Source organism: Oncorhynchus kisutch, linkage group LG8 (genome assembly GCF_002021735.2).
Source record: "Oncorhynchus kisutch isolate 150728-3 linkage group LG8, Okis_V2, whole genome shotgun sequence".
Classification (NCBI taxonomy): Eukaryota; Metazoa; Chordata; class Actinopteri; order Salmoniformes; family Salmonidae; genus Oncorhynchus; species Oncorhynchus kisutch.
Window position 1 is genome coordinate 2591768 of NC_034181.2, and position 72089 is coordinate 2663856.

The 72089-nt window shown below is 47.8% G+C and overlaps 3 protein-coding genes across 4 annotated transcripts in view; all 3 read right to left on the reverse strand.

Annotated features, from left to right (window-relative positions):
• Window positions 1-3870: 3870 nt before the first annotated feature.
• On the reverse strand, window positions 3871-29497 carry ppil2 (peptidylprolyl isomerase (cyclophilin)-like 2). The gene is made up of 20 exons (XM_031829545.1): window positions 29352-29497; window positions 26677-26726; window positions 26484-26529; window positions 26272-26334; window positions 25891-25942; window positions 24031-24082; window positions 22823-22914; window positions 21203-21292; window positions 20982-21057; window positions 20557-20717; window positions 19803-19878; window positions 17551-17657; window positions 15919-16008; window positions 15642-15675; window positions 11740-11857; window positions 10933-10989; window positions 7331-7403; window positions 6240-6302; window positions 5667-5818; window positions 3871-5464 (listed from the first exon to the last, which is right to left on the reverse strand). The coding sequence occupies exons 1-20, from the start codon at window positions 29381-29383 to the stop codon at window positions 5371-5373; spliced, it is 1578 nt and encodes a 525-aa protein (XP_031685405.1). The 5' UTR covers window positions 29384-29497; the 3' UTR covers window positions 3871-5370.
• A 4521-nt stretch (window positions 29498-34018) lies between these two features.
• psat1 (phosphoserine aminotransferase 1) lies at window positions 34019-56079 on the reverse strand. Of its 2 annotated transcripts, none has more exons than XM_031829547.1 (9): window positions 55782-56079; window positions 55094-55154; window positions 54681-54750; window positions 50415-50620; window positions 43571-43743; window positions 42925-43094; window positions 39098-39226; window positions 36109-36246; window positions 34019-35015 (listed from the first exon to the last, which is right to left on the reverse strand). In XM_031829547.1, exons 1-9 carry the CDS (start codon window positions 55836-55838, stop codon window positions 34913-34915), a joined length of 1107 nt encoding a protein of 368 aa, XP_031685407.1. In that variant the 5' UTR covers window positions 55839-56079; the 3' UTR covers window positions 34019-34912. The 2 variants fall into 2 exon arrangements, with proteins under 2 accessions (XP_031685407.1, XP_031685406.1); XM_031829546.1 differs by having other exon boundaries at window positions 50406-50620; window positions 55782-55974.
• An 8928-nt stretch (window positions 56080-65007) lies between these two features.
• The window catches only part of LOC109881995 (uncharacterized), a 15380-nt gene continuing 8298 nt past the window's right edge, over window positions 65008-72089 (reverse strand). Inside the window, exon 4 of the mRNA XM_020474095.2 lies at window positions 65008-65774. Within this exon, the coding sequence (XP_020329684.1) occupies window positions 65677-65774 (98 nt within the window). The 3' untranslated portion in view covers window positions 65008-65676. The remainder of the gene's footprint in view (window positions 65775-72089) is intronic.

The following is a 72089-nucleotide window of genomic DNA, read 5'->3' on the forward strand; positions in this document are numbered from 1 at the left end:
AAGCATTTAGTTAGATATTACTGCACTGTTGGAGCTAGAAACACAAGCATTTAGTTAGAAATTACTGTTGGAGCTAGAAACACAAGCATTTAGTTAGATATTACTGTTGGAGCTAGAAACACAAGCATTTAGTTAGAAATTACTGTTGGAGCTAGAAACACAAGCATTTAGTTAGATATTACTGTTGGAGCTAGAAACACAAGCATTTAGTTAGATATTACTGTTGGAGCTAGAAACACAAGCATTTAGTTAGATATTACTGTTGGAGCTAGAAACACAAGCATTTAGTTAGATATTACTGTTGGAGCTAGAAACACAAGCATTTAGTTAGATATTACTGTTGGAGCTAGGAACACAAGCATTTAGTTAGATACTACTGTACTGTTGGAGCTAGAAACACAAGCATTTAGCTAGACACTACTGCATCGTTGGAGCTAGAAACACAAGCATTTAGTTAGATATTACTGTTGGAGCTAGGAACACAAGCATTTAGTTAGATATTACTGTTGGAGCTAGGAACACAAGCATTTAGTTAGATATTACTGTTGGAGCTAGGAACACAAGCATTTAGCTAGACACTACTGCAATGTTGGAGCTAGAAACACAAGCATTTAGTTAGCTCCAACAGTGTCAGAGGTAACACCAAGTGACACAGAGCTCGTTACATAACACAGGACACTGACTCGCCATTCGTAAAACGACCACCAATACGTGATTCAGTTTTTTTATTCAACTGTTATTGAAACTTTATTGAACTAGGCAAGTCGGTTAAAAACAAATTCTTATTTACAATGACTGGTCTACCCCGGCCAAACCCTAACAACGCTGGGCCAATTGTGCGCCGCCCTATGGGACTCCCAATCACGGCCGGTTGTGATACAGCCTGGAATCAAACCAGGGTCTGTAGTGACACCTCTTGCACTGAGACCTGAGACCCGCTGCCACTCGGGAGCCCTGCCTGACTAAAGGCTGGCTGCCCTGTCTGTTTTTGGTTCTAATTATTAGGAAGATTACTCCTTAAGAGTCTATTGACACATCCGTAAATCAAATCTAAATAACATAATAGATCATACCGCTACCCCCTGTATATAGCCTCCACATTGACTCTGTACCGGTACCCCTGTATATAGCCTCCACATTGACTCTGTACCAGTACCCCTGTATATAGCCTCCACATTGACTCTGTACCGGTACCCCCCTGTATATAGCCTCCACATTGACTCTGTACCGGTACCCCCTGTATATAGCCTCCACATTGACTCTGTACCGGTACCCCCTGTATATAGCCTCCACATTGACTCTGTACCGGTACCCCCTGTATATAGCCTCCACATTGACTCTGTACCATAACACCCTGTATATAGCCTCCACATTGACTCTGTACCGGTACCCCCTGTATATAGCCTCCACATTGACTCTGTACCGGTACCCCCTGTATATAGCCTCCACATTGACTCTGTACCGGTACCCCCTGTATATAGCCTCCACATTGACTCTGTACCGGTACCCCCTGTATATAGCCTCCACATTGACTCTGTACTGGTACACCTCTGTATATAGCCTCCACATTGACTCTGTACCGGTACCCCCCTGTATATAGCCTCCACATTGACTCTGTACCGGTACCCCCTGTATATAGCCTCCACATTGACTCTGTACCGGTACCCCCTGTATATAGCCTCCACATTGACTCTGTACCGGTACCCCCTGTATATAGCCTCCACATTGACTCTGTACCGTAACACCCTGTATATAGCCTCCACATTGACTCTGTACCGGTACCCCCCTGTATATAGCCTCCACATTGACTCTGTACCGGTACCCCCTGTATATAGCCTCCACATTGACTCTGTACCGGTACCCCCTGTATATAGCCTCCACATTGACTCTGTACCGGTACCCCCTGTATATAGCCTCCACATTGACTCTGTACCGGTACCCCCTGTATATAGCCTCCACATTGACTCTGTACCGGTACCCCCTGTATATAGCCTCCACATTGACTCTGTACCGGTACCCCCTGTATATAGCCTCCACATTGACTCTGTACCGGTAACACCCTGTATATAGCCTCCACATTGACTCTGTACCGGTACCCCCTGTATATAGCCTCCACATTGACTCTGTACCGGTACCCCCCTGTATATAGCCTCCACATTGACTCTGTACCGGTACCCCCTGTATATAGCCTCCACATTGACTCTGTACCGGTACCCCCTGTATATAGCCTCCACATTGACTCTGTACCGGTACCCCTGTATATAGCCTCCACATTGACTCTGTACCGGTACCCCCTGTATATAGCCTCCACATTGACTCTGTACCAGTACCCCTGTATATAGCCTCCACATTGACTCTGTACCAGTACCCCCTGTATATAGCCTCCACATTGACTCTGTACCGGTACCCCCTGTATATAGCCTCCACATTGACTCTGTACCAGTACCCCCTGTATATAGCCTCCACATTGACTCTGTACCCCCTGTATATAGCCTCCACATTGACTCTGTACCCCCTGTATATAGCCTCCACATTGACTCTGTACCCCCCTGTATATAGCCTCCACATTGACTCTGTACCGGTACCCCCTGTATATAGCCTCCACATTGACTCTGTACCGGTACCCCCTGTATATAGCCTCCACATTGACTCTATACCGGTACCCCCTGTATATAGCCTCCACATTGACTCTGTACCGGTACCCCCTGTATATAGCCTCCACATTGACTCTGTACCAGTACCCCCTGTATATAGCCTCCACATTGACTCTGTACCGGTACCCCCTGTATATAGCCTCCACATTGACTCTGTACCGGTACCCCCTGTATATAGCCTCCACATTGACTCTGTACCAGTACCCCCTGTATATAGCCTCCACATTGACTCTGTACCGGTACCCCCTGTATATAGCCTCCACATTGACTCTATACCGGTACCCCCTGTATATAGCCTCCACATTGACTCTGTACCGGTACCCCCTGTATATAGCCTCCACATTGACTCTGTACCGGTACCCCCTGTATATAGCCTCCACATTGACTCTGTACCGGTACCCCCTGTATATAGCCTCCACATTGACTCTGTACCGGTACCCCCTGTATATAGCCTCCACATTGACTCTGTACCGGTACCCCCCCTGTATATAGCCTCCACATTGACTCTGTACCGGTACCCCCTGTATATAGCCTCCACATTGACTCTGTACCAGTACCCCCTGTATATATCCTCCACATTGACTCTGTACCGGTACCCCTGTATATAGCCTCCACATTGACTCTGTACCATAACACCCTGTATATAGCCTCCACATTGACTCTGTACCGGTACCCCCTGTATATAGCCTCCACATTGACTCTATACCGGTACCCCCTGTATATAGCCTCCACATTGACTCTGTACCGGTACCCCCTGTATATAGCCTCCACATTGACTCTGTACCGGTACCCCCTGTATATAGCCTCCACATTGACTCTGTACCGGTACCCCCTGTATATAGCCTCCACATTGACTCTGTACCGGTACCCCCTGTATATAGCCTCCACATTGACTCTGTACCGGTACCCCCCCTGTATATAGCCTCCACATTGACTCTGTACCGGTACCCCCTGTATATAGCCTCCACATTGACTCTGTACCAGTACCCCCTGTATATATCCTCCACATTGACTCTGTACCGGTACCCCTGTATATAGCCTCCACATTGACTCTGTACCGGTACCCCCTGTATATAACCTCCACATTGATCTTTTGCCCAGGGCCCATAGGGTAGTAGTGCACTATATAGGGGATAGGGTGCAATTGGAAAAACAGCAGGACTCGGCCTCACAAGAAACCGATGAATTTGTGCAAATTGTGAAGCATTAATAAAAATACTGGAAAAACTTGAATTTATTAAAACACAAATAAAAAATAAAAAAATGCATCATTAGAAAGCCAACATTATTTGATGATGTCATACTAAGTGAAAGACAACATTCTATATAATTCACATGACTCAGAAAATAAAAACAAAATGTCCATGAGATGCGAATGGCAGGGGGTGACTGGTAGTAGCAGGGGGGTAATAGGGTATCAGGGGTAATAGGGTATCAGGGTGACTGGTAGTAGCAGGGGGTAATAGGGTATCAGGGGGTGAGTGGTAGTAGCAGGGGGGTAATAGGGGGTGAGTGGTAGTAGCAGGGGGGTAATAGGGGGTGAGTGGTAGTAGCAGGGGGGTAATAGGGGGTGAGTGGTAGTAGCAGGGGGGTAATAGGGGGTGAGTGGTAGTAGCAGGGGGGTAATAGGGGGTGAGTGGTAGTAGCAGGGGGGTAATAGGGGGTGAGTGGTAGTAGCAGGGGGGTAATAGGGGGTAACTGGTAGTAGCAGGGGGGTAATAGGGGGTAACTGGTAGTAGCAGGGGGGTAATAGGGGGTAACTGGTAGTAGCAGGGGGGTAATAGGGGGTAACTGGTAGTAGCAGGGGGGTAATAAGGGGTAACTGGTAGTAGCAGGGGGGTAATAGGGGGTAACTGGTAGTAGCAGGGGGGTAATAGGGGGTAACTGGTAGTAGCAGGGGGGTAATAGGGGGTAACTGGTAGTAGCAGGGGGGGTAATAGGGGGTAACTGGTAGTAGCAGGGGGGTAATAGGGTATCATGGAGTGAGTGGTAGTAGCAGGGGGGTAATAGGGTATCAGGGGTAATAGGGTATCAGGGGGTAATAGGGTATCAGGGGGTAATAGGGTATCAGGGGGTGACTGGTAGTAGCAGGGGGTAACTGGTAGTAGCAGGGGGTAATAGGGTATCAGGGGGTGACTGGTAGTAGCAGGGGGTAACAGGGTATCAGGGGATGACTGGTAGTAGCAGGGGGGGGTAACAGGGTATCAGGGGGTACATCCAGAATGGAAGCCTATTCCCTACATAGACCACTACTTTTGACCAAAGCCTGGTTACTTCATTTCCTATATATTTGACCATAACTACATAGTGTCCTATGGACCCTAGTCAAAAGTAGTGCACTATTTCGGGAACAGGGTGCCATAGGCTCTGGTCTAAAGTAGTGCACTATATAGGGAACAGGGTGCCATAGGCTCTGGTCTAAAGTAGTGCACTATATAGGGAATAGGGCTCTGGTCTAAAGTAGTGGTGGGACACAGAAGGTGTCCACGGGGCTGTGTCTCCACGGGGCTGTGTCTCCACGGGGCTGTGTCTCCACGGGGCTGTGTCTCCACGGGGCTGTGTCTCCACGGGGCTGTGTCTCCACGGGGCTGTCTGTCCAAGGGGCTGTCTGTCCAAGGGGCTGTCTGTCCAAGGGGCTGTCTGTCCAAGGGGCTGTGTGTCCACGGGGCTGTGTGTCCACGGGGCTGTGTGTCCACGGGGCTGTGTGTCCATGGAGTTACCAGGAGCTGAAGTCTCCAAAGCCAGTCTTTCCTTTGGCCTTCTTGGCTCCGCTGGTGGACGGTCCGCTGTCCTCTACTGCTGGACGTTTCCTACACACACAGGATGGGGTTAATGGTGTGTGTGTATGTGGTGTTTGGTGTGTGCGCGTGCGTGCGGTGTGTGTGTACGGTGTGCGTGTGTGTGCGCGTGTGTGGTGTGTGCATGTGGGTGTGTGGTGTGCGGGTGTGTGGTGTGCGTGTGGTGTGTGTGTACGGTGTGCGTGTGTGGTGTGCGGTGTGCGTGTAGCCTCACGTGGTGGTAGCGGTCACAGGGTTGATATATTTCCCTATGCCAGCCTTGAAGGTCTTGGGAGCCTGATCTGCTTTAGTCTTCCTCTGAGACAAACTGGTCTGAGCTCGATCCTCCTCCTGCTTCTCAAACTCCTTCTGACGCTCCGCTGCAATCTACACACAAACACAAGACGGTAGTGTATTTTCCAATCTCAGTGCTCATCAGAAACTCAGGGTCTCCTGATTGTATGTTTTGTTGAAAGGCGTCGGGCGGCTAACCGACGCCAGTTGAAAGACGTCGGGCGGCTAACCGACGCCAGTTGAAAGACGTCGGGCGGCTAACCGACGCCAGTTGAAAGACGTCGGGCGGCTAACCGACGGCAGTTGAAAGGCGTCGAGCAGCTAACCGACGCCAGTTGAAAGGCGTCGAGCAGCTAACCGACGCCAGTTGAAAGGCGTCAGGGGCGTCAGGCAGCTAACCGACAACAGTTGAAAGGCGTCAGGGGCGTCAGGCAGCTAACCGACAACAGTTGAAACGCGTCGGCAGCTAACTGACAACATCTTACTGGATCATAGACCAAACACACAAACCAACCTGGGCATCTGCCTCTTCATACGGGTCCACGAACACAGTGGCACTCAGCAGCTTGATCTCAGACTGGAGATAGAGAAGAGAGAGTATAGTTTAAGCCCTCACTGCGTTAGTGGTCGCTGGTGTCTTCAGTCAGTTCTAGATAAGTTACAACTGAATTCTGGGAGTCTGTTTCTACTTAAGTGAGTCACAGGTAACAGGTGTGAACAGGGGATCACAACAGCAGACAGGAGGAAGGAGATAAAACGAGGGACATTTATTGTACTTCTCTGCTCCATACAGTTTGTGTGTGTGTGTGTGTCAGTTTCCGTTAGCCGGTAATAGCGGGCTTTTAGCCAAAGACGATAAATAAGATTGCCGCTGGCCCACTGTCCGAGAGAAGAAGAAAAATAATGCTTTTTAGCATATCCATTGATGGAAATACATTTGACTAATCATGCTTATCAGTCGGTGAATTTGCATAATTTAGTGGAATGCCTTAAACTTGCAGGTGTACAGTGTACATGCTGTTGACAGTGTTCTCCCGTTAATTACACTATGGATCTCACATTTACGCATCGCCTACCGCGCATTGCTGCGCTTACGTGAATACATTGTTGAGTAACATTTTAAGCTAAACGTTCTGATCTGTTTCATTAGACACTTAACTTTTTTTTTTTAATTTTTTTTAAATTAGCCTAAGGCCTGCTGGTTGTATGAATTAGGAATCTATCATCTCACAACTGTCCCATAGTCTGTTTTGGAATAGGCCATTTCTTTCTCAACAAGCTGACCAATAGAATAGGTTAACTTTTCTACTCTGGCAGATAGTAGATTGACATTGGCTAGTGATTTTTGCTGTTCGTTACTCGTCTCATCGGCTGATGAAAAGTGAACTTAACATCCTCAAAGTGGGTAAGAAGGGCCCCCCATATCACTGTTTCCTCGACTGTTAAGACTGCATGAATTACTGTATTCTCATGTTATTTCATATCCACCCAATGCATATGGGTCCTGTACATTTCTCAAAATGTCCAGTCAATTTAAAACGCTGCTGGTTAAATATACCACGCCACATTTTTCCTGACGGAAACCCTGGTGTCTGTGTGGTGTACCTTGGGTTTATCGGTTTTAGGATCAGCCTCTATGTTCTCCATGGCTGTCAGAGCCTCGAAGCCTCCCACCACCCTGGGAAGAAACAAGACAACATATCTTCAAAACTACACAAAGCTTCCTTTCTACGTGTCGGCCGGACAGAACCACAACGTCGGAGGAGCTTAAGGGGGGAGGGGTGTGTCTCTGTTAGCAGCAGCTGGTGTGTGATCTCTAATATTAAGGAAGTCTCGAGGTTCTTCTCTCCTCCGTTAGAATACCTCATGATCAGCTGTAGACCATACTATTTACCAAGAGAGTTCATCTATATTTTTCGTAGCCGTCTATATACCATCTGAGCTGTATAAAAGGCCATAAGCAAACAAGAAAACGCTCATTCAGAGTTGGCGCTCCTAGTGGCCGGGGACTTTAATGCAGGGAAACTTAAATCAGTTTCACCTAATTTCTACCAATATGGTCACGTGTGCAACCAGAAGGGGACAAACTCTAGATTACCTTCACTCTACACACAGTGACACATAAATTGTTATTTATTTGTCATGATGGAAGGTGAACCTTCACCCCAGTCTGAGGTCCTGAGCACTCTGAAGCAGGTTATCATCAAGGATCTCTGTACTTTGATCCATTCATATTTCCCTCAATCCTGACTAGTCTCCCCAGTCCCTGCCGCTGATAAACATCCCCACAGCATGATGCTGCCACCACCATGCTTCACCGTAGGGATGGTGCCAGATTTCCTCCAGACATGATGCTGCCACCACCATGCTTCACCGTAGGGATGGTGTCAGGATTCCTCCAGACGTGACACTTGGCATGTAGGCCAAAGAGTTTTCAATCTTGGTTTCATCGGACCAGAGAATCTCGTTTCTCATGGTCTGAGTCCTTCGGGTGTATTTTGGCTAATTCCATGCGGGCCCTTGTGCATTTTACTGAGGAGTGGCTTCCGTCTGGCCACTCTACCATAAAGGCCTGATTAGTGGAGTGCTGCAGAGATGGTTGTCCTTCTAGAAGGTTCTCCCACGAACCTTCTGGAAGGTTCTCCCAACCTGTTTTCACTTTGTCATTATGGGGTATTGTGTGTCGATTGATGAGTAAAAAAAATATTGAATCCATTTTAGAATAAGGCTGTAAACGTAACAAAATGTGGAAAAAGTCAAGGGGTCTGAATACTTTCTGAATACCCTGTACGTGGTAGTAGAGTAGTGGTCTGAGGGGGAACACTGTGTTGCCAAAAGCGTTTTGAAATGTCAGGTATACTGAACTAAAATATAAAAGCAACCATTTCAAACAGTTTACTGAGTTACAGTTCATAAGGAAATCACTTAAATTCAAATTCATATGGATGTGACATGACTGGGAATACAGATATGACTCTGTTGGTCACAGACACCTTAAATAAAAGTAGGGGCGTGGATCAGAAAACCAGTCAGTATCTGCTGTGATGACCATTTGCCTCATGCAGCGCGACACATCTCCTTCACATAGAGTTGATCAGGCTGTTGATTGTGGCCTGTGGAATGTTGTCCCACTCCTCTTCATTGGCGACAATCCAGTGCATCCCAAACATGCTCAATGGGTGACATGTCTGGTGAGTACGCAGGCCATGGAAGAACTGGGACATTTTCAGCTTCCAGTGATTGTGTACAGATCCTTGTGACACGGGCTGTGCTTTATCATGCTGAAACATGAGGTGATGATGGCAGGACAACGGGCCTCAGGATCTCGTCACGGCATCTCTGTTCATTCAAATTGCCATCGATAAAAAGCATGTGTGTTCGTTGTCCTGGAGCTTATGACTGCCCATAACATAGTGCCCCATGGTGGTGGGGTTCTGTTCACAACATTAACATCAGCAAACCGCTCACTCACATAACGCCATACACGTGGTCTGCGGTTGTGAGGCCGGTTGGACATACTGCAAAATTCTCTTTTCCGGCTTGTGAAATTAACATTAAATTCCGTAGCAACAGCTCTAGTGGACATTCCTGCAGTCAGCATGCCAATTGCACGCTGCCTAAAAACTTGAGACATCCGTGTTGTGTGACAAAAAATGCACATTTTAGAGAGTGGCCTTTTATTGTCCCCAGCACAAGGTGCACCTGTGTAATGATCATGCTGTTTAAGCAGCTTCTTGATATGCCACACCGGTTAGGTGGATGGATTATCTTGGCGAAGGAGAAACACTCACTAACAGGGATGTAAAACAAATTGTATATATATATTTGTTCAGTGTAATACTTGAATACTTGAACTATATATAAACGGTCTTAATGTTGCTGGACGCCAGGAAGAGTTGTTGCAGCCTTCAGGCATCTTTAATAAATACAAAAGGCTCTATCATGATCCAAACACACGAAGAGGGCACAGCAATGCCTCTTCCCCCGTATATTTGACATGGGTCCTCAGATATCCTCAACAAGTTAAACAGCTGCACAATTGAGAGCATCTTGGCTGGCTGCATCACCGCCTGGTATGGCAACTGTTTCCATGGATCGGGCCCCTTAGTTCCAGTGAAGGGAAATTTTAACACTACAGCATACAATGACATTCTAGATGATTCTGTGCTTCCAATTTTGTGGCAGCAGTTTGGGGAAGGCCCTTTCCTGTTTCAGCATGACAATGCCCCTGTGCACAAAGTGAGGTCCATACAGAAATGGTTTGTCGAGATCCGTGTGGAAGAACTTGACTGGCCTGCACGGAACCCTGACCTCAACCCCATCAAACACCTTTGGGATGAATTTTAACACTGACTGCGAGCCAGGCCTAATTGCATAACAGCAGTGCCCAACCTCACTCCGCTCTTGTTCCTACATCTAGTGGAAAGCCTTCCCAGCAGAGTGGAGGCTGTTGTAGCAGCAAAGGAGGGACCAACTCCATATTAATGCCCATTACAACCAAACAGGGCTCTCTGGTCCGGGGTTAGAAGCGGGCTCTCTGGTCCGGGGTTAGAAGCGGGCTCTCTGGACCGGGGTTAGAAGCGGGCTCTCTGGTCCGGGGTTAGAAGCGGGCTCTCTGGTCCGGGGTTAGAAGCGGGCTCTCTGGTCCGGGGTTAGAAGCGGGCTCTCTGGTCCGGGGTTAGAAGCGGGCTCTCTGGTCCGGGGTTAGAAGCGGGCTCTCTGGTCCGGGGTTAGAAGCGGGCTCTCTGGTCCGGGGTTAGAAGCGGGCTCTCTGGTCCGGGGTTAGAAGCGGGCTCTCTGGTCCGGGGTTAGAAGCGGGCTCTCTGGTCCGGGGTTAGAAGCGGGCTCTCTGGTCCGGGGTTAGAACCGGGCTCTCTGGTCCGGGGTTAGAACCGGGCTCTCTGGTCCGGGGTTAGAACCGGGCTCTCTGGTCCGGGGTTAGAACCGGGCTCTCTGGTCCGGGGTTAGAACCGGGCTCTCTGGTCCGGGGTTAGAACCGGGCTCTCTGGTCCGGGGTTAGAACCGGGCTCTCTGGTCCGGGGTTAGAACCGGGCTCTCTGGTCCGGGGTTAGAACCGGGCTCTCTGGTCCGGGGTTAGAACCGGGCTCTAGCCAGTCTGGTACCCAGAGCACAGACATGCCATCTCCATCACCTATTCAACCAATACAACAGAGATATTTTAAATGAAACGTCTGTATGTATCTTACCTTCCAAACACGGTATGTTTCCTGTCCAGGTAGGGACATGACCGGAAGGTGATGAAGCTGGGAAAGGAAACAACAACACATTCAAGTATGGTCAATGTCTCTGTCGTGACATCAGGTCAATGTCTCTGTCGTGACATCAGGTCAATGTCTCTGTCGTGACATCAGGTCAATGTCTCTGTCGTGACATCAGGTCAATGTCTCTGTCGTGACATCAGGTCAATGTCTCTGTCGTGACATCAGGTCAATGTCTCTGTCGTGACATCTCAGCAGCATGGCCTCTCTAATGTCATCAGGTCAATGTCTCTGTCATGACATCTCAGCAGCATGGCCTCTCTAATGTCATCAGGTCAATGTCTCTGTCGTGACATCTCAGCAGCATGGCCTCTCTAATGTCATCAGGTCAATGTCTCTGTCGTGACATCTCAGCAGCATGGACTCTCTAATGTCATCAGGTCAATGTCTCTGTCGTGACATCTCAGCAGCATGGCCACTCTAATGTCATCAGGTCAATGTCTCCTCGGCTCCACTGAGGAAATGGGGGGGGGGGGGACTAACGGGAGGAAATGGGGGGAGAGAGTAACGGGAGCAAAAGGAGGGAGCAAAAGACAGTATCACTTCATGCTGAAGTGTACACTCGTTCACTACTTCCCACAAATTTAAAAGCATTGGAGGCGGCTTGGGCTAGTGGAGGTTTCCACCACATTTCTGATACCAGCCATATCCTTTCAAATCAGTTAAGGGAAGTGAACAAGTGCACACTTTAGGAGGAAAGAGGGATAACTGGGACATAAGACAATGACAACTCACAACTGGGACTTGTTGGTGTTGGGTCCTGAGTTGGCCATGCTGAGAACCCCTCGTCCGGTGTGGGACAGGTTGGGACGAAACTCATCTTTGAAGGGCTTACCCCAGAATGACTCTCCTCCTGAAGAGGGGCAGAGAGCGAGGGGGGGGGGGGGGGGGTCAGACAGATAGAGAGAGAGCGAGCGGGGGGTCAGACAGAGAGAGCGAGCGAGGGGGGCAGACAGAGAGAGAGAGCGTGCGAGGGGGGGGGGCAGACAGAGAGAGAGAGAGCGTGCGAGGGGGGGGGGCAGACAGAGAGAGAGAGAGCGTGCGAGGGGGGGGCAGACAGAGAGAGAGAGAGAGAGCGAGGGGGGGGCAGACAGAGAGAGAGAGAGAGAGCGAGGGGGGGCAGACAGAGAGTGCGAGCGAGGGGGGGGCAGACAGAGAGAGAGCGAGCGAGGGGGGGGCAGACAGAGAGAGAGCGAGCGAGGGGGGCAGACAGAGAGAGAGAGCGTGCGAGGGGGGGGGGGCAGACAGAGAGAGAGAGAGCGTGCGAGGGGGGGGGGCAGACAGAGAGAGAGAGAGCGTGCGAGGGGGGGGCAGACAGAGAGAGAGAGAGAGAGCGAGGGGGGGGGCAGACAGAGAGAGAGAGAGAGAGCGAGGGGGGGCAGACAGAGAGTGCGAGCGAGGGGGGGGCAGACAGAGAGAGAGCGAGCGAGGGGGGGGCAGACAGAGAGAGAGCGAGCGAGGGGGGGGGGCAGACACAGAGAGAGCGAGGGGGGGGCAGACAGAGCGAGCGAGCGGGGGGGGGCAGACAGAGAGAGAGAGCGTGCGAGGGGGGGGGGGGCAGACAGAGAGAGAGAGCGTGCGTGCGAGGGGGGGGGGGCAGACAGAGAGAGAGAGCGTGCGAGGGGGGGGGGGCAGACAGAGAGAGAGAGCGTGCGAGGGGGGGGGGGCAGACAGAGAGAGAGAGCGTGCGAGGGGGGGGCAGACAGAGAGTGCGAGCGAGGGGGGGGCAGACAGAGAGTGCGAGCGAGGGGGGGGCAGACAGAGAGAGTGCGAGCGAGGGGGGGGCAGACAGAGAGAGAGCGAGCGAGGGGGGGGCAGACAGAGAGAGAGCGAGCGAGGGGGGGGCAGACAGAGAGAGAGCGAGCGAGGGGGGGGCAGACAGAGAGAGAGCGAGCGAGGGGGGGGGCAGACAGAGAGAGCGAGCGAGCGGGGGGGGGCAGACAGAGAGAGATATACCAACTTGTAATTAGGATTCTAAGTATTGGGAGAAAAATCCAATAGAACATCTAGAGCCAGAATGATCCTACATAAAGGAGCAGCAACTCAGACGAGTCCCTTTGACTGGAAATCTAAATGACAGGGCAGGGAAATGGTGGCACCATTGGAAATGAAGCCACAAAACCTCCTAATAATTCAATGCACTGAAAACCCAAGAGATGAACCCTGAGAGTCTCCTGTTAAAACCACTAAACAACAGATGAACTAAACAAGAGATGAACCCTGAGAGTCTCCTGTTAAAACCACTAAACAACACCGTTAATCAAACACAAGGAAATCAAATCAAAACCCTGCGTTGTCGTCGCCGCCCCCCTGCGTTGTCGTCGCCGCCCCCCTGCGTTGTCGTCGCCGCCCCCCTGCGTTGTCGTCGCCGCCCCCCTGCGTTGTCGTCGCCGCCCCCCTGCGTCGCCACCAAATAACATCCATTTAAAAACATAAAATAATGTATACCTTGAAATTATATTTTGGCCATATTGCCCAGCCCAACAGGACCGGTGTTCATTTCAAAACAAGCTGGCTAGGATCTCGTCTTTTCACAACGACCACAGAGAATCTATTGAACGGAGGCATGTTCTACTGTCCTGTGTGTGCGCCATGCTGGGATCATTTTACAGCTAGCTGGCCAATCATCTCCTGATTGTCTCCTCTCATCCATAAACACACCTGGTGACATTAGTGCATAATTTATCACCTGGCTGACATTTCCCTCCACACAGCTGGCTCTCTGCCAAACATACAGACATTATCACATCCACCCAGGGCTACAAATTAACATCCGCAACCTGACAAATGGCGGTCGATTTTGGTGGGTCAGATGTCCACTTCACCAGCCTAGTTGGTGGGTCAGATGTCCACTTCACCAGCCTAGTTGGTGGGTCAGATGTCCACTTTACCAGCCTAGTTGGCAGGTGGTCAGATGTCCACTTTACCAGCCTAGTTGGCAGGTGGTCAGATGTCCACTTTACCAGCCTAGTTGGCAGGTGGTCAGATGTCCACTTTACCAGCCTAGTTGGCAGGTGGTCAGATGTCCACTTTACCAGCCTAGTTGGCAGGTGGTCAGATGTCCACTTTACCAGCCTAGTTGGCAGGTGGTCAGATGTCCACTTTACCAGCCTAGTTGGCAGGTGGTCAGATGTCCACTTTACCAGCCTAGTTGGCAGGTGGTCAGATGTCCACTTTACCAGCCTAGTTGGCAGGTGGTCAGATGTCCACTTTACCAGCCTAGTTGGCAGGTGGTCAGATGTCCACTTTACCAGCCTAGTTGGCAGGTGGTCAGATGTCCACTTTACCAGCCTAGTTGGCAGGTGGTCAGATGTCCACTTTACCAGCCTAGTTGGCAGGTGGTCAGATGTCCACTTTACCAGCCTAGTTGGCAGGTGGTCAGATGTCCACTTTACCAGCCTAGTTGGCAGGTGGTCAGATGTCCACTTTACCAGCCTAGTTGGCAGGTGGTCAGATGTCCACTTTACCAGCCTAGTTGGCAGGTGGTCAGATGTCCACTTTACCAGCCTAGTTGGCAGGTGGTCAGATGTCCACTTTACCAGCCTAGTTGGCAGGTGGTCAGATGTCCACTTCACCAGCCTAGTTGGCAGGTGGTCAGATGTCCACTTCACCAGCCTAGTTGGCAGGTGGTCAGATGTCCACTTCACCAGCCTAGTTGGCAGGTGGTCAGATGTCCACTTCACCAGCCTAGTTGGCAGGTGGTCAGATGTCCACTTCACCAGCCTAGTTGGCAGGTGGTCAGATGTCCACTTCACCAGCCTAGTTGGCAGGTGGTCAGATGTCCACTTCACCAGCCTAGTTGGCAGGTGGTCAGATGTCCACTTCACCAGCCTAGTTGGCAGGTGGTCAGATGTCCACTTCACCAGCCTAGTTGGCAGGTGGTCAGTGAGACTTTGCTTTGTCGTTGTGTTTCTTGAATATTTACATTGTTTTGTTCACAAACTAGGTTGTTTTTCTCCTAACATTTGACTTTGATCAGCTAGGGAAGAAAAGACAAGGCTTCTACTAGTCAGACTCAATCTCACAGGCACTAACATGACTCCAGTGACATAACCACGGTAACCTCCCGCCCTTAAAGGGGCAGGTGAACATTTTTGACGTGGTCTCTATGATATTTTGTTAAAAGACTCGGGACACGAAATGTTTAATTATTACATTTACCACAGTTACCTCTTACGAGTAATAGATATTTTGTTTCAGAGACATCACAAAGCTCATTCTTTTTTCTTGGTGTAATTTTAGTGTCGCAGACATATTTTGGCTGGCACACACACACTAGTCTAATAGGTAGTACTGGAGGGGGGGGGGGGGGGGGGTCGCAATAAAGGCCCCTCCTCCGCCTGCTAGAGCAGCTCTCCCCCTCCCCACTTTATGGCCCCCTCCCCCTTGCCCACAGTACGGCCCCCTCCCAGTAAGGCCCCCCCCCCCTCCCCACAGTACGGCCCCCTCCCCCTTGCCCACAGTATGGCCCCCTCCCAGTAAGCCCCCCCCTCCCCACAGTACGGCCCCCTCCCAGTAAGCCCCCCCCTCCCCACAGTACGCCCCCCCCCCCCCCCCTCCCCACAGTACGGCCCCCCATCCCTCAGTAGTCAAGGGGTTTTACTCTCCACTAGTCATGTTGTAGGGTCTAAACTTACCTAAACCAGTCCCAGTTGGGTCTCCTCCTTGGATCTGAAACACATTGGGAAATATATCTATTTACAAACATTGATGAATTAACAATGTGTTTGTTGTGGTAACAGGTGGTGAGTCATAATGAATCAGTAGTGTTGAGACGGGCGAGTCATAATGAATCAGTAGTGTTGAGACGGGCGAGTCATAATGAATCAGTAGTGTTGAGACAGGCGAGTCATAATGAATCAGTAGTGTTGAGACAGGCGAGTCATAATGAATCAGTAGTGTGTTTAGTCTCACCATGAAGTTCCTGATAGATCTGTGGAAAACAGTTCCGTCGTAGTAACCCTTCTTACACAGCTTGGTGAAGTTCTCTCCTGCTTTAGGAACCTGGGCGAGAGAGCAGGAGGAGTTTTTAAAACCACAGTCCTGTACGAGACAAAGTTAAAGACCTGTCCTGTGTCACTCCACATCATATTTCCAGAAGGCTTGCTAATCTGCTGGTTCAGTACCACTACGTCTTGGCTGGTTCAGTGAGACAGGGTCTAGGCCTGCTGGTTCAGTACCACTACATCTTGGCTGGTTCAGTGAGACAGGGTCTAGGTCTGCCGGTTCAGTACCACTACATCTTGGCTGGTTCAGTGAGACAGGGTCTAGGTCTGTTGGTTCAGTACCACTACATCTTGGCTGGTTCAGTACCACTACATCTTGGCTCCTCGTTCAGTGAGACAGGGTCTAGTTCTGCTAGTTCAGTACCACTACATCTTGGCTGGTTCAGTACCACTACATCTTGACTGGTTCAGTGTGACAGAGTCTAGGTCTGCTGGTTCAGTACCACTACGTCTTGGCTGGTTCAGTGAGACAGGGTCTAGGTCTGCTGGTTCAGTACCACTACGTCTTGGCTGGTTCAGTACCACTACGTCTTGGCTGGTTCAGTACCACTACGTCTTGGCTGGTTCAGTACCACTACGTCTTGGCTGGTTCAGTACCACTACGTCTTGGCTGGTTCAGTACCACTACGTCTTGGCTCCTCGTTCAGTGAGACAGGGTCTAGGTCTGTTGGTTCAGTACCACTACGTCTTGGCTCCTCGTTCAGTGAGACAGGGTCTAGGTCTGTTGGTTCAGTACCACTACGTCTTGGCTCCTCGTTCAGTGAGACAGGGTCTAGGTCTGTTGGTTCAGTACCACTACGTCTTGGCTCCTCGTTCAGTGAGACAGGGTCTAGGTCTGTTGGTTCAGTACCACTACGTCTTGGCTCCTCGTTCAGTGAGACAGGGTCTAGGTCTGTTGGTTCAGTACCACTACGTCTTGGCTGGTTCAGTACCACTATGTCTTGGCTCCTGGTTCAGTGAGGTCGTAGGCGCCCACAAAGTTCTGGCAGTGCCTTCATCGTGTAGTGTGGCTGGTGTTACGAGCCCGGTGACTGACCAATAGGAACGCGGCTGGCACACAATAATACGATTATTCTGAATAGAACGATTTATATAATAGTTGGATTTAAAAATGCTAACATGCTGTGTCGGAAGAAGGATTTCCCTGATAATCTTGTTTTCGTGACATCTGAAAATCAGGCTACCTGATGGGGTTTTCATACATTCACAAAATCACCAATTATAATGAACGTTCTACAACAGCAACCATGTTATTTTGGAAGTTAATTGATTATGAGGGAAAACCATGCATGGAGGGAGGAGGAGAGAGAGAGCGAGAGGGATGGAGGGAGGAGGAGAGCGAGAGAGGGAGGAGGAGAGCGAGGTGGATGGAGGGATGAGGACAGAGAGAGAGGGAGGAGAGAGGGAGGGAGGAGAGAGGGTTGGAGGAGAGAGGGTTGGAGGAGAGAGGGTTGGAGGAAGGGAAGAGGGAAATGGAACACACTATCCCACCATGGCAAAAGCCATGTTGGACCAACGTGAACTTCGAAGGACCACACACCTTGTCACAGTACAGCTCCAGGTTGATGTCTCCCTTGTTGGTGTGGAGGCGAACATAGCCTTTCTTCTTCACATAGGAATAACGCACCGTGTCATCTGAGATGGCATCTACAACAACCAGAGAAAACATCATGTGTTCCTCAAACACAGACATGTTGCTGAGCTGTTCTCTGTGTGGAGAGACTACTAACCCCCAGTGTGTTGTTACCAGAGACTACTAACCCGCAGTGTGTTGTTACCAGAGACTACTAACCCCCAGTGTGTTGTTACCAGAGACTACTAACCCCCAGTGTGTTGTTACCAGAGACTACTAACCCCCAGTGTGTTGTTACCAGAGACTACTAACCCCCCGTGTGTTGTTACCAGAGACTACTAACCCCCCGTGTGTTGTTACCAGAGACTACTAACCCCCAGTGTGTTGTTACCAGAGACTACTAACCCCCAGTGTGTTGTTACCAGAGACTACTAACCCCCAGTGTGTTGTTACCAGAGACTACTAACCCCCAGTGTGTTGTTACCAGAGACTACTAACCCCCAGTGTGTTGTTACCAGAGACTACTAACCCCCAGTGTGTTGTTACCAGAGACTACTAACCCCCAGTGTGTTGTTACCAGAGACTACTAACCCCCAGTGTGTTGTTACCAGAGACTACTAACCCCCAGTGTGTTGTTACCAGAGACTACTAACCCCCAGTGTGTTGTTACCAGAGACTACTAACCCCCAGTGTGTTGTTACCAGAGACTACTAACCCCCAGTGTGTTGTTACCAGAGACTACTAACCCCCAGTGTGTTGTTACCAGAGACTACTAACCCCCAGTGTGTTACCAGAGACTACTAACCCCCAGTGTGTTACCAGAGACTACTAACCCCCAGTGTGTTACCAGAGACTACTAACCCGCAGTGTGCTACCAGAGACTACTAACCCGCAGTGTGTTACCAGAGACTACTAACCCGCAGTGTGTTACCAGAGACTACTAACCCGCAGTGTGTTACCAGAGACTACTAACCCGCAGTGTGTTACCAGAGACTACTAACCCGCAGTGTGTTACCAGAGACTACTAACCCGCAGTGTGTTACCAGAGACTACTAACCCGCAGTGTGTTACCAGAGACTACTAACCCGCAGTGTGTTACCAGAGACTACTAACCCGCAGTGTGTTACCAGAGACTACTAACCCGCAGTGTGTTACCAGAGACTACTAACCCGCAGTGTGTTACCAGAGACTACTAACCCGCAGTGTGTTACCAGAGACTACTAACCCGCAGTGTGTTACCAGAGACTACTAACCCGCAGTGTGTTACCAGAGACTACTAACCCGCAGTGTGTTACCAGAGACTACTAACCCGCAGTGTGTTACCAGAGACTACTAACCCGCAGTGTGTTACCAGAGACTACTAACCCGCAGTGTGTTACCAGAGACTACTAACCCGCAGTGTGTTACCAGAGACTACTAACCCGCAGTGTGTTACCAGAGACTACTAACCCGCAGTGTGTTACCAGAGACTACTAACCCGCAGTGTGTTACCAGAGACTACTAACCCGCAGTGTGTTACCAGAGACTACTAACCCGCAGTGTGTTACCAGAGACTACTAACCCGCAGTGTGTTACCAGAGACTACTAACCCGCAGTGTGTTACCAGAGACTACTAACCCGCAGTGTGTTACCAGAGACTACTAACCCGCAGTGTGTTACCAGAGACTACTAACCCGCAGTGTGTTACCAGACTACTAACCCGCAGTGTGTTACCAGACTACTAACCCGCAGTGTGTTACCAGACTACTAACCCGCAGTGTGTTACCAGACTACTAACCCGCAGTGTGTTACCAGACTACTAACCCGCAGTGTGTTACCAGACTACTAACCCGCAGTGTGTTACCAGACTACTAACCCGCAGTGTGTTACCAGACTACTAACCCGCAGTGTGTTACCAGACTACTAACCCGCAGTGTGTTACCAGACTACTAACCCGCAGTGTGTTACCAGACTACTAACCCGCAGTGTGTTACCAGACTACTAACCCGCAGTGTGTTACCAGACTACTAACCCGCAGTGTGTTACCAGACTACTAACCCGCAGTGTGTTACCAGACTACTAACCCGCAGTGTGTTACCAGACTACTAACCCGCAGTGTGTTACCAGACTACTAACCCGCAGTGTGTTACCAGACTACTAACCCGCAGTGTGTTACCAGACTACTAACCCGCAGTGTGTTACCAGACTACTAACCCGCAGTGTGTTACCAGACTACTAACCCGCAGTGTGTTCGGTAGCAGGGGTCATGGCTGTGGAGGTGAAGGAAGCAGACACTCTGCCAGTAGAGTAATGAGCCTAGGGGAAGGAGAGAAAACAGTTAGTACCCTACACACTAAACCCCTAACAGCTAGGCTCTACGCCCCTACAGCTCTACGCCCCTACAGCTCTACGTCCCTACAGCTCTACGTCCCTACAGCTCTACGCCCCTACAGCTCTACGCCCCTACAGCTCTACGCCCCTACAGCTCTACGCCCCTACAGCTCTACGCCCCTACAGCTCTACGCCCCTACAGCTCTACGCCCCTACAGCTCTACGCCCCTACAGCTCTACAGCTTATGGCCAACAGTAGTGCACTGCTCCCACTACCCAACATTCCTGTTTCCCAGAAGTAGGACACGGCAGAACAGTGGGAACATCGCCTGGGCTGAGCAGTGACCTCTTGGAAAGTTAACACCCAGACAGACTGACGTTACCATGGTGACTCCCCTCACACCAACATCTTTCAGCCCAGCCACCAATGAGGAAAACACTGACTAGGTACAGACTCGGAGAGGACAGTCTGGCAATAGAGACCGGTCGTCAGACAAACCTGGCTGCCCAGAGAGGAGAGTCTGGCTATAGAGACCGGTCGTCACAGACAAACCTGGCTGCCCAGAGAGGAGAGTCTGTTTCCACTACTACTATCATTGAGAAAGAAAGACACACAGACAGACAAACACACAGACACAGACAGACAGGGGTCAGTGTCATCACCGCGTTAAGTTTGTCAGTCTTCTTGGCCTGTGGTTCCTTCATGGTGGAGGCCAGTAGAGCGTCTCCTTTATAATCCTTATAGAGCTCAGCCAGGGTCTCTCTGGTCTCCATGTTCGTACTGTTCAGGTGGTAACCAGGGTCCAGCTTAGCCTTCTCCTCATCTACACACAGCAAAAACATTGGAGTTTAGAAAAACAACTTCCTCCTCAACGCCATCTCAAACAGGAACATCCAGAGAGGTCCTTCCTTCAAACATCCCCTACCCCCTATATAGTGCACTACTGTAGACCAGAGCCCTATGGCCCCCTACATAGTGCACTACTTTAGATCAGAGCCCTATGGCCCCCTACTTTAGACCAGAACCGTATGGTGCAATAGCTAGGGAATAGTTGACCATCTGGGACTCAGACCCAACATTTACCCACCAGGGTCCAGTACTTTGAGGTTGTTCTTGACGTGGAAGAAGTCCGAGACATTGAACTTATCCAGGTTGGTTGGATCCTGTCGTGTAGAAACAAACACCAGAAAAAGTTAAGGACTCAGGACTACATTTACAACCTGAATCCTACATTTCCCATGATACTTATAGCAGGCTTCAGGCTCAGAACAGACACGATGTAGATCAGTAAACATCCATATTGAATACCTGCAGGGTGATGATGTCCTGTCTGGTGAAAGGTTCATCAGAGAGCAGGTCTCTGTAACTCTTCGTCTTGACGTTGAGCTGTTCCACAGCCTGAGGTAAACACACTTCTTAGAAACAACGTGTGGAATCATCATCATCATCATCATCAGGTGGGTGCTAATTTAACCTTTAACTAGGCAAGTCAGTGAAGAACAAATTCTTATTTTCAATGACGGCCTAGGAACAGTGAGTTAACTGCCTTGTTCAGGGACAGAATGACAGATTCTAACCACTAGGCTACCTGCTGGTTACTAGTCCAACGCTCTAACCACTAGGCTACCTGCTGGTTACTAGTCCAACGCTCTAACCACTAGGCTACCTGCTGGTTACTAGTCCAACGCTCTAACCACTAGGCTACCTGCTGGTTACTGGCCCAACGCTCTAACCACTAGGCTACCTGCTGGTTACTGGCCCAACGCTCTAACCACTAGGCTACCTGCTGGTTACTGGCCCAACGCTCTAACCACTAGGCTACCTGCTGGTTACTAGTCCAACACTCTAGCCACTAGGCTACCTGCTGGTTACTAGTCCAACCCTCTAACCACTAGACTACCTGCTGGTTACTAGTCCAACACTAACCACTAGGCTACCTGCTGGTCACTGGCCCAACGCTCTAACCACTAAACTACCTGCTGGTTACTAGCCCAACCCTCTAACCACTAGGCTACCTGCTGGTTACTGGCCCAACGCTCTAACCACTAGGTTACCTGCTGGTTACTAGTCCAACCCTCTAACCACTAGGCTACCTGCTGGTTACTAGTCCAACACTCTAACCACTAGGCTACCTGCTGGTTACTAGTCCAACACTCTAACCACTAGGTTACCTGCTGGTTACTAGTCCAACACTAACCACTAGGCTACCTGCTGCCCCTTATATTCCAGAGGAGTTGGGTTAAATGTAGAAGACACATTTCAGTTGAATTCATTCAGTTGTATAATAGTGTTGTAGCTGTGGTAAAACCATTATAACTGACTAGGTACCCCCTTTTAATAGTGTTGTAGCTGTGGTAAAACCATTATAACTGACTAGGTACCCCCCTTTCCCTTTTAATAGTGTTGTAGCTGTGGTAAAACCATTATAACTGACTAGGTACCCCCCTTTCCCTTTTAATAGTGTTGTAGCTGTGGTAAAACCATTATAACTGACTAGGTACCCCCCTTTTAATAGTGTTGTAGCTGTGGTAAAACCATTATAACTGACTAGGTACCTCCCTTTCCCTTTTAACAGTGTTGTAGCTGTGGTAAAACCATTATAACTGACTAGGTACGCCCCTTTCCCTAGATTTGTCCTATTTCACACCAGTGTGTATTAATATACATGTGAATTGGAAATGTGTTTTTGTTGCATATCCCAACTCCCCCTTGAGACACCCTCAGAGAGTGGGGTCACGGCCAGGGTCAGTCATCCCCTACGGCGACCCTGGGGCAGTCAGGGTTGAGAGTCATGCTCTAATGCACGTCGGCATCTTCCTGGTTCGAACCAGTGACCTTTCGCTTACTGGCCCATCGCGCTAACCACTGGGCTACCTGCCGCCCTCGTGTGTGTGTGTGTGTGTGTTAAAACCCCCCAGAATATCTTACCTCGTGAGAGAACACATTGCCAGTGAGCTTGTTGGTGACGATATGGGAGTTGTTTGTGAAGACTGTGTACAGGACGGGACAGTGGTATTTACCTGGCCAAATGAAAAAGCAGGGTAGTTACCATGACGCCCCTGCGGTCAGTTAGCAGTCTGTCCTACGATGACGGCCCCGTGGTCAGTTAGCAGTCTGTCCTACGATGACGGCCCCGCGGTCAGTTAGCAGTCTGTCCTACGATGACGGCCCTGTGGTCAGTTAGCAGTCTGTCCTACGATGATGGCCCTGTGGTCAGTTAGCAGTCTGTCCTACGATGACGCTCCCGCGGTCAGTTAGCAGTCTGTCCTACGATGACGCTCCCGCGGTCAGTTAGCAGTCTGTCCTACCATGACGGCCCTGTGGTCAGTTAGCAGTCTGTCCTACCATGACGGCCCCGCGGTCAGTTAGCAGTCTGTCCTACGATGACGGCCCCGCGGTCAGTTAGCAGTCTGTCCTACGATGACGGCCCCGCGGTCAGTTAGCAGTCTGTCCTACGATGACGGCCCCGCGGTCAGTTAGCAGTCTGTCCTACGATGACGGCCCCGCGGTCAGTTAGCAGTCTGTCCTACGATGACGGCCCCGCGGTCAGTTAGCAGTCTGTCCTACGATGACGGCCCTGTGGTCAGTTAGCAGTCTGTCCTACGATGACGGCCCCGCGGTCAGTTAGCAGTCTGTCCTACGATGACGGCCCCGCGGTCAGTTAGCAGTCTGTCCTACGATGACGGCCCCGCGGTCAGTTAGCAGTCTGTCCTACGATGACGGCCCCGCGGTCAGTTAGCAGTCTGTCCTATGATGACGGCCCCGTGGTCAGTTAGCAGTCTGTCCTACGATGACGGCCCCGCGGTCAGTTAGCAGTCTGTCCTACGATGACGCTCCCGCGGTCAGTTAGCAGTCTGTCCTACGATGACGCTCCCGCGGTCAGTTAGCAGTCTGTCCTACGATGACGCTCCCGTGGTCAGTTCGCAGTCTGTCCTACGATGACGGTCCCGTGGTCAGTTCGCAGTCTGTCCTACGATGACGCTCAGGTGGTCAGTTAGCAGTCTGTCCTACGATGACACTCCTGTGGTCAGTTAGCAGTCTGTCCTACGATGACGGTCCTGCGGTCAGTTAGACTTGAGACTAAAGTTGGAAATGAAGGTCATTCGGAACGCTTTGAATATCACTGAAAAACCTACCATCGTTGTTCTTGGCGAAGTTTAGCTTGATGAGGGACTTCGCTTCCAGTTTCTGAGGGAGAAGAGAAGGAATGAGAATGTGCCTTTGAATGAAGAGATAAAACTGTCCAGTTTGAGTATTTGTTGCAGCTCGTTCCAGTCGCTAGCTGCAGCGAACTGAAAAGTGGAGCGACCAAGGGATGTGTGTGCTTTGGGGACCTTTAACAGAATATGACTGGCAGAATGGGTGTTGTATTTGGAGGATGAGGGCTGCAGTAGGTATCTCAGGGGGGAGTGAGGCCTAAGAGGGTTTTATAAATAAGCATCAACCAGTGGGTCTTGTGACGGGTATAAAGAGATGACCAGTTTACAGAGGAGTATAGAGAGCAGTGATGTGTCCTATTTTATTTATCCGTTATTTTACCAGGTAAGTTGACTGAGAACACGTTCTCATTTGCAGCAACGACCTGGGGAATAGTTACAGGGGAGAGGGGGATGAATGAGCCAATTGTAAGCTATTGGTGGCAAATCTGATGTCCTCAGCAGGACTAGTCCATACGTATCTAGAACAGGGATAGACAACCACAGCCTCAGCAGGACTAGTCCAGACGTATCTAGAACAGGGATAGACAACCACAGCAGGACTAGTCCAGATGTATCTAGAACAGGGATAAACAACCACAGCAGGACTAGTCCAGACATATCTAGAACAGGGATAGACAACCACAGCAGGACTAGTCCAGACGTATCTAGAACAGGGATAGACAACCACAGGTACACTAGGATTTGGTTCCAACTTGGCACCACACCTGACCAACTGAGCTAATTGATCAGTTCAATGATGGTCTTAATTCAATACGCCTGGTTTTCCAGGTCGGGTTTCAACCAAACATGTTTTGTACCTTCAGCACTCCGGGACCAGGGTTATTTACCCCCCCTGGTCTAGAAACATCTCTCTGCAGCCAGACTAAATCAACCCTAACAGGGTTATTTACCCCCCCTGGTCTAGAAACATCTCTCTGCAGCCAGACTAATCAACCCTGACAGGGTTATTTACCCCCCCTGGTCTAGAAACATCTCTCTGCAGCCAGACTAATCAACCCTGACAGGGTTATTTACCCCCCCTGGTCTAGAAACATCTCTCTGCAGCCAGACTAATCAACCCTGACAGGGTTATTTACCCCCTGGTCTAGAAACATCTCTCTGCAGCCAGACTAATCAACCCTGACAGGGTTATTTACCCCCCCTGGTCTAGAAACATCTCTCTGCAGCCAGACTAATCAACCCTGACAGCAGGATCCAGCTGGACGGACACACATTAAGTGTCGCTCTCTCACCCACACACTGACACATGTGCACGATGATTGATACGCGCACGTCTCATCTATCAGTTGGTGCACATATAATTATAATTATTATTATTATTATTATTATAAACCTGTCATGGCCTGACCTGGACATGCGTTTTATCCACCAAGTTGAAACTCAGTTACTTTGAGGAAAGAATGGTAGCTGGTGTGCTAGGGGGGATTCCCTGTAAAGTCCACATGGGAAGACATGCACTCAGCCAGAGAGGAAGAGGCCAAGCCAGAGGTTTCACTCTATAACCTAAATCTGTCCGAAATAAGTCCAATGCGTTACTATGGGCTTATTATGGACCGAAGCTTGTCGCCTTCCCACCTTTGGGATAACGACTCCGATCGTTGGGACGGAGTCATGAGCATCTTGTCATTATATACAGATCTCTGACTCAGACGACCGTCTCAACATGCTGTGGAGGTTGACTCCCTCCAGTGGCTGGGAGAGGTACTGTCATGCTTAAAATAATCTATTTCTTAGACCTGCCAGGAACAATCCTGTTGTGGTTGGTTGACTACTTGCCTCTCCGGAGATGGGATTGGTGCCAAACTTCTTTATCCAAGGAACAATGCTCCTAAAAGCACAGGACACAGAGGGGGTTGGTCAACACTACAGGCTGGTTTATACTTACTCTACCTATACAAAGCAAGAATTCTTAGCAAAATGGTGATCCTGCGTCGAGATAAATCGAGGGGCTGTTCACGCCTGCGTGGGTTTTGCTACGCAACGCCATTTATGCGTAGCTACTTGTAGTTCTGTCATACGTACATACGTTGGTTATAGACCAGGCTTCAAAATGACAGTACTATTACAGATTTCAGCTTCCCTTTTCCATCAGTAAACAACCTTCCAGACTAAACCAGCCAGGGTATATCATAGAACTACATATAGATCTCTACTCACAGCAGGTCAAAGACGATTCCCTCGGGAGTGCACATGGGATATTCAAACGGCTGCAGAGACAAGCTGAAATGGGACAGGGGTAAGATTATTGAGTACACACAATTAAAATGTAGCGTCACTGCAAAGACCTACATTCAACACTAAGGTCACTAAGGTCTTTTTGCCTCTTACAAACTGTACTTTAGCTCAGGACTGGTGAAATTATGTCTTACCTGCAATGGTCAAATGGAAGACGTCGAAAATTTGACTTCGGAATTTCTTAAAGATATATATTTTTTTAAAGACAGAATGCATCAACATTGTTAGTGAAGAACTGTTCCTAATCATCAACATGATTCAGTATGTTGAGTAGTGAACAACTGGGTTCTACTCCGCCTCTTAAGGGACAATAGCAAAGAATCCTACCTGATCTTTTCCCTCCATAGAAATGGGTGTACTCAGCACATGTGATGTACCTGGAGACAAAACGAAAAGAAACAAACTGACACAGTCAATGAACTTAAGAAGCAGGATAAAAAAGATGTTACTATCAAACTCAATTGGAAAACTTGGTTAGATGGCAACATGTCCAGAAAACAACATGAAGTCAATGATCCAGCATGGCTAGCATACACACAGGCTAAAGTTACAAAACGCTGACGAAGTTCTCCCTATCACAAATTAAACCTAAAAGTTTTGATGACGGTCTGTCAACCGGATTTAAATTGAATAAAATTCAGGCAAATAATAAATAGTTAGCTAAAGTTAAGTTTAGCAAAAGCTAGGTAGTTACTAGCTAGCACCAATTAATATATTGACATGTCCTCAACGATTGAAGGCAGGCGACATCGGGTGGCAACCATTCTAGCCAATTAATCCTTATTTTAATTAGCACTTAAAATTAGGGCCAAATTCGAATTAGGGTTCGAATGGAGCGGAAACCCGGAAATCCGGGGCCCATGTCACAACTGGTGCCAGCTCGACCAGAATTCGGTCTGGTGACAACATGAAGTTAAGGCCACCAAAAGTAGAGAAGACATGATGAGGAATAACATTCCAGATAGAAGTGGGTCTTGCAATTATAATATTGACAAAGTTCCAGTGAAACTGGAAGGTTTTCTTGTCATGGTCCTTAATTTATAAACAATTTTTCTCCACACAGATATTATATATGGAATAATCGGGATATACTGTATAAAAATACTTCTGCTTTTAGAATATTGGTTCTGAAATAATATCCTATTGGTCTTTTACTCAGTTATAAAGAATTCCTATCACTTTACAAGGTCCCTGTAACACCTAAAGATGTTGCCATTGTTTTAGATGCCATTCCCTCAGGTGTTGCTTTATCATTCAGGAACATGTCAAGACCCTCAGAGCCTACCTTCTATTGACCCTGTGGACTCATCAGTAGGAAAGATTTGTTTCTCTTTTGGTCCATTCAACAACAGAGCGATACGATCCTTGTTTCAGCAGGATGTTGTATCTATACCTTATGTCATGCCTTATTGGAATGGATTTATTGATAATATCTGTTGGAAAAAAGTTTGGATGTTGCCACACACATACCTACTTGTTTACAAAATTAATGAAGTTTCCTTTAAAATTATTCATAAATATTATCCTGCCAACCACTATATGAAGATGTTTAAGGAAAACATCAACTCAAATTGCTCCTTTTGTAATGACCACCCAGAAACAGTGTTGCATCTTTTTTGGCATTGTATGCATGTAAGAAAACTGTGGCAAGACATCAGTAGGTTTATAATTGAACACATTTATGAAGATTTTACACTATTGTGGAGAGATGTACTGTTTGGATTCTTTACATACAATAGAAATAAGCAGAATCATTTTTATGTAATTAATGTAATTATTCTTTTGGCCAAATTTCATATATACAAATGTACATTTACAAACAGAAAACCACATTTTCGTACCCTACAAAAAGAAATTGAACTGTATTTTAAGACTGTTAAATGCTCTACTAACAAAAAAGCTGTTAGAACTGTAAGTATATGCATGTCCCTTAAGGTCCTTGTGTATTTGTAATGTGATATTGTACCCCTTAGCCCCGCCCCCAGCCCCGCCCCTAGCTCGATTGTATATTGTTTGTAATCTATGTATGCTTGTGTTCCCTCATGTGCTTTATGTATTGATTTGTTATTATAAAAAATAACAAATCGGTCTGGTGACGCCGTTACTATGCAACCACCAGCTAGCTGACGGCACGGTGTTTAGCTAGCTAGCTCGTCTGGACTGGTTGCTGTTAGCTAGCATATGGACAAACAGTGCTACAGTAGTAAGACATAACACGAATTACCACCAGAAACTACATTAAACTTTTATGAGAGCAGGTTGCCCTCGAATGTTAGAGACCTAACGTTAGATAGCAAATCAGAGTTTAAACAAGCCAACTGGAATTTTAGCTGGCCAGGTCGTATTGAAAGCTACGTCATATCAAACCGTATATATTAACAGCCAATACATTGGCATGGTAGGAATTACGCTAGCGACGATGATAACCGTTTAGCAAGCTAAATACAAGGGTCTGAGTCTGTCTGGCACGACTATAGGGAAAACGTTGGATACAACACGGCGAGAGGGTGAACATAATTCTTCAACATCTTACCAAGTTAGTTAGCGAAGCCAGCTGTAGTCACATATTGGCTACCTAGCAACATGACATGATTTTAGAGGCAGCCCACCAAGGGCCCCCAGCCCACCCAAACCGGGTTGACTTCAAAGTGTCAATGGAAACTGTGCTTGAGAGGGGAGACGTGCGTTTGTGATCAACAGGCACAAATAAGTCGGGTTTTTTCTCAGTTGCCGGAATACCACGTGCGTCCACCTACATCTGTACATTTATAACAGCCTAAACATTAACTACGAAACGTATCACCGATCAAATAACCCTCACGTAATTCAACACTGGCATAGACGTCCATACAAAAAGGACACGTCTCGCTTCGTATCTTCCTCTCTGCTAGAGCAGAAAGATAGCTAGCGGCTAATCTGTTTCTTTGCTCTCTTTAGTGTAGTAACGTTATTTGGCTGGCTACTTTATCAAGCTTTTTGACGTTACATACTTGAAAACTTACATTTTATCCTTCTGATGTTGACGCTTCCCCATTTTGATTGAGGTGTTAATAAATTACTATTAAACTTATTTCATAAACTATGTCGCTAGCTAGACAAAATATCAAAATAGACTTCGTCGTTTGACTAAACCGGAAGTTTTGAATTGTATTCGAGTTTGCGGAAGTACCATAGATATAGAGAGGGAGAATCTAGCACAGATAGAACAATGAGACAGATATTTTACCGGATGTATAAATATGAAGCATCCACTTGGCGTTTCCACTCACTACCAAATATGGTAGTGAGAGGAAGCCCAATACCCGGCAGTTTGAGAGGATTATTTTGTTTATTTTTTGTTACAAACTGGCTTTTGGAATAAATTATTCGATGAAGCGTTAGACCTTTTTTAATTGCTTTGTTTTGGAGTGCAAAATCGAATATAGGTGTTCCCTAAAGGGAATAATATGCAGATGCTTGCTAGAACGCGCCAATAGGATCTCGCAAGCTCGTGCTTGGATCGACCCACCTCTTTGCTTTTTCTGTCCACTATTACTCATTTATTCCCATTGGAAATGACAGGCTGTGGTCTATCCTGGTTTAGTTATGAAAATCTTTGACTCTAGTGCCCAAAAGCAAAGGGAAAGAGATGTCGAACAATATTGCCCAATTGCAGAAAGGAAAAGGCGAAGCAAGAGATTTTACACAGCCCAAAATCTTTCCAATAATTTTGTATGGAGGTCAATGAGAGAGTGAGTTGCTAATTAGCTACATTAGGTTTATTTGATAGAATATCATTTTCGTAATGGCTAGGTTGATAAGAATGCACTGGTATAGAGCCCCACAGTGGAGGTGTCATAATATCCATAAAACCTAGCAGTCAAACAGGAAAACGGTTCCAATCGTTTTTCCCATAGAGGATTTTAAAAACACTTAAAATAAGGTCTGTGTTACATGTGTACATACCCTGGCGTGACATTTTGATAACCAATGCTCCTTATAAGACACATCGCTGCACTCTATACTCCTCTGTAAACTGATCATCTCTGAATACCTGTCGCAAGACCCACTGATACTTATTTATAAAACTCTCTTAGGCCTCACTCCCCCCTATCTGAGATATCTACTGCATCCCTCATCCAACACCTGTCCTGCCAGTCACATTCTGTTGAAGGTCCCCAAAGCAAACACATCCCTGGGTTGCTCGTATTTTCAGTGAGCTGCAGCTAGCGACTGGAACGAGCTGCAACAAACACTCAAACTGGACAGTTTGATCTCTTAATTCAAAGACTCAATCATGGACACTCTTACTGACAGTTGTGGCTGATTTGCATGATGTATTGTTGTCTCTACCTTCTTGCCCTTTGTGCTGTTGTCTGTGTCCAATAATGTTTGTACCATGTTGTGTTGCTACTATGCTGTGTTTCTACCATGTTGTGTTTCTACCATGTTGTCATGTTGTGTTGCTACCATGTTGTGTTTCTACCATGTTGTGTTTCTACCATGTTGTCATGTTGTGTTGCTACCATGTTGTGTTTCTACCATGTTGTGTTTCTACCATGTTGTCATGTTGTGTTGCTACCATGTTGTGTTTCTACCATGTTGTGTTTCTACCATGTTGTGTTGCTACCATGCTGTGTTGCTACCATGTTGTGTTTCTACCATGGTGTCATGTTGTGTTGCTACCATGTTGTGTTTCTACCATGTTGTGTTTTTACCATGTTGTCATGTTGTGTTTCTACCATGCTGTGTTTCTACCATGTTGTGTTTCTACCATGCTGTGTTGCTACCATGTTGTGTTGCTACCATGTTGTGTTTCTACCATGTTGTGTTGCTACCATGTTGTGTTGCTACCATGTTGTGTTGCTACCATGTTGTCATGTTGTGCTGCTACCATGTTGTGCCTCTATCATGTTGTGTTTCTACCATGTTGTCATGTTGTGCTGCTACCATGTTGTGTTTCTACCATGTTGTGTTTCTACCATGTTGTGTTTCTACCATGTTGTCATGTTGTGTTGCTACCATGTTGTGTTGCTACCATGTTGTGTTGCTACCATGTTGTCATGTTGTGCTGCTACCATGTTGTGCCTCTATCATGTTGTGTTTCTACCATGTTGTCATGTTGTGCTGCTACCATGTTGTGTTTCTACCATGTTGTGTTTCTACCATGTTGTGTTTCTACCATGTTGTCATGTTGTGTTGCTACCATGTTGTGTTTCTACCATGTTGTCATGTTGTGTTGCTACCATGTTGTGTTTCTACCATGTTGTGTTTCTACCATGTTGTCATGTTGTGTTGCTACCATGTTGTGTTTCTACCATGTTGTGTTTCTAGCATGTTGTGTTGCTACCATGCTGTGTTGCTACCATGTTGTGTTTCTACCATGGTGTCATGTTGTGTTTCTACCATGTTGTGTTTCTACCATGTTGTGTTTCTACCATGTTGTCATGTTGTGTTTCTACCATGCTGTGTTTCTACCATGTTGTGTTGCTACCATGCTTTGTTGCTACCATGTTGTGTTTCTACCATGTTGTGTTGCTACCATGGTGTGTTGCTACCATGTTGTGTTGCTACCATGTTGTCATGTTGTCATGTTGTGCTGCTACCATGTTGTGCCTCTACCATGTTGTGTTTCTACCATGTTGTGTTTCATCCCTGTGTCAGTGTCTCCACCTAGTGGCCTGTTCAGTATCGTGGATTCATCCCTGTGTCAGTGTCTCCACCTAGTGGCCTGTTCAGTATCGTGGATTCATCCCTGTGTCAGTGTCTCCACCTAGTGGCCTGTTCAGAAACGTGGATTCATCCCTGTGTCAGTGTCTCCCCCTAGTGGCCTGTTCAGTATCGTGGATTCATCCCTGTGTCAGTGTCTCCACCTAGTGGCCTGTTCAGAAACGTGGATTCATCCCTGTGTCAGTAACTCCACCTAGTGGCCTGTTCAGTATCGTGGATTCATCCGTGTCAGTAACTCCACCTAGTGGCCTGTTCAGTATTGTGGATTCATCCCTGTGTCAGTAACTCCACCTAGTGGCCTGTTCAGTATCATGGATTCATCCCTGTGTCAGTGTCTCCACCTAGTGGCCTGTTCAGTATCGTGGATTCATCCCTGTGTCAGTAACTCCACCTAGAGGCCTGTTCAGTATCGTGGATTCATCCCTGTGTCAGTGTCTCCACCTAGTGGCCTGTTCAGTATCGTGGATTCATCCCTGTGTCAGTGTCTCCCCCTAGTGGCCTGTTCAGTATCGTGGATTCATCCCTGTGTCAGTGTCTCCACCTAGTGGCCTGTTCAGTATCTTGGATTCATCCCTGTGTCAGTGTCTCCACCTAGTGGCCTGTTCAGTATCGTGGATTCATCCCTGTGTCAGTGTCTCCACCTAGTGGCCTGTTCAGTATCGTGGATTCATCCCTGTGTCAGTGTCTCCACCTAGTGGCCTGTTCAGTATCGTGGATTCATCCCTGTGTCAGTGTCTCCACCTAGTGGCCTGTTCAGTATCGTGGATTCATCCCTGTGTCAGTGTCTCCCCCTAGTGGCCTGTTCAGTATCGTGGATTCATCCCTGTGTCAGTGTCTCCACCTAGTGGCCTGTTCAGTATCTTGGATTCATCCCTGTGTCAGTGTCTCCACCTAGTGGCCTGTTCAGTATCGTGGATTCATCCCTGTGTCAGTGTCTCCACCTAGTGGCCTGTTCAGTATCGTGGATTCATCCCTGTGTCAGTGTCTCCACCTAGTGGCCTGTTCAGTATCGTGGATTCATCCCTGTGTCAGTGTCTCCACCTAGTGGCCTGTTCAGTATCGTGGATTCATCCCTGTGTCAGTGTCTCCACCTAGTGGCCTGTTCAGTATCGTGGATTCATCCCTGTGTCAGTGTCTCCACCTACTGGCCTGTTCAGTATCGTGGATTCATCCCTGTGTCAGTGTCTCCCCCTAGTGGCCTGTTCAGTATCGTGGATTCATCCCTGTGTCAGTGTCTCCACCTAGTGGCCTGTTCAGTATCTTGGAATCATCCCTGTGTCAGTGTCTCCACCTAGTGGCCTGTTCAGTATCGTGGATTCATCCCTGTGTCAGTGTCTCCACCTAGTGGCCTGTTCAGTATCGTGGATTCATCCCTGTGTCAGTGTCTCCACCTAGTGGCCTGTTCAGTATCGTGGATTCATCCCTGTGTCAGTGTCTCCACCTAGTGGCCTGTTCAGTATCGTGGATTCATCCCTGTGTCAGTGTCTCCCCCTAGTGGCCTGTTCAGTATCGTGGATTCATCCCTGTGTCAGTGTCTCCACCTAGTGGCCTGTTCAGTATCTTGGATTCATCCCTGTGTCAGTGTCTCCACCTAGTGGCCTGTTCAGTATCGTGGATTCATCCCTGTGTCAGTGTCTCCACCTAGTGGCCTGTTCAGTATCGTGGATTCATCCCTGTGTCAGTGTCTCCACCTAGTGGCCTGTTCAGTATCGTGGATTCATCCCTGTGTCAGTGTCTCCACCTAGTGGCCTGTTCAGTATCGTGGATTCATCCCTGTGTCAGTGTCTCCACCTAGTGGCCTGTTCAGTATCGTGGATTCATCCCTGTGTCAGTGTCTCCACCTACTGGCCTGTTCAGTATCGTGGATTCATCCCTGTGTCAGTGTCTCCACCTAGTGGCCTGTTCAGTATCGTGGATTCATCCCTGTGTCAGTGTCTCATACAATACAAGAAGACAGGAATAACGTTACAAGTTACAGAGTTAGTCTTTAATGGAATGTCAATAACACTTGACAGAAAAACAGATTCAACATTTATCTATGTAAATCAATGCCCTGATGTCTGCAGTAAATCCACTGACGTGACACAGCTGGAGCTAACGAGCGACAGAGAGACAATATCAAAGTGGTTAATTAAGGAGATGTGACATTGCCTTTCCAACACTCTGGTAAAAAGTGCACCTCACCAGAGCTATATATATATATCCACTATGGTGTCTGACCCACAGGGCACCCCGAACCCATGGGTTCTATTACTAGTAACACAGAGAGTTAAACAGTCTGGAGAGATTGGAGATATCTACGACTGACTGGCCAGTAGTTCAAATGAAGTGAGTTGAGCTGGTCTGGGGTCAGTGAGTTGAGCTGGTCTGGGGTCAGTGAGTTGAGCTGGTCTGGGGTCAGTGAGTTGAGCTGGTCTGGGGTCAGTGAGTTGAGCTGGTCTGGGGTCAGTGAGTTGAGCTGGTCTGGGGTCAGTGAGTTGAGCTGATACATGTGGTCAGGGGTCAGTGTGATATAAATGTATCCTATACACTGCTGCCCTTTAATTACTTGTTAGTATTATCGATTATTATTATCTATCGTTAGTATTATCTATTATTCTTATCCATATTTTAAACTGCACTGTTGGTTAGGGGCTCGTAAGTAAGCAATTCACTGTTAGGTCTACACCTGTTGTATTCAGCGCATGTAACTAATATCATTTCATTTGATTGGCTGTCAGGTGCAATATGATTGGCTGTATTCAGTGCATCTCCATCTGTACCGTTGTGAATGTTTCACCTTACTGAACCCTGGTCCCACAGATCCAGCAGCATAGCCTGCTCTGATTGGTCCAGCATGGTGTATGGCCTTCTCCTATTGGTGCTCCTTGAGGAACTCCTTCATGTAATTGGCCAGAGCCTGAGCGTCTTCCACTGTCACAGCGTTGTAGAGAGACGCACGTATTCCTCCGACTGACCTGTAGGGGGAGACACAAACACCATGAGCAAGTAGAGACAGATCGACAGACAGACAGGGTTAGGGTTAAACAGACAGACAGGGTTAGGGTTAAACAGACAGACAGGGTCAGACAGACAGACAGGGTTAGGGTTAGACAGACAGGGTTAGGATTAAACAGACAGACAGGGTTAGGGTTAGACAGACAGACAGGGTTAGACAGACAGACAGGGTTAGGGTTAGACAGACAGACAGGGTTAGGGTTAGACAGACAGACAGGGTTAGACAGACAGACAGGGTTAGGGTTAGACAGACAGACAGGGTTAGGGTTAAACAGACAGACAGGGTTAGGGTTAAACAGACAGACAGACAGACAGGGTTAAACAGACAGACAGGGTTAAACAGATAGGGTCACAAAGGTCTTGTGTGTGTACCTGTGTGTGTGTGTGTGTGTGTGTGTACCTGTGTGTGTGTACCTGTGTGTGTATGTACCTGTGTGTGTGTGCCTGCGTGTGTACCTGTGTGTGTGTGTGTACCTGTGTGTGTACCTACCTGTGTGTGTACCTACCTGTGTGTGTGTGTGTGTGTACCTGTGTGTGTGTACCTACTTGTGTGTGTGTGTGTGTGTGTGTACCTGTGTGTGTGTGTGTGTCTGCGTGTGTACCTGTGTGTGTGTACCTGTGTGTGTGTGTGTGTACCTGTGTGTGTGTGTGTGTACCTGTGTGTGCGTACCTACTTGTGTGTGTGTGTGTACCTGTGTGTGTGTGTGTGTGTGTGTGTGTGTGTGTGTGTGTGTGTACCTGTGTGTGTGTGTGTGTGTGTGTGTACCTGTGTGTGTGTGTGTGTGTGTGTACCCGTGTGTGTGTGTGTACCTGTGTGTGTACCCGTGTGTGTGTGTGTGTACCTGTGTGTGTTGTGTGTGTGTGTGTGTGTACCTGTGTGTGTGTGTGTGTGTGTGTGTGTACCTGTGTGTGTGTGTGTACCTGTGTGTGTGTGTGTGTGTGTGTACCTGTGTGGGTGTACCTGTGTGTGTGTGTGTGTAGCTGTGGGTGTACCTGTGTGTGTGTGTGTGTACCTGTGTGTGTGTACCTGTGTGTGTGTGTGTGTCTGTGTACCTGTGCCCCTTCAGTGAGATCATCCCCAGTTTGGAGGCTCCATCCAGGAACTCCTTCTCCAGAGTTTCGTCACCCTGTTTCTTCCCCACGCGGAATGGAACGTTCATACGACTACGACACGCCACGTCCACCGGACACCTAACACACACACACCAGTTACCATGGAGACAGGTACGCTCACAGCATGTTACACAGGTATACACTTTACAAACTCCATCTCGTATCCCGAACACCTTGTAACACTTCCCAATACACGGCAGTTACCATGGAGACAGGTTTGAGCCTACTCCTACTGAATGTTATTTTCTGTTCAGAATTCCTCTTGCTCGCTCCCTCCCTCCCTCTCCACTCGCTCCCTCCACTCTCCACTCGCTCCCCTCCACTCTCCACTCACTCGCTCCCTCCCTCCCCACTCTCCCTCCCTCCCCACTCTCCCCCTCCCTCCCCTCTCCCTCCCTCCCCACTCTCTCCCTCCCTCCCTCTCCACTCTCTCCACTCTCCCTCCTTCTCTCTCCACTCTCTCCCTCCCTTCTCTCTCCCTCCCTCCCTCCCTCTCCACTCTCCCTCCCTTCTCTCTCCACTCTCTCCCTCCCTTCTCTCTCCCTCCCTTCCTCTCCACTCTCTCCCTCCCTCTCCACTCTCCCTCGCCTCTCTCCCTCTCCACTCTCTCCCTCCCTTCCTCACCTCCCTCCCTCCCTCCCTCTCCACTCTCTCCCTCCCTCCCTCTCCATTCTCTCCCTCCCTTCCTCTCCACTCTCCCCCTCTCTTCCTCGCCTCTCTCCCTCTCCACTCTCTCCCTCCCTTCCTCGCCACTCTCTCCCTCCCTTCTCTCTCCCTCCCTTCCTCTCCACTCTCTCCCTCCCTCTCCACTCTCTCCCTCCCTCCCTCCCTACTCTCTCCCTCCTCCCCACTCTCTCCCTCCCTCCCTCTCCACTCTCTCCCTCCCTCCCTCTCCACTCTCTCCCTCCCTCCCTCTCCACTCTCTCCCTCCCTCTCCACTCTCCCTCTCCACTCTCCCTCCCTCCCTCTCCACTCTCCCTCCCTTCTCTCTCCCTCCCTTCCTCTCCACTCTCTCCCTCCCTTCTCTCTCCCTCCCTCTCCACTCTCTCCCTCCCTCTCCACTCTCTCCCTCCCTTCCTCGCCTCTCTCCCTCTCCACTCTCTCCCTCCCTTCCTCACCTCCCTCCCTCCCTCCTCTCCCTCCCTTCCTCTCCCCTCCCTTCCTCTCCACTCTTCCCCTCTCTTCCTCGCCTCTCTCCACTCTCTCCCTCCCTTCCTCTCCACTCTCTCCCTCTCTCCCTCCCCACTCTCTCCCTCCTTCTCTCTCCCTCCCTTCCTCTCCACTCTCTCCCTCCCTCCTCTCCTCTCTCCCTCCCTTCCTCGCCTCTCTCCCTCTCCACTCTCCCCCTCTCTTCCTCGCCTCTCTCCCTCTCCACTCTCTCCCTCCCTTCCTCTCCACTCTCTCCCTCTCTCCCTCCCTTCCTCGCCACTCTCTCCCTCCCTTCCTCTCCACTCTCTCCCTCCCTCTCCACTCTCCCCTCGCCTCTCTCCCTACTCCACTCTCTCCCTCCCTTCCTCACCTCCCCCCTCCCTCCCTCTCCACTCTCTCCCTCCCTCCCTCTCCACTCTCTCCCTCCTTCCTCTCCACTCTCTCCCTCTCTCCTCCCCACTCTCTCCCTCCCTTCTCTCTCCCTCCCTTCCTCTCCACTCTCTCCCTCCCTCCCTCTCCTCTCTCCCTCCCTTCCTCGCCTCTCTCCCTCTCCACTCTCCCCTCTTCTCGCCTCTCTCCCTCTCCACTCTCTCCCTCCCTTCCTCTCCACTCTCTCCCTCTCTCCCTCCCTTCCTCGCCACTCTCTCCCTCCCTTCCTCTCCACTCTCTCCCTCCCTCTCCACTCTCTCCCTCCCTCTCCACTCTCTCCCTCCCTTCCTCGCCTCTCTCCACTCTCTCCCTCCCTTCCTCACCTCCCTCCCTCCCTCCCTCCCTCTCCACTCTCTCCCTCCCTCCCTCTCCATTCTCCCCCCCCCCCCCCCACGTCCACCGGACACCTAACACACACACACACCAGTTACCATGGAGACACAGCATGTTACACAGGTATACACTTTACAAACTCCATCTCGTATCCCGAACACCTTGTAACACTTCCCAATACACGGCAGTTACCATGGAGACAGGTTTGAGCCTACTCCTACTGAATGTTATTTTCTGTTCAGAATTCCTCTTGCTCGCTCCCTCCCTCCCTCTCCACTCGCTCCCTCCACTCTCCACTCGCTCCCTCCACTCTCCACTCACTCGCTCCCTCCCCACTCTCCCCCTCCCTCCCTCCCTACTCTCTCCCTCCCTCCCCACTCTCTCCCTCCCTCCCTCTCCACTCTCTCCACTCTCCCTCCCTTCTCTCTCCACTCTCTCCCTCCCTTCTCTCTCCCTCCCTCCCCTCCCTCTCCACTCTCCCTCCCTCCCTCTCCACTCTCCCTCCCTTCTCTCTCCACTCTCTCCCTCCCTTCTCTCTCCCTCCCTTCCTCTCCACTCTCTCCCTCCCTCTCCACTCTCTCCCTCCCTCCCTCTCCATTCTCTCCCTCCCTTCCTCTCCCCTCCCTTCCTCTCCACTCTCCCCCTCTCTTCCTCGCCTCTCTCCCTCTCCACTCTCTCCCTCCCTTCCTCGCCACTCTCTCCCTCCCTTCTCTCTCCCTCCCTTCCTCTCCACTCTCTCCCTCCCTCTCCACTCTCTCCCTCCCTTCCTCGCCTCTCTCCCTCTCCCTCCCTCCCTTCCTCACCTCCCTCCCTCCCTCTCCACTCTCTCCCTCCCTCCCTCTCCATTCTCTCCCTCCCTTCCTCTCCCCTCCCTTCCTCTCCACTCTCCCCCTCGCCTCTCCACTCTCTCCCTCCCTTCCTCTCCACTCTCTCCCTCTCTCCCTCCCTTCCTCGCCTCTCTCCCTCTCCTCTCCCTCTCCACTCCCCCCCCCCCCCCCCCCTCTGGAAGGATACTAACGTGTAGAAGTGGTTGGAGGAGTTGATGATATCATAGATCATACTGGACTTCTTCTTGTTGAGCGTTTCCATGGCGTCAACACCTCCGTTGTTCTTTATCCACTCTAGAACCAGACTCATGATGTAGATACTAGAGAGAGAGAGAGAGATGATGTAGATACTAGAGAGAGAGATATACACTGAGTGTACAAAACATTAGGAACACCTCCGTTGTTCTTTATCCACTCCAGAACCAGACTCATGATGTAGATACTAGAGAGAGAGAGATGATGTAGATACTAGAGAGAGAGAGAGAGATACACTGAGTGTACAAAACATTAGTAACACCTTCCTAATATTGAGTTTCACCCTATCATTTTGCCCCCAGAACAGCCTCAATTCGTCAGGTCATGGACTCTACAAGGTGTCCAAAGCGTTCCACAGGGATGCTGGTCCATGTTGACTCTACAGGGTGTCCAAAGCGTTCTACAGGGATGCTGGTCCCTGTTGACTCTACAAGGTGTTGAAAGCGTTCTACAGGGATGCTGGTCCCTGTTGACTCTACAAGGTGTTGAAAGTGTTCCACAGGGATGCTGGCCCATGTTGACTCTACAAGGTGTTGAAAGCGTTCCACAGGGATACTGACCCATGTTGAGTCCAATGATTCCCACAGTTATGTCAAGTTGGCTGGATGTCCTTTGGGTGGTGGACCGTTCTAGATACACACAGGAAACTAAAAAAGACCCCGCAGCGTTGCAGTTCTTGACACAAACCGGTGTGCCTGACACCTACTACCATACCCCGTTCAAAGACACTTAAATCTATTGGTCTTGCCCCATTCACCCTCTGAATGACACACATACACAATCCATGTCTCAATTGTCTCAAGGCTTAAAAATCCTTCTTTAACCCCGTCTCCTCCTCTTCATCTACACTGATTGAAGTGGATTTAACAGGTGACATCAATAAGGGATCATATCTTTCACCTGGATTCACCTGGTCAGTCTGTCATGGAAGGAACAAGTGTTCCTAATATGTTGTATTATGTATGTATGGCAGTGAAGGGTGGGGTCCACTATATGGCAGTGAAGGGTGGGGTCCACTATATGGCAGTGAAGGGTGGGGTCCACTATATGGCAGTGAAGGGTGGGGTCCACTATATGGCAGTGAAGGGTGGGGTCCACTATATGGCAGTGAAGGGTGGGGTCCACTATATGGCAGTGAAGGGTGGGGTCCACTATATGGCAGTGAAGGGTGGGGTCCACTATATGGCAGTGAAGGGTGGGGTCCACTATATGGCAGTGAAGGGTGGGGTCCACTATATGGCAGTGAAGGGTGGGGTCCACTATATGGCAGTGAAGGGTGGGTCCACTATATGGCAGTGAAGGGTGGGGTCCACTATATGGCAGTGAAGGGTGGGGTCCCACTATATGGCAGTGAAGGGTGGGGTCCACTATATGGCAGTGAAGGGTGGGGTCCACTATATGGCAGTGAAGGGTGGGGTCCACTATATGGCAGTGAAGGGTGGGGGTCCACTATATGGCAGTGAAGGGTGGGGTCCACTATATGGCAGTGAAGGGTGGGGTCCACTATATGGCAGTGAAGGGTGGGGTCCACTATATGGCAGTGAAGGGTGGGGTCCACTATATGGCAGTGAAGGGTGGGGTCCACTATATGGCAGTGAAGGGTGGGGTCCACTATATGGCAGTGAAGGGTGGGGTCCACTATATGGCAGTGAAGGGTGGGGTCCACTATATGGCAGTGAAGGGTGGGGTCCACTATATGGCAGTGAAGGGTGGGGTCCACTATATGGCAGTGAAGGGTGGGGTCCACTATATGGCAGTGAAGGGTGGGGTCCACTATATGGCAGTGAAGGGTGGGGTCCACTATATGGCAGTGAAGGGTGGGGTCCACTATATGGCAGTGAAGGGTGGGGTCCACTATATGGCAGTGAAGGGGTCCTATGGGGTCCACTATATGGCAGTGAAGGGTGGGGTCCACTATATGGCAGTGAAGGGTGGGGTCCACTATATGGCAGTGAAGGGTGGGGTCCACTATATGGCAGTGAAGGGTGGGGTCCACTATATGGCAGTGAAGGGTGGGGTCCACTATATGGCAGTGAAGGGTGGGTCCACTATATGGCAGTGAAGGGTGGGGTTCCACTATATGGCAGTGAAGGGTGGGGTCCACTATATGGCAGTGAAGGGTGGGGTCCACTATATGGCAGTGAAGGGTGGGGGTCCACTATATGGCAGTGAAGGGTGGGGTCCACTATATGGCAGTGAAGGGTGGGGTCCACTATATGGCAGTGAAGGGTGGGGTCCACTATATGGCAGTGAAGGTGGGGTCCACTATATGGCAGTGAAGGGTGGGGTCCACTATATGGCAGTGAAGGGTGGGGTCCACTATATGGCAGTGAAGGGTGGGGTCCACTATATGGCAGTGAAGGGTGGGGTCCACTATATGGCAGTGAAGGGTGGGTCCACTATATGGCAGTGAAGGGTGGGTCCACTATATGGCAGTGAAGGGTGGGTCCACTATATGGCAGTGAAGGGTGGGGTCCACTAATATGGCAGTGAAGGGTGGGGTCCACTATATGGCAGTGAAGGGTGGGTCCACTATATGGCAGTGAAGGGTGGGGTCCACTATATGGCAGTGAAGGGTGGGGTCCACTATATGGCCAGTGAAGGGTGGGGTCCACTATATGGCAGTGAAGGGTGGGGTCCACTATATGGCAGTGAAGGGTGGGGTCCACTATATGCAGTGAAGGGTGGGGTCCACTATATGGCAGTGAAGGGTGGGGTCCACTATATGGCAGTGAAGGGTGGGGTCCACTATATGGCAGTGAAGGGTGGGGTCCACTATATGGCAGTGAAGGGTGGGGTCCACTATATGGCAGTGAAGGGTGGGGTCCACTATATGGCAGTGAAGGGTGGGGTCCACTATATGGCAGTGAAGGGTGGGGTCACTATATGGCAGTGAAGGGTGGGTCCACTATATGGCAGTGAAGGGTGGGGTCCACTATATGGCAGTGAAGGGTGGGGTCCACTATATGGCAGTGAAGGGTGGGGTCCACTATATGGCAGTGAAGGGTGGGGTCCACTATATGGCAGTGAAGGGTGGGGTCCACTATATGGCAGTGAAGGGTGGGGTCCACTATATGGCAGTGAAGGGTGGGGTCCACTATATGGCAGTGAAGGGTGGGGTCCACTATATGGCAGTGAAGGGTGGGGTCCACTATATGGCAGTGAAGGGTGGGGTCCACTATATGGCAGTGAAGGGTGGGGTCCACTATATGGCAGTGAAGGGTGGGGTCCACTATATGGCAGTGAAGGGTGGGGTCCACTATATGGCAGTGAAGGGTGGGGTCCACTATATGGCAGTGAAGGGTGGGGTCCACTATATGGCAGTGAAGGGTGGGGTCCACTATATGGCAGTGTGTGTGTGTTACCTGAAGCAAGGCACTGTGTGTGTGTGTGTTACCTGAAGCAAGGCACTGTGTGTGTGTGTTACCTGAAGCAAGGCACTGTGTGTGTGTGTTACCTGAAGCAAGGCACTGTGTGTGTGTGTGTTACCTGAAGCAAGGCACTGTGTGTGTGTGTTACCTGAAACAAGGCACTGTGTGTGTGTGTTACCTGAAACAAGGCACTGTGTGTGTGTGTTACCTGAAACAAGGCACTGTGTGTGTGTGTTACCTGAAACAAGGCACTGTGTGTGTGTGTTACCTGAAACAAGGCACTGTGTGTGTGTGTTACCTGAAACAAGGCACTGTGTGTGTGTGTTACCTGAAACAAGGCACTGTGTGTGTGTGTTACCTGAAGCAAGGCACTGTGTGTGTGTGTGTGTTACCTGAAGCAGGCTGGTGTGTTGTACAGGGAGTTGTTCTGAGCCTGCACTTGGTAGTTAAGGACAATGGGACACTCCGTCAGGGCGTGGTCAATGAGATCCTCTCTGACGATCACCACAGCAACACCAGCACAGCCCACGTTCTTCTGAGCCCCAGCGAAGATCAGCCCAAACTATTAATAATACATTGAGTAAACACCAACACACAGGAAGTTATTACTGGGTTATTTCCCTTTAAGTGTTTTAGGTCATTTCTGTAGGGTAAAATAACATGCTAAAAAACATGCAGTAGTTGGTAAGCTTTCCTTTACCATACATTATGCTGCATAACCATAACCTCAAAATCCATGCAGTTTAATGATGTAAATATGTCGTTCTGCCCCTGAACAAGGCAGTTAACCCACTGTTCCCCTGAACAAGGCAGTTAACCCACTGTTCCTAGACCAGTTAACCCACTGTTCCTAGACCAGTTAACCCACTGTTCCTAGACCAGTTAACCCACTGTTCCTAGGCCGTCATTGTAAAGAAGAATTTGTTCTTTAAAAGGGACTTGCCTAGTTAAATAAATGTACTAAATTAAATGATGTAGCCGATTTTGACTTTGCAGCGTGGTTGTGTCGTGGGAACCAAGTAAAATGCTCAACCTTACCTTGGAAACGTCAACGGGTCGGGACAGGAAGTTAGATGACATGTCAGAGACCAGGACGGCTCCGTGGGTTTCGGGGATGAAGTTGTACTCCACGCCGTGCACTGTCTCGTTGCAGCAGTAATACACGTAGGACGATCCAGGGGTCAACGACCAACTGCTGGGGTCAGGGATCTCTGGAGGACCACACAGTCAGAATCTTTAGACCACACGGTCTGAATCATTTGTCAATGACTGACCACGAGAATCTAAATAGGTCAGATCAGGTTTGCAATGAATAACTTCAATCAGACCCCCGCAGGGTGGGGGGGAACTAGTGGTGATTAACAACTCACGTCCTGTCGTAAATCAAGGGGGGGGAGCTGTCAGGTCTCCCTCTCCAATATTCACCTAAGGAATGTACTTTGTTTCCAAGATACTTTTCCCCGACGAAACTCTAACACGTTCAAAAGCAACTACTGGAACAATATTTCTAACATAGACCGTGGGGAATGGTCAGCGGCGATCTATAGAACACCAATGTAATTTTATTATTTTGTGATGTCATTAAAAAATATAACAAAGGAAATACTGTAACTTGGAAAGTATACCCAATACATGTACCAAGTTTCCATATGTTGTACATGTAATATGAAAAATTATGAAAGTGTTTTTGTTAAGAGAAGGATTTGATTTGAGAAACAATAAGAGAATTGTTTTACATAACGTTGTACAAGTGACAAGTCACGACTCCGCGTGAGGTCAGAGAGCGTGTCAGCCTGACGGAACTGCTCCTTTCAAACAAACTGTATAAATGATGAATTAAGAAATGAACATAGCAGACCAGAAAAGCATGAAGCTGCACATTTAAAGTGGTTTTAACTTTGAATCTCAACACGAGGTAGAGACGATAAACTCACCTCCCGGACAATCACTGGTACGGCTGATTAGCTGTCCTCAGTAAAGTATCTAGAAAGCAAAATTAAGTGGGACCATCATATTACACTGCTCTCATCACCCCACTGGGAACCATCATCACCCTACTGGGAACCATCATCACCCCACTGGGAACCATCATCACCCCACTGGGAACCATCAACCATCATCACCCCACTGGGAACCATCATCACCCCACTGGGAACCATCACCACCCTACTGGGAACCATCACCACCCTACTGGGAACCATCACCACCCTACTGGGAACCATCACCACCCTACTGGGAACCATCATCACCCCACTGGGAACCATCATCACCCCACTGGGAACCATCATCAACCCACCATCAACCATCATCACCCCACTGGGAACCATCATCACCCCACTGGGAACCATCAACCATCATCACCCCACTGGGAACCATCAACCATCATCACCCCACTGGGAACCATAATCACCCCACTGGGAACCATCATCACCCCACTGGGAACCATCATCACCCCACTGGGAACCATCATCAACCATCATCACCCCACTGGGAACCATCAACCATCATCACCCCACTGGGAACCCTCATCACCCCACTGGGAACCCTCATCACCCCACTGGGAACCCTCATCACCCCACTGGGAACCCTCACCACCCCACTGGGAGCCATCATCACCCCACTGGGAACCATCATCACCCCACTGGGAACCATCAACCATCATCACCCCACTGGGAACCATCATCACCCCACTGGGAACCATCATCACCCCACTGGGAGCCATCATCACCCCACTGGGAGCCATCATCACCCCACTGGGAGCCATCATCACCCCACTGGGAGCCATCATCACCCCACTGGGAGCCATCATCACCCCACTGGGAGCCATCAACCATCATCACCCCACTGGGAACCATCATCACCCCACTGGGAGCCATCATCACCCCACTGGGAACCATCATCAACCCACTGGGAACCATCAACCATCATCACCCCACTGGGAACCATCATCACCCCACTGGGAACCATCAACCATCATCACCCCACTGGGAACCATCATCACCCCACTGGGAACCATCATCACCCCACTGGGAACCATCATCACCCCACTGGGAGCCATCATCACCCCACTGGGAGCCATCATCACCCCACTGGGAGCCATCATCCATCATCACCCCACTGGGAACCATCATCACCCCACTGGGAGCCATCATCACCCCACTGGGAACCATCATCAACCCACTGGGAACCATCATCACCCCACTGGGAACCATCATCACCCCACTGGGAACCATCAACCATCATCACCCCACTGGGAACCATCAACCATCATCACCCCACTGGGAACCATCATCACCCCACTGGGAACCATCATCAACCATCATCACCCCACTGGGAACCATCAACCATCATCACCCCACTGGGAACCATCATCACACCACTGGGAACCCTCATCACCCCACTGGGAACCCTCATCACCCCACTGGGAACCCTCATCACCCCACTGGGAACCCTCACCACCCCACTGGGAACCCTCACCACCCCACTGGGAGCCATCATCACCCCACTGGGAACCATCATCACCCCACTGGGAACCATCAACCATCATCACCCCACTGGGAACCATCATCACCCCACTGGGAACCATCATCACCCCACTGGGAGCCATCATCACCCCACTGGGAGCCATCATCACCCCACTGGGAGCCATCATCACCCCACTGGGAACCATCATCAACCCACCATCAACCATCATCACCCCACTGGGAACCATCATCACCCCACTGGGAACCATCAACCATCATCACCCCACTGGGAACCATCAACCATCATCACCCCACTGGGAACCATCATCACCCCACTGGGAACCATCATCACCCTACTGGGAACCATCATCACCCCACTGGGAACCATCATCACCCCACTGGGAACCATCATCACCCCACTGGGAACCATCATCACCCCACTGGGAACCATCATCACCCCACTGGGAACCATCAACCATCATCACCCCACTGGGAACCATCATCACCCCACTGGGAACCCTCATCACCCCACTGGGAACCCTCATCACCCCACTGGGAACCCTCATCACCCCACTGGGAACCCTCATCACCCCACTGGGAACCATCACCACCCCACTGGGAGCCATCATCACCCCACTGGGAACCATCATCACCCCACTGGGAACCATCAACCATCATCACCCCACTGGGAACCATCATCACCCCACTGGGAGCCATCATCACCCCACTGGGAGCCATCATCACCCCACTGGGAGCCATCAACCATCATCACCCCACTGGGAACCATCATCACCCCACTGGGAGCCATCATCACCCCACTGGGAGCCATCATCACCCCACTGGGAGCCATCATCACCCCACTGGGAGCCATCATCACCCCACTGGGAGCCATCAACCATCATCACCCCACTGGGAACCATCATCACCCCACTGGGAACCATCATCACCCTACTGGGAACCATCATCACCCTACTGGGAACCATCATCACCCTACTGGGAACCATCATCACCCTACTGGGAACCACACAGCTGACTAGCCTATCTTCAAAGAAGCATCTTCCAGAGCGAATGGAAGGAAAATAAACTCTGCAGTTCTGTTCAGGACGACACGACAAGTCACCGGATGGATGACTGCAGAGAAAAACAGTAGAAGTCTTGTTGGAAGCCTTTTGGACAATCAGAGCCTTACAAGCCACAACAAGGCCTAAACCGTCATGAACAAATACTGTATAACAAGCATTCGACACCTGAAAGATCCCAGTTAAATCCCGTTATCCCTGGTTAGTTCCTACTGGCTTAACCACACATGAAATGAGCAGCAGCAGTACAGGCCGCCACATTCCTTCATTGATTCATTTCCTTTCTGACCCAAAAAATATATTCTGTTGTGATTTAAGCATTGACATGGACTCAGAATATCCAATTTAATCTATGAACAATTGTAATCAAGTACAAAACTGACCATTTGGGAAAATATAAAATATAGCTTGCGACATGTTCCATTTTTCATGCTAGAAAAGGTTGGAGACCCCTGCTATATGCCTATAGGTTTTTGTTGTATATTTACAATGCCACTTATTTGATTTCTTTACTATGTTACTTTAATTACTAAACTACATGGCCAAAAGTATGTGGACATTCCTTCAAGTTAGTGAATTCGGCTATTTCAGCCACATCCGTTGCTGACAGGTGTATAAAACCGAGCAGAGCCATGCAATCTCCATAGACAAACATTGGCAGTAGAATGGCCTTACTGAAGAGCTCAGTGACTTTCAACCTGGCACCGTCATAGGAAATGTCTAGGAGCAACAACGGCGCAGCCGCGAAGTGGTAGGCCACAAAAGCTCACAGCACGGGAGCCCCGAGATCTGAAGAACATAAAAATGGTCTGTCCTCGGTTGCAACACTCACTAGAGAGTTCTAAACTGCCTCTGGAAGCAACGTGAGCACAATAACTGTTCTCTGGGAGCTTCATGAAATGGATTTCTATGGCCGAACAGCCGCACACAAGCATAAGATCACCATGCGCAATGTCAAGCGTCAGCTGGAGTGATGTAAAGCTCACCGCCATTGGACTCTGGAGCAGTGGAAACGTATTCTCTGGAGTAATGCATCACGCTTCACAATCTGGCAGTCCAACGGACAAATCTGTGTTTGGCGGATGCCAAGAGAATGCTACCTGGCCGAATGCATATTTCCAACTGTAAAGTTTGGTGGAGGATGAATAATGGTCTGGGGCTGTTTTTCATGGTTCAGGCGCCTTAATTCCAGTGAAGGGAAATCTTAACGCTACAGCATACAATTAAATTCTAGACAATTCTGTGCTTCCAACTTGGTGGCAAAAGTTTGGAGAAGGCACTTTCCTGTTTCAGCATGACAATGCGCCCGTGCACAAAGCGAGGTAATACAGAAATGGTTTGTTAAAATTTGGCGCTCGACCACTCTGGAGGGATGCCGGCCTCCCGAGTGCTCATTGCTAACTGGGCTAGTCTGCGTGATCAGGATAAGGTTTGGATGAGGACACACGGGCTACCTAGTCTGAGACTGACCGGGATAAAGTCTAGCTATGTATGAGGACATTGTCAAAACCTGCTCATTCTACACTGATGAGTGTGAAGATAACAATGCAGACAACTATGCAGTCCAAACCCAGAGCCTGAACTGATGCCCAACCACGTGGAAACATAGCCTGCCCTGAACTGATGCCCAACCACGTAGAAACATAGCCTGCCCTGAACTGATGCCCAACCAAGTAGAAACATAGCCAGCCCTGAACTGATGCCCAACCAAGTAGAAACATAGCCAGCCCTGAACTGATGCCCAACCAAGTAGAAACATAGCCAGCCCTGAACTGATGCCCAACCAAGTAGAAACATAGCCTGCCCTGAACTGATGCCCAACCACGTAGAAACATAGCCAGCCCTGAACTGATGCCCAACCACGTAGAAACATAGCCAGCCCTGAACTGATGCCCAACCACGTAGAAACATAGCCAGCCCTGAACTGATGCCCAACCAAGTAGAAACATAGCCTGCCCTGAACTGATGCCCAACCAAGTAGAAACATAGCCAGCCCTGAACTGATGCCCAACCACGTAGAAACATAGCCTGCCCTGAACTGATGCCCAACCACGTAGAAACATAGCCAGCCCTGAACTGATGCCCAACCAAGTAGAAACATAGCCTGCCCTGAACTGATGCCCAACCACGTAGAAACATAGCCAGCCCTGAACTGATGCCCAACCACGTAGAAACATAGCCAGCCCTGAACTGATGCCCAACCACGTAGAAACATAGCCAGCCCTGAACTGATGCCCAACCACGTAGAAACATAGCCAGCCCTGAACTGATGCCCAACCACGTAGAAACATAGCCAGCCCTGAACTGATGCCCAACCACGTAGAAACATAGCCAGCCCTGAACTGATGCCCAACCACGTAGAAACATAGCCAGCCCTGAACTGATGCCCAACCAAGTAGAAACATAGCCAGCCCTGAACTGATGCCCAACCACGTAGAAACATAGCCTGCCCTGAACTGATGCCCAACCACGTAGAAACATAGCCAGCCCTGAACTGATGCCCAACCACGTAGAAACATAGCCAGCCCTGAACTGATGCCCAACCACGTAGAAACATAGCCAGCCCTGAACTGATGCCCAACCACGTAGAAACATAGCCAGCCCTGAACTGATGCCCAACCACGTAGAAACATAGCCAGCCCTGAACTGATGCCCAACCACGTAGAAACATAGCCAGCCCTGAACTGATGCCCAACCACGTAGAAACATAGCCAGCCCTGAACTGATGCCCAACCAAGTAGAAACATAGCCTGCATGCCACAGTCTCTCAGAGAATGACGAGCTCTATTGTATTTGGTGTAACGCTCTAGAACAGCCAGGTAGCCATTGGCTCAGATTGAGTTTTATAGCTGATTTGGACACCATGCATTGTGTTAGTGTAATTATCCACTGCACCAGAGAACTTTCTAAAATACTGTAGAAAACCCATTCAGTTGCTCTTGGAACACTTTCTCTCAAACACAAATGTTGCTTTTCGACTAATTACATTGTGTTGTTTAAGTGTTCCCTTTATTTTTTTGAGCAGTATATAGATACATATATTGATTTTTTATTGATTATTATAAAAAATAAAAAAAATGACTCGCTCGCCTCACTTTTCTAAAATAAAATTTGTTAAACAGTGAATCAATTTCGTCAGGCCTTAGTGTGGGAATCAGTCACATGTTGCTAGTGTGGTTATCAGTCACGTGTTAGTGTGGGTTAATGGTGTGAGGCAGATAGATAGTGTCAACAGGAGACATGAGGAGTCATTCTGCTACATTAAACTGTTAACATGGAACACCGTGTCTCCTGTTATCACTCATGGGCAACAACTGGCTCCACACACACCCCCCTTACTGGTGTAGGTGTCCAGTTTGGGGTGAACCACGTTGACCTTGCCGTATTTCTCAGCTTCCTTGGCAGCATTGGACGACCAGGTGCCCGTCACTAGGTAATCAGCACACCTGTCCTCCTTTAGACCAATCAGATTGAGGGGGACGGCACTAAACTGTCCCGTCCCGCCCCCCTGGAAGAACATGACTTTGTAGTTGTCTGGGATACTCCTGGAGAGAGAGAGAGAGACAGAGAGGGAGGGAGACCGAGAGAGGGCGAGAGAGGAGAAAGAGACAGAGAGGGGGACGAGAAAGAGACAGAGAGGGGGAGGAGAAAGAGACAGAGAGGGGGAGGGGAAAGAGACAGAGAGGGGGAGGGAGAAAGAGACAGAGAGGGAGAGAGAGAGGGCGAGAGAGGAGAAAGAGAGAGAGGGCGAGAGAGGAGAAAGAGACAGAGAGGGGGAGGAGAAAGAGACAGAGAGGGGGAGGAGAAAGAGACAGAGAGGGGGAGGGAGAAAGAGACAGAGAGGGGGAGGGAGAAAGAGACAGAGAGGGGGAGGGAGAAAGAGACAGAGAGGGGGAGGGAGAAAGAGACAGAGAGGGGGAGGGAGAAAGAGACAGAGAGGGGGAGGGGAAAGAGACAGAGAGGGGGAGGGAGAAAGAGACAGAGAGGGAGAGAGAGGGCGAGAGAGGAGAAAGAGAGAGAGGGCGAGAGAGGAGAAAGAGACAGAGAGGGGGAGGAGAAAGAGACAGAGAGGGGGAGGGAGAAAGAGACAGAGAGGGGGAGGGAGAAAGAGACAGAGAGGGGGAGGGAGAAAGAGACAGAGAGGGGGAGGGAGAAAGAGACAGAGAGGGGGAGGGAGAAAGAGACAGAGAGGGGGAGGGAGAAAGAGACAGAGAGGGGGAGGGAGAAAGAGACAGAGAGGGGGAGGGAGAAAGAGACAGAGAGGGGGAGGGAGAAAGAGACAGAGAGGGGGAGGGAGAAAGAGACAGAGAGGGGGAGGGAGACAGAGAGGGAGAGAGAGAGGGAGACCGAGAGGGAGAGAGGGCGAGAGAGAGGAGAGAGAGAATCCTTTTTTAAATCAACTAGATAGCCTAAGAATGCAAATCCCTAAAAATGCAAATCCCTAAAAAGGAATTGAGGAATCTGTCCAACCAAAAACACAGAGACCCAGAAAACCTGAGCCCTCACTATGGTGACTCATTAAAACAATACAGAAATACACTATTGGGATAAGAAAGAACAGCACGTCAGAAATCAGCTCAATGCATTTGAAGAATACAGAGAATGTAATCACGAAAAAAAAAAATGGCACACACTAAGCAAACAAAGATGTATCTATTCAAACACAAAGATGTGTGGAAAAACCTCCAACCTAGAATGATACCACTGCTGGCTAGGCAACAATGTGGAGTGTTCTAGAACAGGTATTCTCAAACTGGGGGACCCCCAGGGGTACGCCACATCAAAATATGGTTCACATTTTTTTCTTCACATGTTCAAACAGTCCATTTATATTGTCCAAAGGGACTAAACATTTGGTCAAGTTTTTTTCTCTCATATCAGGAGCCTCGTTTCTCTGCCAAAAATAAAATGACACCATCTATTGTTCAGCGAAATAACAACACAATGTCAAATACAGGTAGCCCAGTCAAATAATTAACATCCAATCACATTAACCGTCACTCATCCAATCACATTAACAGTTACTCTCTCACGGGAATTCCACTAACGGTCCGTATGTAGCCAAACGTAGGGAGACATAGTGGAGTGGTAACGCGTGTGCAAGCAGTTGCTCTCAACGCCACTTGGGTCACTGTAGTATCCACCTAGAGGCTCTTGGGTACACTGCAGCATCCACCGAGAGGATCTTGGGTACACTGCAGCATCCACCGAGAGGCTCTTGGGTACACTGCAGCATCCACCGAGAGGATCTTGGGTACACTGCAGCATCCACCGAGAGGCTCTTGGGTACACTGCAGCATCCACCGAGAGGCTCTTGGGTACACTGCAGCATCCACCGAGAGGCTCTTGGGTACACTGCAGTATCCACCGAGAGGCTCTTGGGTACACTGCAGTATCCACCGAGAGGCTCTTGGGTACACTGCAGTATCCACCGAGAGGCTCTTGGGTACACTGCAGTATCCACCGAGAGGCTCTTGGGTACACTGCAGTATCCACCGAGAGGCTCTTGGGTACACTGCAGCATCCACCGAGAGGCTCTTGGGTACACTGCAGCATCCACCGAGAGGCTCTTGGGTACACTGCAGCATCCACCGAGAGGCTCTTGGGTACACTGCAGCATCCACCGAGAGGCTCTTGGGTACACTGCAGCATCCACCGAGAGGCTCTTGGGTACACTGCAGCATCCACCGAGAGGCTCTTGGGTACACTGCAGCATCCACCGAGAGGCTCTTGCAGTATCCACCGAGAGGCTCTTGGGTACACTGCAGCATCCACCGAGAGGCTCTTGGGTACACTGCAGTATCCACCGAGAGGCTCTTGGGTACACTGCAGTATCCACAGAGAGGCTCTTGGGTACACTGCAGCATCCACCGAGAGGCTCTTGGGTACACTGCAGTATCCACCGTGAGGCTCTTGGGTACACTGCAGTATCTACCGAGAGGCTCTTGGGTACACTGTAGTATCCACCGAGAGGCTCTTGGGTACACTGTAGTATCCACCGAGAGGCTCTTGGGTACACTGCAGTATCCACCGAGAGGCTCTTGGGTACACTGCAGTATCCACCGAGAGGCTCTTGGGTACACTGCAGTATCCACCGAGAGGCTCTTGCTGCCAAGGGAATGCCTGACAGTTTGAAAGATGTTTTTCACTTGTCTGACCGTTTGCATGATGATGAGTTTCTCACACGACTGGCCAATCTGGGTGATGTTTTTTCTCGCCTGAATGATCTGAATCTAGGATTACAGGGACTCTCCACAACTATATTCATTGTGCGGAACAAAATTGAGGCCATGATTTAGAAGTTGGAGCTCTTCTCTGTCTGCATTAACAAGGACAACACACAGGTCTTTCCATCATAGTATGATTTTTTTGGTGCAAATGAACTCAAGCTTACGGACAATGTCAAATGTGATGTAGCGAAGCACCTGAGTGAGTTGGGTGTGCAATTACGCAGGTACTTTCCTGAAACAAACGACACAAACAACTGGATTCGTTATCCCTTTCATGCCCTGCCTCCAGTCCACTTACCGATATCTGAACAAGAGAGACTCATCGAAATTGCAACAAGCAGTCCTGTGAAAATGTAATTGAATCAGAAGCCACTGCCAGATTTCTGGATAGGGCTGCACTCAGAGTATCCTGCCTTGGCAAATCTTGCTGTTAAGACACTGATGCCCTTTGCAACCACGTACCTATGTGAGAGTGGATTCTCAGCCCTCACTAGCATGAAAACTAAATACAGGCACAGACTGTGTGTGGAAAATGATTTAAGGCTGAGACTCTCTCCAATACAACCCAACATTGCAGAGTTATGTGCATCCTTTCAAGCACAGCCTTCTCATTAACCTGTGGTGAGTTATTCACAATTTTCTATGACAAATCATGTTTTATATGTAAGATGGCTAAATTAAGAGCATAATTATTGATTATTATTATATTATTATTTGTGCCTGGTCCTATAGGAGCTCTTTGTCACTTCCCATGAGCCGGGTTGTGACAAAAACTCACACTCATTCTTCTGTTTAATAAATGTATCGTATAGTGTGTGTGTGGCAGGCTTACAATGATGGCAAAAAACAACATTTGAGAGTGTGCTGACCCTGGTGCTAGAGGGGGTACAGCTGGAGGTTGAATGTTTGAAGGAATACGGGACTTTAAAAAGTTTGGGAACCACTGTTCTAGAACGATACACTGTTGCCTAGCCAACGATGTAGGGTGTTCTAGAATGATACACTGTTCTCCCAGACAGTTGAAAACACATGCAGACACCAACACGTTCTCCCAGACAGTTGAAAACACATGCAGACACCAACACGTTCTCCCAGACAGTTGAAAACACATGCAGACACCAACACGTTCTCCCAGACAGTTGAAAACACATGCAGACACCAACACGTTCTCCCAGACAGTTGAAAACACATGCAGACACCAACACGTTCTCCCAGACAGTTGAAAACACATGCAGACACCAACACGTTCTCCCAGACAGTTGTTTCTTAAACACTAGATCTAAACAGAAATCAGGAGCAGAGCCAGAAAATAATGGATAGATAGAGGGAGAAGCTCATGACCAGTAGGATGGTGTGAGTGTGTGTTTATACTCACAGTAGCTCCCGCAACAGGTTTTCTGTGGTGTTCATGATCTTGGTGAAGTCTGACGACCGATGGCTCATCTCTGCAAGGACAGAATCAAATACAATGCATAGCTATTAAGGATGTGCAAAGCTGTCATCAAGGCAAAGGATGGCTACTTTGAAGAATCTCAAACATTTATTTTAATTTGTTTAACACTTTTTTGCCTACTACATGATTTCATATGTTATTTCATTGTTTTGATGTCTTCACTATTATTCTACAATGTAGAAAATGGTACAAATAAAATAAAAACCCTTGAATGAGTAGGTGTGTTCAAACTTTTGACTGGTACTGTGTGTGATATTATATTTCTATAATAAATAGGTGGAAACAACGTTGATTCAACCAGTGTGTGCCTCGCTGTCTGAGAGAGACACACTCACCCAGGACACTGACTCCGCTACCATTATAGTCGAGCAGTTCTTTCTGCGCCTGTAACAGCACCTGAAAACACAGAACATTCACTTCGATGAAAACCCCTTACAAGTCCTTTAATACAATTATTTTAGTTTGAATACAGGTAATTCTAAAAAACAAAAAAAAGATCGGGGAACTGAATGAATATGTCTATAAAAACCAGACCGGTGGCACCGGGATAAATCAACAACTTTTGGATAAGCCCGACCGATTTGACAGTGGTTCTAGCGCCGTCTAGAGGTGTTATAATGTCGCTTGGCACCGGAGAAGACACCGGAACATTTCCCGCATGGATGTTTACGCGGCTGATGCAACTACCTCGTTTCACCAAAGGCCTGCCAGCCTACTCTTCTTCCGTGATAAAACATATGTCGTCATGTTTTAACAGGCCGTTTCTGTTCAGTCATTAATGGTCAGTTTACAAAAGAGAAATGTATCATGCTGTTTCAACGAAGAAGAGATGCAACCGCTTGCCTGCTCTCATCAAATAAAACGCTTGATTTTGTATCAAATATTTTGTATTAAACTTTGCACTTTTGCAAATTGCATTACGGAAAAAGTAGCATCCATACAATTCAATTCGGTTTCTCTTCATGTTACAGGCTACAATCATTACATTTTCGGTTTTCAATGCACAGTAAAAAGTCAACTTACAGACTGTGGTAGTTTTGCAGGTCCAGCACCGAAGTTAATGGTCTGTTTTTTTTCCATGTTTAAAGTGATTGAGTTCCTTCTGTAAAGTGTCTGTTGCTTCCTGCTCCGTCCAAATCAGATCCTCAGTGATGCGGATTACACAACTGCGCCTCTAGCTCCTCTCTCTGTTCATCATGTAGCAGCACCGCGGACCGCGGACCGCATCCAAAACCCACAGTCAGCGTTTCCTATTGGGCAATCTCACATGCCAAGGGAGGAATGTTCAGGCAGTCATTGGTTGATATCATTTTTTTTGTTGCGATTGTGATTGGTTTATCTATCACGCCACCAAAACGTGTCCAGCACACACGCACGCAAGTACCCCGCCAGCAAGTCACAGAACATCACATCAATTTCTGAGAACCATGTTTCTTAAAGCTTGGTTGTTCTATGGTTATTTTTTTGTATAAAACCTTCCGACAACTTCACAGGAATCCTGCAGGATATATTTGCTATTCTCAGCACATTTAAGGAACGTAACAAACATTTATTTTTGTTGCTATTTATTTCATTACTTTAACATAATTTTCCTAAAAGATCAAACATGGCTACATTTAATTTCATTTTCGGTAATGTTCTAGGAATGTTGTCCAGCTGGTTTGATATTGGGAATGTTCTCCAATAGTTCAGAGAACGTTAACACTGTTCATCTGTGAGAATTTCAGTACTTGCACAGAACATTCTGCACAAGTTGTATTTAATATATGATTTAGTACATTCTGTTCTCAGGACGTTCATATAATGTATGGTTCTCTTTTATATCAGTTCTTGGCAATATTCTGGGAATGTAAAAAAATAATATATATATATATATATATTCTATACATTAACATCAATTAGCTTTCGATTCTGTTCTCAAAACATGAAATATTTCCATAAAAATCACAAAAAAACATAAGTAACATTCAGAAAACATTGTAAGAATGTCATTTAAAAACATAAACAGTATATTCCGTTCTCAGGGTCAACAACACTCTCTATCATCTCTTGTTAAGAGTCTTCAGGTGTGTTGGCTGCGCCCACTAATTGGAACAGCTGATCTTAATGTGGTCCTATGTGTCTCAGTAGGTAGAGCATAGCACGTACAACACCAAGGGTCCCCCCCCCCCCCCCCCCCATATGTTATATGTATGCACTTGTCTGCTAAAAGAATAATATTATCAGTGAGCGCTTGTTTTCTTTGAAATGGGGTCTGTTTGAATAGACTTAAAAGGAACCGTTTTGTATGTGTAAAATCCATGGCATGCTAACTCCATCCGGGTGGCACAGTGGACTCATTTCCAGGGCTCGAGAAATATCAATGATGCCATCTCACAATAAAACATTTTTTGGGTGACAAATGTGTGCATTTTCCCACCAGAGATGTTTCAATCCAATGGACTGGTGGCAGACAAAAGACTGTTCGTGATGACATAACACACATAAAACTATATTTTGCGGGTGCATTCCCATATACAGACAAAAGAAATACAAGTTAAATGGGTTTCGATGCATTTAACTCAACTGATTTTTTTCTCACACAAAAAGTTGCATTATCCAGTTGTGGCCAAAAGAAGATCAGTCTTTACATGGATAAAAGAAAAGGAATATAACATATACTGTTTGCAGGAAACTCACTCTACATCCTACAGTCGTAGCCAAAAGTTTTGAGAATGACACAAATATTAATTTTCACAAAGTCTGCTGCCTCAGTTTGTACGATGGCAATTTGCATATACTCCACAATGTTATGAAGAGTGATCAGATGAATTGCAATTAATTGCAAAGTCCTTCTTTGCCATGCAAATGAACTGAATCCCCAAAAGACATTTCCACTGCATTTCAGCCCTGCCACAAAAATTATCTCGTTAACACAGGTGTGAGTATTGACGAGGACAAGGCTGGAGATCACTCTGTCGTGCTGATTGAGTTCAAATAACAGACTAGAAGCTTCAAAAGGAGGGTGGTGCTTGAAGTCATTGTTCTTCCCCTGTCACCCATGGTTACCTGCAAGGAAACAGGTTCCGTCATCATTGCTTTGCACAAAAAGGGCTTCACAAGCAAGGATATTGCTGCCAGTAAGATTGCACCTAAATCAACCATTCATCAGATCATCAAGAACTTCAAGGAGAGCGGTTCCATTGTTGTGAGAAGGCTTCAGGGCGCCCAAGAAAGTCCAGCAAGCGCCAGGACCGTCTCCTAAAGTTGATTCAGTTGAAGGATCGGGGCACCACCAGTACAGAGCTTGCTCAGGACTGGCAGCAATGCAGGTGTGAGTGCATCTGTACGCATAGTGAGGCGAAGACTTTTGGAGGATGGCCTGGTGTCAAGAAAGGCAGCAAAGAAGCTACTTCTCTCCAGGAAAAACATCAGGGACAGACTGATATTCTGCAAAAGGTACAGTGATTGGACTGCTGAGGACTGGGGTAAAGTCATTTTCTCTGATGAATCCCCTTTCCGATTATCTCTGGCATCCGGAAAAAGCTTGTCCGGAGAAGACAAGTTGAGCGCTACCATCAGTCCTGTGTCATGCCAACAGTAAAGCATCCTGAAACCATTCATGTGTGGGGTTGCTTCTCAGCCAAGGGAGTGGGCTCACTCACAATTTTTCCTAAGAACACAGCCATGAATAAAGAGAGCAACTTCTCCCAACCATCCAGGAACAGTTTGGTGACAAACAATGCCTTTTCCAGCATAATGGAGCACCTTGCCATAAGGCAAAAGTGATAACTAAGTGGCTCCCCAGACCTTAATCCCATTGAGAACTTGTGGTTAATCCTCAAGAGGCGAGTGGACAAACAAAAAACCCACAAATTCTGACAAACTGCAAGCAATGATTATGCAAGAATGGGCTGCCATCAGTCAGGATGTGGCCCAGAAGTTAATTGACAGCATGCCAGGGCGGATTGCAGAGGTCTTGAAAAAGAAGGGTCAACACTGCAAATATTGCCTCTTTGCATCAACTTCATGTAATTGTCAATAAAAGCCTTTGACACTTATGAAATGCTTATAATTATACTTCATTATTCCATAGTAACATCTGACAAAAATATCTAAAGACACTGAAGCAGCAAACTTTGTGAAAATTTATATTTGTGTCATTCTCAAAACTTTTGTCCACGACTGTATATAGCGAGTGTACCCACTCTGGTATGCCATCTGCACACGGTTGGCTAATGTATGGCCTACATGAGATTATTTTAATTTTTTCAAAATCAGTCGATCAACAAGTAACCAGAATAAGACCTTCGAGATTTATTGGAAAGGAGCATCAAGTTCGTCACCTTGCACTTTCAACACCCTGTGACGTTCATAATTTATTTTATCTGTAGCCTAATAAACTGCACACAATCATAATGGGATTTATTTAGACATGATGGTTATTATCAAACATTTTTCTCGCATAATACATTTTACAGACACAAAAACGTTCTCCCCTTGTCTAGCATATTTTGTTTTGTCGACATTTGGAAAGTTTACCAAAAATAATTCTGTTTCCATCAGGCCTGTCACGAAAATGTATTTTATCTGACATGTACTTTTCTCAAAAAAAGGTTGAACATAAAACCTGGTTATTGTATTATACAGTGAAAGTATTCAGACCCCTGGACTTGAGCCACATTATTTGTTAGATCACAGCCTTATTCTAAAATTGATTCAATAGTTTTTTTCCTCATCAATCTACACACAATACCCCATAATGACATCACAATACCCCATAATGACATCACAATACCCCATAATGACATCACAATACCCCATAATGACAAGAAAAAACAGGCATAGAACTTTTGGTAAAATATGAACATTTATTTTAGATTTTTTTAAATATCACATTTACATAAGTATTCAGACCCTTTACTCAGTAGTTTGTTCAGGCCAAAGAGATCAATCTTGGTTTCACCAGACCAGAGAATTTTGTTTCTCATGGTCTGAGAGTCCTTTAGGTGCCTATTGGCAAACTCCAAGGAGGCTGTCATGTGCCTTTTACTGAGGAGTGGCTTCTGTTTGGCCCATAGGATTCAGTTGATAGTAAATATGAAACATGTAACATGACAGTAAATGGAGACAGTAGGTAAAAAAAAAAACATGATTACACTGCTCTGAAAACTCACTAAACTATTCCTGATATAGTAACCTATTAGAAACCATTTGAATATAAACCTCACAGAAATTATAATTACACAATTACCATAACATGTGCTAATTGTGATGGTAGCCATTTTGAAGACCCGGAAATGATTGTCAAGATGACACCCCCTACATGTAATGTCATTGAAAAGCCCAGAATGCCCCGTCGAATGTACAACAGGACTTATCACAGTGGCATGTATGGCCTTAGAGATATGGATGAAAAACTCTGTTTTCCAACAGATCCAATCATTCCACTAGGTCAGCCGGGTGGATCGGTTCATCCCAGTCCCTCTTGGTCTGCCACAGGTCCTGGACTAAGACTTTGGCCCGGGTTGCGTATGGCAGGATATACCTAAGGGGATTGTATTGACTGGCCAGGGTCCGGTAGATGGTGCGCAGAGTGAGGGTTTCGGTACTCATGGCTAAGCGGTGCTTGTACCCAAGGGTATCCGGTATGCAGCTCCATCTCAGTCCTGGAGAGGGCTCTTGTGGGTTAGCGCCAGACTGCGATAGCCATAGTTCACTGGTTCTACTGGACCTGGCTGGTGGCGGGAGGTGGTGGATAACCTCTGCTCTGTTACTCGCCCACTGTACGTACTCTATGAAGGAGTGCTTCCTGTCTCAGCCTCCAGTATTTATGCTGCAGTAGTTTATGTGTCGGGGGGCTAGGGTCAGTGTGTTATATCTGGAGTACTTCTCCTGTCCTATCCGGTGTCCTGTGTGAATCTAAGTGTGCGTTCTCTAATTCTCTCCTTCTCTCTCTCGGAGGACCTGAGCCCTAGGACCATGCCCCAGGACTACCTGACATGATGACTCCTTGCTGTCCCCAGTCCACCTGGCCGTGCTGCTGCTCCAGTTTCAACTGTTCTGCCTTATTATTATTCGACCATGCTGGTCATTTATGAACATTTGAACATCTTGGCCATGTTCTGTTATAATCTCCACCCGGCACAGCCAGAAGAGGACTGACCACCCCACATATGCTCTCTCTAATTCTCTCTTTCTTTCTCTCTCTCAGAGGACCTGAGCCCTAGAACCATGCCCCAGGACTACCTGACATGATGACTCCTTGCTGTCCTCAGTCCACCTGACCGTGCTGCTGCTCCAGTTTCAACTGTTCTGCCTTATTATTATTCGACCATGCTGGTCATTTATGAACATTTGAACATCTTGGCCATGTTCTGTTATAATCTCCACCCGGCACAGCCAGAAGAGGACTGGCCACCCCACATAGCCTGGTTCCTCTCTAGGTTTCTTCCTAGGTTTTGGCCTTTCTAGGGAGTTTTTCCTAGCCACCGTGCTTCTACACCTGCATTGCTTGCTGTTTGGGGTTTTAGGCTGGGTTTCTGTACAGCACTTTGAGATATCAGCTGATGTACGAAGGGCTATATAAATACATTTGATTTGATTTGATTTTCTTTCGCTTCAGCCGTGGATGGGATGCTCTGTAAGCAGTTATCCACACAGAAGGCATTTTCCACTGAATCCCATACCTCTGGGTCACTGTCTGGATGCTCCCGTGCGTATCTCTGCAGAGCGTATATGGCACAGCAAGGACTGCAGGTGGTGCCAAATGGGAGTTCTTGCCATTCATAGATGGTGGGCTCTGCATCTCGTTCCATATCTCGCCATATGAACCGGAGCAGTGTGGTGTCGGAAGGCAGTAAACTAATCTAATGAAACATGGCTTTGATGTCTCCACTGATGGCTGTAGAGTGCTGCCGGAACCGGAGAAGGACAACGAGCAAGGAAGGACCTAAGGTTGGTCCGGGGAGTAGACAGTCATTCAGGCTTTGACCAGCAGCTTGGAATGAACAGTTGAAGACAAGTCTATACTTCCCACCATGTTGCTGAATAACATGGTGAGGGAGATACCAGGATTCACAGAGTGCGTTTCCCTCTTCATGAGCTGTCACCTCAGTGACGTAGCCTGCCTTCACAAGGTTATGAATCTCTCGGTTATGAACTTCTGCAAGCTCAGGATTCTTCACCAGGCGTCGCTCCGTTCCACACAGTAGTGGGAGTACAGCCCGTGTCGTGGTTGCCAGAGGAGGATGGTTGGGCACCCGTAGCAGTGGGGTTGCATACCTGCGAACGCCATCCATTTCAGTGGTGGTGGTGCTCTTCTCCAGGAGGTCTAATGCATAGGAGTCAAGTTTCGAGCGAATGACCTCCTGTAGCTTCCGGTTGGAGAAGGTGTCCATCTTCCAGAGCATCTCAACATTCCGAAGGAGGTCAGTGGCTGCACAGGGGAATGGATCTGGATTGATTCTGGTGAAGAGGACTTGCTGTGACTGTACAGCTTGGGTGGAGAGAAGTAGATGGGCTGGACCTTGCACAGCCCAACCCAAGGATGTATGGACAGCAATGGGCCCTCCTTCTGGTCCAGCTCGTATAGGCTCCGTCGGGGTGACGAGATGTGGGTGGTCTTACCCAATCAGGATAAGTGGCGCTACTCTGGCCAGGTTAGGAAGAGGCTATCTTTGTAGATGAGGATATTGTTTCTGTAGAACACTTACCGGGCAGGAGTGCTCTGCGAGATTCAAGCCATCTGCCGTGAAAGCATTGGTGATGTTATAGGCCACGTCCCTGTTTCCTGAAGGTGAAATGCTAAAGGTCACGGCAGAGCCTTTCATTTGGATAACATCTTGTTGCACCGTTCTGAGATTAAGGGTCTCGGGGGTACCCTCCAGGTTAAGCTGACGGGTGGCCGCCGTGAGAATGATTGTTCTTTCTGACCCATCATCTAGAACGGCGAATGTATCAATGCTTCTCCCTTCACTTTGCAGAGTGACCTTGACCACCTTCAACATGACCCTTGGAGCCAGGGAGAACTCTTGGAAGGCAGCATGGTCTCCCATTTTAATTGGAGACGTGTTCAGGATGTTGTTTAGTTCATTCTGGACTAGCTGGCGTGGCTCACCATATCTCGCCTTCAGGGCCTAGAGAGCGACAGTGTATGGTGTTGCGGAGTGCATAAAGGATTGGGCCAGCCTGTATGCACTGGGAAACCGCAAATGATCCATCAGTACTTGGTATTTGTAGCGCTCTGACAGATGACTGTGAATACCCAGTAGACTCTCCAATGGCATTTCCAAAAGGACAAATTCACTCTCCTTTCCGCTCTCAAAGTATGGCAGTTTGGGTCTGGGAATTCCATAGGCTGAGGCTACTAGAAATTTCATAATGTTCGCTCCCTCTTCTGGTTGCGTGAAGGACAAACCCGGGACTGCTGATGTGCTCGCTGTGGCCTCATTGGGCCGGTGGTCCCCTACTGTCCCAGACCCTCCATTGGTGCAGCCGGAATTGGGTGAGAGCCCTCCCACCTGATGTTTGAGGACTGGCCTGGCCCTGGAGGAGAGGAACGATTGACTCCAGTAATATGGTTGGTAATTGGCGGAAAGGCGAAGGAGTGATGCTTTGTCCAGATGGAGGAATGCTAACTTGTGTCACTGGCATAGAGGGCGTTGGTGGAGCGGCCTGTCCCCCGTGCTCCGTGTTGGCTGTTGACCCCAGAGCCTCCCGGGACTGTGTGCCATGCTCTACCAGAGGGGCAGATTGGGAAAGAAAGGCAGATAGGTCAGGTCCATGTGGAGGAGTGGTCAGGTCAACTCTCTGTTCGTTCCTCTCCAGGAAGGATGATTGACGGTGCCGTCGCTGCCAGGTCCTTGGCAATGAATTCCGGTTCCTGTAGAGCTCTACGGGCCTGCACATCCAATTGGTGACATCGTTCGTCAGCCTGTCGTTCCTCCTCAATCTGACGCTCAACTTCCTCCAAAGCTAATAATTTCATCCTCTCTTGTAGGACAGGGCTAGTGAATGGCGGGTGCCATGGCCACTTCCAAAGGGGTATCCACTGGTCAAACTCCCACTCCGTCTAGAGTGCTTCAACGATTTCCCATTAGTTAAGGGGTGAGCGGAGCCTGCCTCAGGAAGGAAGCTGGTCGACCTGTGCTGTGGGAGTCACCTCTATGGGTTCTTCCTGTAGACCACTTTCCTGCTCCAAAGCAGTTTCCGGTCCTTGGCTCAGAGGGGATGGTTGATGGCTGAAACGTACAGTTGATCCATCACCACTTTGAGCTCTTGTGGGCTTGCCCTTTGATGTCAGAAACTCGACCACATAATCCTTAAGATAACCAGGTGCTTGCCTGGTTCTTCTGGTGCTGCTGGTGGTTGAGGATGAAGCCTTTGTTGCTTTAGGCTTACCTCCTGGATATTTCCTTTGTACTTTTCCGTTTGTGATATATTAAAAACAATTGAAACAAGTAATTTTTTTCATTTCACTATTTTGTGTATGTCCACTACATGAAATCCAAATAAAAATGGTAAAGGGTCAAATCAAATCAAAGTTTATTTGTCACGTGCGCCGAATACAACAGGTAGACCTTACAGTGAAATGCTTACTTACAGGCTCTAACCAATGGTGTGGGGAAAAAAGGTATATGTGTGTGTGTGTGCGTGTGTGTGTGTGTGTGTGTGTGTGGGTGTGTGTGTAGTTAAGTAAAGAAATAAAACAACAGTAAAAATACATTTGAAAAAAGAGTAGCAAAGCTACATACAGACACCTGTTAGTCAGGCTTATTGAGGTAGTACATGTGGGTATGGTTAAAGTGACTATGCATATATGACAATAAATTCATAAAAAATCCTACAATGTGATTTTCAGGATTTTTTTTCTCATTTTGTCTGTCATAGTTGAAGTGTACCTATGATGAAAATGACAGGCCTCTCTCATCTTTTTAAGTGGGAGAACTTGCACAATTGGTGGCTGACTAAATACTTTTTTTGCCCCACTGTATAAGATGAGCCGAGAGTAGCAGCAGCGTAAAAGAGGGGTTGGGGGGGCACACAATACAAATAGTCCGGAGTCTTATGGCTTGGGGGTAAAAACTGTCGAGAAGCCTTTTTGTCCTAGACTTGGCACTCCGGTACCGCTTGCCATGCAGGTCGAGGGTAAACCTTACCCACAGGCCAACGTCATGACAATGGTGTATCAATACACCCAGTCACTACAAAGATAAAGGCATCCTTCCTAAGGAAACCACTCAGCGAGTTTACCATGAGGCCAATGGTGACTTTAAAATAGTTACAGAGTTTATTGGCTGTGATAGGAGAAAACTGTGGATGGATCAATGACATTGTAGTTACTCCACAATACTAACCTAAAACAACAGAGTGAAAATAATGCTTACACTTGAGACATTGTGTGCTGACAGCCGTTGTGCTGTAGATGTTGTGAATTTGGTCTCTGGTATAATACATTCTATACATGAGTTTATACTGGTTTAAGCAGCCATTTTTGTTAACTGTAATTTTGTTCGTTATGTTCTAACACTCCCCCAATACCTGTTGCATGTGGGTCCTGTCTAATTATTTCTGCATGTGGTTCAAGTACCAGTGCAAACAGAAGAGGGGAGAGAGGACATCCCTGTCTTGCCCCTTTCATCAGATAATGTATATTTAAATCAGATAATGTTATATTTAAATCAGAAAATGTTATATTTAAATCAGAAAATGTTCTATTTAAAACAGATAATGTATATTTACGCTTAAGGACATTTACATAATATTTTTATTAAATGTCTTTCAGGTAGGGTTGTGGGGGGGAGCATAGGAGGGGGGTGTGGGGGGAGCAAAGGAGTGAGGCGTGATGGTGGGGGAGCAGAGGAGGGAGGTGTTGTGGGAGGTGCGTTTGAGGCTGATGGTGTATAAAGTCCTGGAGAGGTTGTCATGTTCACCCAGCTCAAAGGTCGCGACCCCTGCTGGACATCCACAGGATCCCCCTGAACAACTTCCTCTGCAGGTCCCTCAGGTCCTCAAAGTAATGCACGCTATTCACACCTGGAACACAGTACATTGATTGGTTGGTTGGTTGATTGACATTCATACAGTGTCTTCAGAATGTATTTCACACCCCTTGACTTATTCCACATTTTGCTGTGTTACAGACTGAATTCAACACGGATTCACTTCTTGACGCACCCATCCCTTTAGCGGGATCATTTTCATCAACATCCTCTGAATTGCAGCGTGCCAAATTCAAATTAAATTACTAAAAATATTTAATTTTCATGAAATCACAAGTGCAATCTAGCAAAACACAGTTTAGCTTGTTGTTAATCCACCTGGCGTTTCAGATTTAAATACAGCTTTTCGGCGAAAGCATAACAAGCGTTTATGTAAGAACATCTCTCTCAGCAAACCAAATATTACAAACACTAGCAGCCAAGTAGATAGGTCACAAAAGTCAGAAAAGCAATAGATTAAATCGCTTACCTTTGATGATCTTCGGATGTTTGCGCTCACGAGACTCCCAGTTACACAATAAATGTTCCTTTTGTTCCATAAAGATGATTTTTATATCCAAAATACCTCCATTTGTTTGGCGCGTTATGTTCAGAAATCCACAGGCTCGAGCGGTCACGACATCGCAGACGAAAATTCCAAGTAGTATCCGTAATGCCCACAGAAACATGTCAAACGTTTTTTTATAATCAATCCAATTGTTTTTTAAATATATCATCGATAATATATCAACCGGGACTGTCGCTTTTTCAATAGGAGAGGGAGAGACAATGGCTGCCCCACTCTGTTGCGCAAGCAAAACTCTGCGAACACCCAGCTATCCACTGACGTGATGTTACCTTTCTAGCTCATTTTTCAAAATAAAAGCCTAAAACTATGTCTGGTTGATATCCCTTTAAATGGAGGCAAGGCATCCAATGGAACAGAGAGCTTTCAGGAAAAACAGCACTTCCTGGTTTGATTTTCCTCAGGTTTCACCTGATATAATACATATATATATATATATATATATATATAATTTTATATAATTAACAGCTTAAGTTAGAAAACACTCTAAAGTTTCCAAAACTGTCAAAATATTGTCTGTGAGTGTAACAGAACTGACATTGCAGGCGAAAGCCTAAGAAAAATCCAATCGGGAAGTGACTCATGTTTTGAAACCGTTGTATCCCTACTGGCCACTGAAAGGGATATCAACCAGATTCCTTTTTCTAAGTATTCCCTAAGGTGTCTACAGCATTGTGACGTAGTTTCACGCCTTTATGTTGAAGAATGAGAGTAAACGACTACATTGCGTAAGTGGCAAGCTGAGGGCTCTCAGAGTGATTCTTGCGTAAAAGACAGAGGTAGTCATTTTTCCTCTCGCTCCTACTGAAAAGCTAATTGTCCCGGTTGATATATTATCGAATAGATATTTGAAAAACACCTTGAGGATTGATTGTAAAAAACGTTTGCCATGTTTCTGTCGATATTATGGATATAATTTGTAATTTTTTTCGGCGTTGTCGTGACCGCTATTACCGGTGGATTTCTGAACATAACGTGACAAACAAACGGAGGTATTTTGGGTATAAAAATAATCTTTATGGAACAAAAGGAACATTCTAACTGGGAGTCTCGTGAGTGAAAATATCCAAAGATCATCAAAGGTAAACGGTTAATTTGATTTGCTTTTCTGATTTTCGTGACCAAGCTTCCTGCTGCTAGCTGGACATAATGCTATGCTAGGCTATTGATAAACTTACAAACGCTTGTCTTGCTTTGGCTGTAAAGCATAATTTCAAAATCTGAGATGACAAGGTGATTTAACAAAAGGCTAAGCTGTGATGTTATGAATATGAATATTTTCTAGTAATATTTTTTGACCGTTGCTAATTAGTGTAGTTGATGACAATTCTCCCGGATCCGGGATGGGTAGTTCCAAGAGGTTTTAAACAACCGACCCGTCTGTAGGTTGTGTTGCTAAACAACCGACCCGTCTATAGTTTGTGTTGCTAAAGAACCGACCCGTCTATAGGTTGTGTTGCTAGTTGCTAAACAACCAACCCGTCTGTAGTTAGATCTAAAACATGGTGAAGTTCCAAATTGCCCTCGCTAGATGCGTGTGTTTCAGACATAAGGAAGTGGATGGCTGCAAACGTTCTATTTTTAAACTCGGACAAAACAGAGATACTTGTTCTAGGTCCCAAGAAACAAAGAGATCTTCTGTTGAATCTAACAATTAATCTTGATGGTTATACAGTCGTCTCAAATAAAACTGTGAAGGACCTCGGCGTTACTTTCGACCCTGATCTCTCTTTTGACGAACATATCAAGACTGTTTCAAGGACAGCTTTTTCCCCATCTGCATAACATTGCAAAAATCAGAAGCTTTCTGTCCATAAATGATGCAGAAAAATGAATCCATGCTTTTGTTAGTTCTAGGTTAGACTACCGCAATGCTCTACTTTCCTGCTACCCGGAAAAAGCACTAAATAAACTTCAGTTAGTGCTAAATACGGCTGCTAAAACCCTGACTAGAACCAAACAAATTGATCATATTAATCCAGTGCTAGCCTCCCTACACTGGCTTCCTTTTAAGGAAAGGGCTGATCTCAAGGTTTTACTGCTAACCTACAAAGCATTACATGAGCTTGCTCCTCCCTATATTTCCGATTTGGTCCTGCCGTACATACCTACACGTACGCTACGGTCACAAGACGCAGGCCTCCTTACTGTCCCTAGAATTACTAAGCAAACAACTGGAGGCAGGGCTTTCTCCGAAAGAGCTCCAATTTTATGGTATGGTCTGCCTACCCATGTGAGAGACGCAGACTCGGTCTCAACCTTTAAGTATTTAAAGGTCATAGGTCATATGATGGAGTGTAGTCTGGCCCAGGAGTGTGAAGGTGAACGGAAAGGCTCTGGAGCAACGAACCACCCTTGCTGTCTCTGCCTGGCCGGTTCCTCTCCACTGGGATTCTCTGCCTCTAACCCTATTACAGGGGCTGAGTCACTGGCTTACTGGTGCTCTTCCATACCGTCCCTAGGAGTGGTGTGTCACTTGAGTGGGTTGAGTCACTGACGTGATCTTCCTGTCTGGGTTGGCACCCCACCTTGGGTTGTGCCGTGGCGGAGATCTTTGTGGGCTATACTTGTCTCAGGATGGTAAGTTGGTGGTTGAAGTTATCCATCTAGTGGTGTGGGGGCTGTGCTTTGGCCAAGTGGGTGGGGTTATATCCTGCCTGTTTGTTCCTGTCCAGGGGTATCATCGGATGGGGCCACAGTGTCTCCTGACCCCTCCTGTCTCAGCCTCCAGTATTTATGTTGCAGTAGTTTATGTGTCGGGGGGCTAGTCTGTTATATCTGGAGTACTTCTCCTGTCTTATCCGGTGTCCTGTGTCAATTTAAGTATGCTCTCTCTAATTCTTTATTTCTCTCTCTCTGAGGACCTGAGCCCTAGGACCATGCCTCAGGACTACCTGGCATGATGACTCCTTGCTGTCCCCAGTCCACCTGGCCGTGCTGCTGCTCCAGTTTCAACTGTTCTGCCTGCGGCTATGAAACCCTGACCTGTTCACCGGACGTGCTACCTGTCCCAGATCTGCTGTTTTCAGAGACAGCAGGAGCGGTAGAGATACTCTTACTGATTGGCTATGAAAATCCAACTGACATTTACTCCTGACATTTACCTGTTGCACAATAATTATTATTATTTGACCCTGCTGGTCATTTATGAACATTTGAACATCTTGGCCATGTTCTGTTATAATCTCCACCCGGAACAGCCAGAAGAGGACTGGCCACGCCTCAGAGCCTGGTTCCTCTTTAGGTTTCTTCCTAGGTTCCTGCCTTTCTAGGGAGTTTTTCCTAGCCACCGTGCTTCTACACCTGCATTGCTGGCTGTTTGGGGTTTTAGGCTGGGTTTCTGTACAGCACTTTGAAATATCAGCTGATGTACGAAGGGCTATATAAATACATTTGATTTGGTCAGATTTACCAAATTCAGGGAGAGGGAGAGCTTTGTACACATCTGTGTGTGAAGTAAAAGTGGTCTTGAATTTAATTTTTTTTTTTTTACCTTTGGTTGCACATTTAACATGCTGATAGAAATTTGGTAAAACTGATTTAAGTTTCCCTGCATTAAAGTCTCCAGCCACTAGGAGCGTTTTCCTGTTTGCTTATGGCCCTACACAGCTCATTTAGTTCCAGCATACAGATGAAATCTCTTTAGGTAGATAGTGTGATCTACATCTTATCATGAGATACTCTACCTGTTTACATAAATGCATAGACCCATGTCTTAGAGGTATTGACATGTTGAATGCACCGAGGTGTCTGTTCAAACGACTAGTACACAGCTTAGACACCCATGCATATCCCACAAGACATGCCAGAAGAGGTCTCTTCACAGTCTTCACAGTCCCCAAATCCAGAACAGACTCTGGGAAACACAGTACTACATAGAGACATGACTACATGGAACTCTATTCCACAGTACTACATAGAGACATGACTACATGGAACTCTATTCCACAGTACTACATAGAGCCATGACCACATGGAACTCTATTCCACAGTACTACATAGAGCCATGACTACATAGAGCCATGACTACATGGAACTCTATTCCACAGTACTACATAGAGCCATGACTACATGGAACTCTATTCCACAGTACTACATAGATACATGACTACATGGAACTCTATTCCACAGTACTACATAGAGCCATGACTACATGGAACTCTATTCCACAGTACTACATAGAGACATGACTACATGGAACTCTATTCCACAGTACTACATAGATACATGACTACATGGAACTCTATTCCACAGTACTACATAGATACATGGAACTCTATTCCACAGTACTACATAGATACATGACTACATGGAACTCTATTCCACAGTACTACATAGAGCCATGACTACATGGAACTCTATTCCACAGTACTACATAGAGACATGACTACATGGAACTCTATTCCACAGTACTACATACAGCCATGACTACATGGAACTCTATTCCACAGTACTACATAGAGCCATGACTACATGGAACTCTATTCCACAGTACTACATAGTGCCATGACTACATGGAACTCTATTCCACAGTACTACATAGAGCCATGACCACATGGAACTCTATTCCACAGTACTACATAGAGCCATGACTACATGGAACTCTATTCCACAGTACTACATAGAGCCATGACTACATGGAACTCTATTCCACAGTACTACATAGAGCCATGACTACATGGAACTCTATTCCACAGTACTACATAGAGCCATGACTACATGGAACTCTATTCCACAGTACTACATAGATACATGACTACATAGAACTCTATTCCACAGTACTACATAGAGACATGACTACATGGAACTCTATTCCACAGTACTACATAGAGCCATGACTACATGGAAGTCTATTCCACAGTACTACATAGAGCCATGACTACATGGAACTCTATTCCACAGTACTACATAGAGCCATGACTACATGGAACTCTATTCCACAGTACTACATAGAGCCATGACCACATGGAACTCTATTCCACAGTACTACATAGAACCATGACTACATGGAACTCTATTCCACAGTACTACATAGAGCCATGACTACATGGAACTCTATTCCACAGTACTACATAGTGCCATGACTACATGGAACTCTATTCCACAGTACTACATAGAGCCATGACCACATGGAACTCTATTCCACAGTACTACATAGAGCCATGACTACATGGAACTCTATTCCACAGTACTACATAGAGCCATGACTACATGGAACTCTATTCCACAGTACTACATAGAGCCATGACTACATGGAACTCTATTCCACAGTACTACATAGAGCCATGACTACATGGAACTCTATTCCACAGTACTACATAGAGCCATGACTACATGGAACTCTATTCCACAGTACTACATAGAGCCATGACTACATGGAACTCTATTCCACAGTACTACATAGAGCCATGACTACATGGAACTCTATTCCACAGTACTACATAGAGCCATGACTACATGGAACTCTATTCCACAGTACTACATAGTGCCATGACTACATGGAACTCTATTCCACAGTACTACATAGAGCCATGACCACATGGAACTCTATTCCACAGTACTACATAGAGCCATGACTACATGGAACTCTATTCCACAGTACTACATAGAGCCATGACTACATGGAACTCTATTCCACAGTACTACATAGAGCCATGACTACATGGAACTCTATTCCACAGTACTACATAGAGCCATGACTACATGGAACTCTATTCCACAGTACTACATAGATACATGACTACATAGAACTCTATTCCACAGTACTACATAGAGACATGACTA

Coding starts and splice junctions, on each gene's coding strand:
- ppil2 (XM_031829545.1), bottom strand. CDS start 29,383: ATGGGGAAGCGTCAACATCAGAAGGATAAAAT. Junction 22,915..24,030: donor CTTCGCCAAGAACAACGATG/GTAGGTTTTTCA, acceptor TCATTTGGCCAG/GTAAATACCACTGTCCCGTC. Junction 5,819..6,239: donor ATGAAGAGGCAGATGCCCAG/GTTGGTTTGTGT, acceptor GTTTGTGTGTAG/ATTGCAGCGGAGCGTCAGAA.
- psat1 (XM_031829546.1), bottom strand. CDS start 55,838: ATGGAAAAAAAACAGACCATTAACTTCGGTGCTGGACCTGCAAAACTA. Junction 50,621..54,680: donor AACCTGTTGCGGGAGCTACT/GTGAGTATAAAC, acceptor CTCTCTCTCCAG/GAGTATCCCAGACAACTACA. Junction 35,016..36,108: donor ATCTCACTGAAGGGGCACAG/GTACACAGACAC, acceptor CTCCCCCTACAG/GTCAGTCGGAGGAATACGTG.